Source organism: Macaca fascicularis, chromosome 4, assembly GCF_037993035.2.
Source record: "Macaca fascicularis isolate 582-1 chromosome 4, T2T-MFA8v1.1".
Taxonomy (NCBI): domain Eukaryota; kingdom Metazoa; phylum Chordata; class Mammalia; order Primates; family Cercopithecidae; genus Macaca; species Macaca fascicularis.
Genome location: NC_088378.1, coordinates 141,801,928 through 141,862,875, shown reverse-complemented (window position 1 = coordinate 141,862,875; position 60,948 = coordinate 141,801,928). Strand labels below are relative to the sequence as shown.

The 60,948-nt window shown below is 46.2% G+C and overlaps 1 long non-coding RNA gene across 1 annotated transcript; it reads left to right on the top strand.

Moving 5' to 3' along the window:
• The first annotated feature begins 768 nt into the window (after positions 1 to 768).
• On the top strand, positions 769 to 43,426 carry LOC135970663 (uncharacterized). Its single transcript, XR_010586465.1, has 2 exons — positions 769 to 950; positions 43,309 to 43,426. It is a non-coding gene; the product is annotated as an uncharacterized lncRNA (long non-coding RNA).
• Positions 43,427 to 60,948: the final 17,522 nt, after the last annotated feature.

The window sequence follows — 60,948 nt, the reverse complement described above, 5'->3', positions numbered from 1 at the left end:
CCACTCTCCTGGTTCTCTCCTCTGTGCTGGTAGGAGGAGAGGCTGGGAGAGAATGGGAGAGGTGATCATGATCAGTAAAGAGACAATTGGAGGGAGATGGTCCAACCCTGTCGTTCTGGACTCTGAAGTGGTCTTTACTGAAAACAGCAGATTCCTAGGCTCAGAAAATAGTGGCAAAATAGCTTGGAATTTAGGAGTTTCAGATTTTTTTTCAGATTCTTCCGGGCTGGAGTGCAGTGGTGTGATCTCAGCTCACTGTAACCTCTGCCTCCTGGCCTCAAGAGATCCTCCCACCTCAGCCTCCTCAGTAGCTGGGACTACAGGTGCATGCCACCACACCTGGCTAATTTTTGTAGTTTTGTAGTTTGTAGGATCTTCCTGTCTTACCCAAGCTGGTCTTGAACTCCTGGGCTCAAGCAATCTGCCTGCCTCAGCCTCCCAAAATGCTGGGATTACAGATGTGAGCCATCATACCCTGCCTCATATTTTTTTGTAATAGGTTTACTTTAATTCAAGATTGAAGGCTGGGCATGGTGGCTCACGTCTGTAATTCCAAAAGTGGGATTTGAGAGTACAAATTTGGGATTGTAATTTGTAATCCCAGAAGTGGGATTTGGGTATGAGCCACCATACCCAGCTGATTTTTTTTTTTTTAATAGAGAAGGGTTTTACCACATTGCCCAGGCTGGTCTCGAACTCCTGGGTTTAAGCAATCTACCTGCCTTGGTCTCACAAAGTGCTGAGATTATAGATGTGCCTTGCCTGACCTGATTGTTGTTGGTTATATCTCTTTTAATATACAGGTTAGCCCTCTCATTTTTTCCCCCTCTTGCAATAGGTTTGTTGGAGAAAATGGATTTTTTTTGGTACTGTACAGCTTTCCAGTCTGGGTTTTGCTGATTCTATCCTGGAGGTGCTATGTCAGACACTCCTCTGATCACTGACGTCTTGTAAGTTGCTAATTTCATCTAGAGGTCTGATCAGATTGAAGTTCAGTGTTTGTTTTTGCAGGGCCCCTTCTCAGGGAATGTTGTGAGTGTTCACCCAGAGGTACATGCTGTCTGCTTGTGTCCGTCTCTTTTGGTGATGTTCTAAGTCATTCGTGATCATTGACTAATCCATTATTTCATTAGGAGTTGCAAAATGGCAATATTGGAATTCTATTCTTTCTTTCTTCATTTAGGTATTTATTCTTTTTTCTCCCCCACACCCCACTCTCCTGCCCTACTCGCTCCTTTCTTCAGTTATCAGGTGGACTGCTTGTGTAAGAGAAATTGCTTCATCAACCATGGGGTTCAGTTATGGTTTCTATAGGAAAGGCAGAATAAAGGATTTCTCTTTATTACTACTTTTCAAATTGTTGAGTTGGCTACATAGAGTCCTCCACAAGTCACCAGTTATTTAAGATACCATTATGAAATCATGGATTGAAACATATTTGATATACTTCAGTTCACTGTAGTCTATTACAGTTATTAGTCTTATGAATGCTCAAATTGTCCCGTCTTCGGCAAGTGGGAGTCTTTTCACCTCTTTCTGACACAGTCCAAAGAGACTTTGATAGCTTTTTGAGTTTCTGATTTGACTAGATATCCAAGCACATCGTGTGCATTTCCGTTCCCAGTCTGAGAGCCAAGCATTTCTTCAAGATCTGATTTCAGTTGAAGGGAAATCACAGAGTGCCGGGGATGCTCGTTGCTGCTGGGTTGGTCCTTGTTTCTAGGGCCTTTTAGTGGGAAGAAAATATAAACATATTTTAAAAATAAACTAATTCTCTGTTTATACTAAGTCTTTATTTTTTAATTTTTTTTTTTTTACCAGCTCTAGGATCAAGGAAAATATTTTTACTAATACTTTCCATTCAAATAGAGGCTCTCAGTGTTACATAACTTCATATATCTTGCATCTGTTTTTTTCTCCCAACCGAATATTCTAGTTTCCAAATCCGCCAATGTTTGTCCCTCAATACTTACACACAGGCTTAACATAACAACATCAATATTATCACCATGAATATGATAATGCTTTTCCATGAAACGGCCATACATGCAAAGCGGCCCCCAAAGGTCAAAGGAGCTGAGAAACCGAAGAACCAGGTGGACAAGTCCAGTTTGTTGCTAAAGCGTGTTTCACTGAGGAACTTACAGACAGAAGCCTGCTCTTGGGCAGCTGCAAGACAGGTAGATCTCGCACTGTTACCCTCAAGGCTTATATACCATAGGGAAAGAGTATAAGTGCTTAGTGCAAGACAAAAGCAACTATCCAGAACAGGCTAGAATGCTATGTGCGTCACAGCCTATAATTTGTGTGATAACATCAAGGTTGATATATTCTTACACTAGGGACAGTAAATAAAGTAGGAATCAGGAGGCATTCCTGGGACTGGGGCTAATCAGATGTCAACATGGCAGATTAGCATCCAAGATGGAGCCACTTTTGCCTCCACAATAAAACTATTCTTTCAGTTCTTTCTTTTTTGTCCTTAGGGTATGTCTCACTAGGAATATACAATCAAATTGCAGTGGTCTAAAGTTGTTTGAGACAGTTTTTTTCTCTGTAATTGTATCACTAACTCACTGTGCGGATAGTCTTTTTTTTTTTTTTTTTTTTTTTTTTTTTGAGACGGAGTCTCGCTGTGTCTCCCAGGCTGGAGTGCAGTAGCGAGATCTCGGCTCACTGCAAGCTCCGCCCCCCTGGGTTCACGCCATTCTCCTGCCTCAGCCTCCCGAGTAGCTGAGACTACAGGCGCCCGCCACCTCGCCCGGCTAATTTTCTTGTATTTTTAGTAGAGACGGGGTTTCACCGTGTTAGCCAGGATGGTCTCAATCTCCTGACCTCGTGATCCGCCTGTCTCGGCCTCCCAAAGTGCTGGGATTACAGGCTTGAGCCACCGCGCCCAGCCTAGTCTTTTTTTTTTGCTTTCGATTTTTAGAAATTTAAATATATACATGTATATACATGTATATATTCTTAGATATAAAGTAGCATCCAGATTTCCCCACTTCTCTTTTTTTTAAATGAACATTGAGATACAGTTTGACCTTTCTTTACTTAACAGTAGGTGCTGTCAATCAGTCCATGGCAGTATGTAGAGATATTCTTTATTCTTTTTTTAATGCTCCATAGTACTTCACATTTAATTCAAGCAGCCCCTTATTGTTAGACATTTGGGTTATTTCTAGTTTTTATTTATTTATTTATGTGTTTTTAAAATTTGAAATAGAGATGGAGTTTCACCATGTTGCCCAGGCTGGCCTTGAACTCCTGGACTCAAGCAATCAGCCTGCCTTGGCCTCTCAAAGTGCTAGGATTACAGTGTGAGCCACCATGCCCGGCCTATTTCTAGTCTTTTGTTATTATAAACAGAGCTGCAATAAATAGTCTATGCAAATACTTTTTCATATTTTTGCCAGTGATGTATTGGAATAGTTTCCTAGAAATGGTATTGCTGGAAATGCATATGTAACTTTGCTAGAGATAGCCAGTCAAATTCCCTTCCATAGAGGTTGCCTCATTTTGCATTCCTAGTCACAATGTACTAGAATTCCTGTTTCCCTATAGCTTTGCCAACTACATGTATTGACAAATATGCTACCTTAGGATAGTTGTTTTGTTTTGTTTGTTTTGTTTTTTGTTTTTGGGACAAGTTCTTGCTCTTTTGCCCAGGTCGGAGTGCACCTTGAACTCATGAGCTCAAGTGATGTTTCTGTCTCAGCCCTCCAAGTAGCTGGAACTACAGGCATGCACCACCATGCCTGGCTAATTTTTTATGTTTACTTTGTTGGAGAGACAGGGTCTCACCACATTGCCCAAGCTGGTCTTAAACTTTTGGCTTCAAGCTATGCTCCTGCCTTGGCCTCCCCTTAGTATGATTTTGCCTTGTATTCTTATTGGAATCAAGGTTAAACATCTTTTTACATGTTATAGGGCCCTTTACATTTCTTTTTCTGTGAAGCGTTTGTTCATGTCTCTTATCCAGTTCTTTTCCTTCTACTTTTATTATTATTTTTTAACACTTGCTATGGACTAGGGGATCCCTCTACTTTTAGAAGTTCTTTATGTATTAGGAATCTTAACCATTTGTCCATGATATGTTTGCCATGTGTATTTTTTTTTTTTTTTGAGACGGAGTCTTCCTCTGTCGCCCAGGCTGGAGTGCAGTGGCCGGATCTCGGCTCATTGCAAGCTCCGCCTCCCCCGGGTTTATGCCATTCTCCTGCCTCAGCCTCCCAAGTAGCTGGGACTACAGGCGCCCGCCACTTTGCCTGGCTAGTTTTGTTTGTATTTTTTTAGTAGAGACGGGGTTTCACCGTATTAGCCAGGATGGTCTTGATCTCGTGATCCGCCCGTCTCGGCCTCCTAAAGTGCTGGGATTACAGGCTTGAGCCACCGTGCCCAGCCACCATTTGTATTTTTACTTTGGTTAAGGCAATATTTTTTCCTTGCAAAAGGTTTTGCTTTTAAATTTGTATGTAGTTAAATTTATCACCTCTTTTTTTTTTTTTTTTTGAGATGGAGTCACCCAGGCTGGAGTGCAGTGGCACAATCTCAGCTCACTGCAACCTCCGCCTCCTGGGTTCAAGTGATTCTCCTGCCTCAGCCTCCTGCGTAGCTGGGACTACAAGGTGTGCCACCACACCCAACTAATTTTTGTATTTTTTAATAGAGACGGGGTTTCACCATATTGGCCAGGCTGCTCTTGAACTCCTGACCTCATGATCTGCCTGCCTCGGTCTCCCAAAGTGCTGGGATTACAGGCGTGAGCCACCATGCCCGGCCAAAATTTATGACTCTTTCTCTTCAATTGCAGCTGAAGATTTAGCCATAGTTATGCAAGCCTTTTCTACTCCCAAACTGTAGAAGAATTTATTTATTTCCCTTTAATGTTGTGTGGTTTTTGTTTTTTAAAGTCTCATATGGAATTTATCTTTTTGTATGTATGCTATGATAAATGGATTGACTTTTATACTTTTTCATATAGAGTCTCAAATTTGATATTACTAGCTCCTCTCTCCCACCCCCTCCCTTCAACTTGATTTTTCCTGGACATTTTATTATTTTCTTGGCCAAAGCTGGACATGGATCAAAATAAACATCTGTTCAACTCCTGTGTTTAGTTCCATTTTGTGGCCTGTTTTTCTTTCCTGGACTCTGTGATTTCAGCACAGTGTTTTTCCAGCCATTCAGGGAGTTACGACCTTTAGGGCTTGAGGCAGAGTGCATTAAAGGCCTGTCCAGAGAATGATTCAAGCTGGAGTGGATCCTGCAGACATCCAGGAGGGCCCAGCTCTACTTGGGTCGGGGGGTTGGAGAGCTGCTTTTCAGGAGCGGGATGGCCGCTCACGCGTGTGGAGCATTCAGGAGCCCAGTTTTTTGTGTTTTTGTTTTTGTTTTTTCCTTGAGACAGAGTCTTACTCTGTTGTCTGGGCTGGAGTGCAGTGGTGTGATCTCGGCTCACTGCAACCTCTGTCTCTTGGGTTCAAGTGATTCTCCTGCCTCAGCCTCCCGAGTAGCTGGGATTACTATGATAATGACAACCATGTAAAAATGTGATTGGACAAAAAGGATATGATCTAATACTAATAGACAGAGTGGGGAAACCCAGCAAGTCCTGTCCAGATTCTTCTTGGCCTCTCTGTGCAGCCTTTCTTCCTCCAGGGTATGGGGGACCCTTTCTGAAATGGTGGCGCCTGCCACCAAGCCCAGCTAATTTTTGTAGTTTTAGTAGAGACAGGGTTTCACTATGTTGGCCAGGCTGGTCTTGAACTCCTGACCTCAAGTGATCTGTCCGGCCGCCTCCCAACGTGTTGGGATTACAGGCATGAGCCATGGCGCCTGTCCTGGAGCCCAGTTTTTATTGATGACTCATGTTTCCTGTTTCCACCCCTCCCCTGCTCTTGATTTCCATTAGGAATTTCTACCTTTCTAACTGGAGAAGACTGGAGTCAGGGGGTAGAGAAGTGGGCAGAGGAAGGGAGGAGTGAATACGAGATTGAAACCCGTCTTCTGCTCATGTAACTCCCAGCGCAGATCCGTATCATTAATGCCAGCTACAATTTAGTGGTTATTTTCTACCACCAGGCATCAGGTACTGTGCTAAGTACTTTATACAGAATAAATCATTTAATCTTGACCTGTTAGTTGGCTAGGGTTGTTACTTCCAGAAGGAAAAAGAGGCCCAGAGATAAGGTCACACAATTGGTAAGTAGTGGGATTTGGGTCTGTGTGACGTCAGATTCCAGGCTCAAAACATCTAAGTCTGTGGCCTCCACAAAAAAAAAGGCTCATAACAGCCTGTATTTCTGTTCGCTTTTGCATCTAAAGACTCACTTTACTCCAGTTCACTGCCCAGATCTGCTGAGCTCAGATGTGAGCAGTGTGCTTGGCTCTGACTGCAGGCATCATGCTGGGCTGTAGGGACCCACGGCTGGAGAGGGGCTCCGTCTTGCCCTCCGTCTGTTCTGTTGCCAGCACAGTGCTTGGCACATGTGGCCTCTCATCATATATCTGTTGGATAATTAGATGAGAAAGGAGGAGGAAGAGGAACGTGTGCTGGAGATAAAGGGGCAGGAGTGGAGGAGGCGCAGGGGAAGAGAACAGATTTGGGAGAAAACAGTGGGACATGAGGATGCTGGGCAAGTGGCTGGAAGGTTGCCATGTGTTCAGAAGCACAGAAAAAGGTGACTTCCAGGTCAAAAGTGATTTCAGGCTGGGTGTACTTTGGGAGGCTGCTGGATGGATCACCTGAGGCCAGGAGTTCCAGACCTGCCTGGCCAATATGGTAAAACCCTGCCTGTACTGAAAATACAAAATTAGCTGGTGTGGTGGCAGGCACCTGTAATCCCAGTTACTCGGGAGGCTGAGGCAGAAGAATCGCTTGAACCCAGGAGGCGGAGGTTGCAGTGAGCCAAGATTGCACCACTGCACTCCAGCCTAGGCAGCAGAGTAAGAATGTCTCAAAAAAAAAAAAATTTTATATATATATGTATATATACATACACATATATACACACACATACACACATATATACACATATGCACACATATACACATATATATACACAAACACACATATATATAAAGTGATTTCAGTTTTTTCACAACTTGATCACTGAGCAAGTGACCTAGACTGTGGTCATTTTCTGTTAACTCTTATCTGATCCAACCAGAAAGCAAAGCAAAACAAAAACCTGACTGCCTTCTACAAACAAGTCAATGTGAAGGTATTCAGCTCTCTCAGGTTGCAAAAGACAGAGAAACACCCAAGTTACCTCAGGGGATGGACATTGCCTAAGGATACACAGGTGAGTAAGGAAAATAGGAAATGGCTTCTGTAGGTCTCAAGAACTAGAGCACCATTCAGGATGCAATGGCCGTGCACAGTGTGGCCTGGCAGAGAGAAGGAAACTGCTCTCCATCATCAAGAATATAGCTCTAGGCCAGGTGTGGTGGCTCACGCCTATAATTCCAGCACTTTGGGGGGCTGAGGCGGGTGGATCACCTGAGGTCAGGAGTTCAGAACTAACCTGGCCAAAATGGTGAAACCCCGTCTCTACTAAAAATACAAAAAAATTATCCGGGCATAGTGGCGCATGCCTGTAGACCCAGCTACTGAGGAGGCTGAGGCAGGAGAATCACTTGAACCCAGTAGGGGGAGGTTGCAGTGCAGCCTGGGCGACAACAGTGAAACTCTGTCTCAAAAATAAAAATGAAAGCCGGTGGCTCATGCCTGTAATCCTAGCACTTTGGGAGGCTAGGGTGGGCAGATCACGAGGTCAAGAATCGAGACTATCCTGGCTAACATAGTGAAACCCCGTCTCTACTAAAAATACAAAAATTAGCTGGGAGTGGTCTCGCTTGCCTATAGTCTCAGCTACTCAGGAGGCTGAGGCAGGAGAATCACTTGAACCCGGGAGGCGGAGGTTGCAGTGAGCCGAGATCGTGTCGCTGCACTCCAGCCTGGCGACAGAGCGAGGCTCCATCTCAAAATAAAATAATAATAATAATAAATAAAAAAAGAAAATACAGAAATTTGGCTGGGCGTGGTGGCTCATGCCTGTAATCCCTGCACTTTGGGAGGCCGAGGTGGGCGGATCACTCGAGGTCAGGAGTTCGAGACCAGCCTGGTCAACATGGTGAAACCCTGTCTGTACTAAAAATACAAAAAAAAAAAAAAAAAAAAAGTAGCCAGGCATGGTGGCAGGTGTCTGGAATCCCAGCTACTCAGGAGGCTGAGGCAGGAGAATTGCTTGAACCTAGAAGGTGGAGGTTGCAGTGAACTGAGATCGTGCCACTGCACTCCAGCCTGGGCAACAGAGCAAGATTCTGTCTCAAAATAAATAAATAAATAAATAAATAAATACAACTCTTCTAGTTCCCAGCCCCTCTGGGGTTCTTGTGTGAAAGAAAACATTTTAATGTGTTCTTTGAAATTCAGGCAGAGTCTGATCAAAGAGATGCCCCATTGCTGAGCACCATGAAGAGAAAGAGTGTCTTCCCCGAGCAGAGAGGTGGTGAGAAATTTCCAGAATAGGGCACCTTGCATAGAGATTATTTTAGGAATGGTCATCTCTGGTATGGAATTCTACTTGTCCCCAGTAGAATTCTGGCTGGCCTACCCATGGCTCAAGCCTCCACTGAAGCTGTGTTGACCCCTAGTCCAGTGTCAGCTGGTAAAGAAAGGGAAGGGCTGAAGGAGCTGGACCCCCACAGGGAGGTGTTGAAAGAAAGGAAAAGCAAGAGGTGATATTGCCCAGGGAAATGGCGCCACTTCCTGAGCCAGGGCCCTGGACTTCCTGCAGCTGTAGAAAAGTGTGGGCCTGAGTTATTTAACTATCAAAGAAAAAGTGATGCTCTCTGTGTGGGAAAAACAACACTCAATGTGCTTTTTCCTACTCTCTTACTCATGACAATCGACACAGAAAGCTTCTGTGACCAGATGTGAGGACTTTTGTTAGAGACAAAACAAGAGACATATCAAGCAAGCACTTAAGTCTGCAGCAGACACCAGTTGGGTGTCTTCCAATCCAATTCTGACACTATCTACCTAGGGATAGCGTCAAATTCCACAGGTTGAGGGCTCAGTCCCCAGTACTGTGCCCCCACAAATTGGTCACAGTTTTGGCCTTGGAAACTTCTGACCCACCAGCTTCAAGCTGGGATTCCCACAACCCCCTCTTTGGGTTCAGTTAAATAAACACTTACGTTTACTGGTTTATTACAAAGGCTAGAGATGAAGAGATGCACAGGGAGAAGGGGCACTGAACTTCCGTGCCCTCCCTGGGTGCAACACCCTCCAGGAGCCTCCATGTGTTCAGCTCTCCAGGAGCTCTCTGAACCCTGTCCTCCTGGGCATTTATGGAGACTTCACTGAACAGGCATGACTGAAGCATGGACAACCATGTCAAAATGTGATTGGACAAAAAGGACATGATCTAATACTAACAGACAGAGTGGGGAAACCCAGCAAGTCCTGTCCAGATTCTTCTTGGCCTCTCTGTGCAGTCTTTCTTCCTCCCATTCCTTTCTGAAATGGGAGTCTTATGACCTATAGTCAGATAGGGTAGGTCAAAGACAGAAAGATGGGCAAAGATTCCTGCCTTGGAGAGATAAAGGAGCAGATGAAATGAGGGCAGGAGGTCAGAGAGATTCTGTTTATTGAGGTCTGCTTCTGAGGCCTAAAGCACCCAACATTACAACAACAGACTGTAACAAGGGTGGTGGGAATTATAAGCCAGGAACTGTGGACTAAAACCTGTATATAAATGATAACAGCACAGACTCCCAAAGGCTGGAAAACCTGTGGGCTTCCCTTTAACCACATAGACCCACTGTTCTCTCCACAGTGCCTGCATATTCCTGTCTCTTTCTGTTGAATGACTTTTTTTTTCTTTCTGTTTTTTTCTTTTTTCTTTTTTCTTTTTTTTTTTTAATACAGTCTCACTCTGTTGCCCAGGCTGGAGTGCAGTGGCGTGATCTTGGCTCACTGCAAACTCCACCTCTTGGGTTCAAGAGATTCTCTTGCCTCAACCTCCCAAGTAGCTGGGATTATAGGCTCCCGCCACCCCACCCGGTTAATTTTTTGAAATTTTTTTTTTTTTTTTTTTTGAGACAGAATCTCGCTCTGTCACCCAGGCTGGAGTGCAGTGGTGCAGTGGCGTGGTGGCACGATCTCAGCTCACTGCAAGCTCCGCATCCCAGGTTCACACCATTCTCCTGCCTCTCAGCCTACTGAGTAGCTGGGACTACAGGTGCCCACCACCAAGCCTGGCTAATTTTTTGTATTTTTAGTAGAGACGGGGTTTCACTGTGTTAGCCAGGATGGTCTCGATCTCCTGACCTCGTGATCTGCCCGCCTCGGCCTCCCAAAGTGCTGGGATTACAGGCGTGAGCCACTGCATCCGGCCTAATTTTTTGTATTTGTGAAGAGACAGGGTTTCACCATGTTGGCCAGGCTGGTTTTGAACTCCTGACCTCAAGTGATCCACTCACCTTGGCGTCCCAAAATGTTGGAATTACAGGCGTGAGCCACCGTGCCGAGCCTGTTGAATGACTTTAAATCTCCACCCTCTACCTATAGCAGCCCACTTCCTCCTATCTCTTCAAATCTCCTTTTTCTCACTTTCTTCTCCACCTTCCTTGCCCTTTTAGGAGCAGAAAAGGGCATACCTTTTCTGTGATACCTTTCCTTTCCATCATAAAAGTCTCAGCCATGGTCCTCTAACAAAAAACAGGTTAACGAGAGAAAAACATTTATTGAATCCAAGTTTCATGTGTCCTGGTAGCCTTTAGAATGAAGACCCACAGGGGTTGGGCATGGTGGCTTATGCCTATAATCCCAGCAGTTTGGGAGGCCAAGGCGGGCAGATCACTTGAGGTCAGGAGTTCACGACCAGCCTGGCCAACACGGTAAAATCCCATCTCTACTAAAATAAACAAAACAAAACAAAACAAAACAGCCCCCCCAAAAAAAGTTAGCTGGGTGTGGTGGCATGAGCCTGTAGTCCCAGCTACTCAGGACGCTGAGGCAGGAGAATGGCTTTAACACGGGAGGCAGAGGTTGCAGTGAGCCGAGATTGCACCACTGCACTCCAGCCTGGGCGACAGAGTGAGACTCCATCTCAAAAAAAAAAAAAAAAAAGAAAAAAAAGAAAAAAAAGAAAGAATGAAGACCCACAGGGAAAATTCTCCATTTTAACGCTTAGAGTTGATGAAGAATGGATGGTCATGTGGAAATATGATGGACAGAAAAGGTATGATCTAATGGGGGAATCCAGCAAGGCCTGTCTGTCCAGATTCTTCTTGGCCTCTCTGTTGCAGCATTTCTTCCAGCCAGGTATGGGACAGGACCCCTCTGGAATGAGGGTCTTATGGCCCACCGTCAGACAAGGGTAGGTCAGACAGTTTCTTTATGGTCATGTCTTAGACAGGCAGCAGTAGAAGAAATAATTCTAGTTTTTATGGCTGGCTTTGGGGAAAAGGGGTTCTGGTTTCTGACTTGTCTTAGGGAAGACTAATTCTGGCTTCTGTGGCTCACTTTAGGGGAGAACGAGGGGCAAGAGACAGGAGGGGCAGGAGAAGGTCAGAGGGATCTTGGTTTCGAGGCTGCTTCTGAGACTTCCCAATGTCCTTTAGTTCAAAGTACTCAGCATACCAAGGTGCCACGCTTTGGGGTATTGTTTTCTGAGCCCCAATATTTTCTTCCTCTCTTCTTCATTCTTGCCCAGTCTCTTCTTCTTCTTTCTTCTTTTCCTTCCTCTTGCTCTTCCTCTTCTTCTTCTTCTTCTTCTTCTTTGTTTTTCTCTTTTTTAAACTGAGATGGGGTCTCACTCTATCATCCAGGCTGAAGTGCAGTGGCATGATCTCAGCTCACTGCAACTTCTGCCAGCGCCCGGGTTCAAGCAATTCTCATGCCTCAGCCTCTCAAGTAGCTGGGACTACAGGCATGTGCTGCCGCGCCCGGCTAATTTTTTTCTATTTTTAGTAGAGACGGCCAGGCTGGTCTTGAATTCCTGACCCAAAGTGATCCGCCTGCCTTGGCCTCTCAAAGTGCTGGGATTATAGGCGTGAGCCACTGCATCTGGCCCCCAATCTCTTCTCAATCGCATTCATCAATGTTTTTCTTTCCACCTGTTTTTTTCTTTTTTCATCCCATCACCTTGGGTCTCTTCTTGTCTGTTTCCCAGTCTTTGTTACTGTCAGCCAGTTCTTTGCTTGTCCCCTTCCTTTCTTTGCAACAATTCTTATCTCAGTTGTTCAGCATAATAGAGGTGCAAACTGATGGCCTACTGCCTGAGTATACTCTGCAGAAACATGTAATTTGCTAAAAGAATGTTTATCCAAAATATTGCCTTCAGGGCCTGGGAGCAGTGGCTCATGCATGCAACTCCAGCACTTTGGGAGGCCGAGTTGTGAGGATTGCTTGAGCCCAGGAGAGACCAGTCTGGGCAACATAGTAGGGCCCTGTCTTTACAAAAAATACAAAAGTTAGCCAGGCATGATGCTACACACCTGCAGTCCCAGCTTCTGGGGAGGCCGAGTTGGGAGGATTGCTTGAGCCCAGGAGGCCAAGGCTGCAGAAAACTTTGACTGTGCTACTGCACTCCAGCTTGGGTCACAGAGCAAGACTCTGTCTCAAAAAATAACAAAAGAAAGAAAGAAAGAAGGAAAGGAAAGGAAAGGAAGAAAAGAAAAGAAAAGAAAAAAAGTCTTCAATCTCAACAATTAAGAATTGGAGATTCCACATAAAAATCCAGTTTTTTTTTTTGTTTTTTTTTTTGAGACAGAGTCTCACTCTGTCGCCCAGGCTGGAGTGCAGTGGCACGATCTCGGCTCACTGCAACCTCTGCCTCCTGGGTTCAGGCATTCTCCTGCCACAGCCTCCCGAGTAGCTGGGACCACAGGCGCCCGCCACCACACCGGCTAATTTTTTGTATTTTTTTAGTAGAGATGGAGTTTCACTGTGTTAGCCAGGATGGTCTCCATCTCCTGACCTCATGATCTCCCACCTTAGCCTCCCAAAGTGCCGGGATTACAGGCGTGAACCACTGTGCCCAGGCTAAATATTAACCTTATATGAACAAAAAGAGAAACGAGGATATATGGAGAGAGTAAAAGAGAAGTGAGGCACAGTGGGAAATGGGGAAGGGAGACCTGAGCCTTTGTCTATAGCAAAGGTTGAAAACTCAGCCACCTGCAGGGGCAAAGCAGAAAATGCAAATTATGTAGCAGGCTTGGGGTAAGAAAGACCCGGCTCTTGTTCTCTCTTTGTTTTCCCATTTTTCAGCAAAGATATGGGTAGAAACTAAAACTGGGAGGCCCAGGCGGGCGGATCACTTGAGGTCAGGAGTTTGAGGCCAACATGGTGAAACACCATCTCTACTAAAAATACAAAGATATTGGCCAGGCATGGTGGTGCATGCCTGTAATCCCAGCTACTCGGGAGGCTGAGGCAGCAGAATCACTTGAACCCAGGAGACGGAGGTTGCAGTGAGCCGAGATGGCATCACTGCACTCCAACCTGGGTGACAGAGTGAGCCTCCGTCTCAAAAAAAAAAAAAAAAAAAAAGAAAAGAAAAACTTAATATTTAATGCATCGATGTAAGGCTAACTTTAGGACCACTTTTGAAACTATTTTTTCAAACTGTTTTGAAATCTTCAATCTTCAGAAAAAGTCTGTTAAAAATCATTTTATTTTCGCACTCGTGTGTGTGTGTGTGTGTGTGTGTGTGTGTGTACGCACGTATGAGAGTAGTTACTCTGTGAAGGATCTGTTACTTGTCTTGCTGTTTGTTTTGTTTGACTAACAGCCTATTTACATGGATAAGATCTCAGAACCGGTTACTAGGCCGTATGAAAGAGGAGTCTTCTTTAGGATCATTGTCAGTACAGGCCTGGCATTCACCTAACCGGTAATAGAAACCTGAAAAGCAGTGGCATAAAAATTGAGAGTTTAATTTTTCTGGATTTAGAATAAATCTAGAGGTGAGAGCAGGGGTCCTAATAGCATAGCAATATTGACAAGAACCTAGTATAATTAACCATGTTTTCCAGTTTCTGTATTCTGATGCTTCCACATCTCTGGGTCTTGCTGACCCTGGAGTGACTGCCCCTCCCAGGTTGAAGTAATTCCTAGAAGCAAAGAACTCGCCTGTCACATGTAGATCAACCAGTCTAGACCCCATCCTCCCAACCACCGCCTTCATCAGGCTCTGCCACTCCTAGCTGCAGTTCCCCTAGTCACCCCAGGACCAGTACTAGACAGCTGGGGACAGCCCCTACGCCACAGAGGCTGCTGAAATTATTCAAACTAGCCAAGCCTGAACTTGCTTACCTGCCTGCACACTCCTGCCTGTGAAACCACAGTTAAGGCTCTTGCCCACATTTTCCTTTCACTCCTGCTACCTCCTGACTGACTCAGGTGCTTCCCCATGGGGCACCCCCTGCAGGCTATGCCATGCCTCATGCATGTTTCTAGGGAACTGTGAGTAAATTTCTTCCTCCATGAAAGTGATTCCTGTGTCTGCATGCCTTACCACACCTGATTAAAACAAACCCTGGCTACCTTTACAACCCCCAGGTCCAACCAGCCTTCTGAGCCACCACCCTGACTTGATCCAGCATCAAGAATCTCATTTCTGGGCCAGGTGCAATGGCTTATGCCTGTAATCCCTACACTTTGGGAAGCTGAGGCTGGCGGATCACTTGAGGTCAAGAGTTTGAGACCAGCCTGGCCAACATAGTGAAATCCTATCTCTACTAAAAATAAAAATTAAAAAAATAGGCTGGGTGCGGTGGCTCACGCCTGTAATCCTAGCACTTTTGGAGGCCTAGGCGAGCGGATCACAAGGTCAGGTGATCGAGATCACAGTGAAACCCCGTCTCTACTAAAAATACAAAAAATTAGCTGGGCATGGTGGCGGGCGCCTGTAGTCCCAGCTACTAGGGAGGCTGAGGCAGAAGAATGGCGTAAACCCGGGAGACAGAGTTTGCGGTGAGCCGAGATCGCACCACTGCATTCCAGCCTGGGCGACAGAGCGAGACTCCATCTCAGAAATAAAAATAAATAAATAAATAAATAAATAAATAAATAAATAAGTAGCTGGGTGCAGTGGCATAATCCTGTAACCCCAGCTACTTGGGAGGCCGAGGCATGAGAATCAGTTGAACCTGGAGGCAGAGGCTGAGGTGAGCCGAGAATGTGCCCCTGCACTCCAGCCTGGGTGACAGAGTAAAACTCTGTCTCAAAACAAACAAACAAACAAATAAAAATAAAAAGCATCTCATTTCTGGGTGGTGTCATGGCTCACACCTATAATCCCAGCCCCTTGTGAGGCTGGGATAGGAAGATCACTTGAGGCCAGGAGCTTGAGACCAGCCTGGGGAATGTAGCAAGACTCCATCTCTCCAGAAAATTTTTTTTTTTTTTTAATTAGCCAGATGTAGCGGTATATGCCTGTAGTCCCAGCTACTCAGGAGGCTGAGGCAGGAGGATCACTTGAGCCCAGGTGTTTGAGGTTACAGTGAGCTATGATCAGACCACTGTACTCCAGTGTGGGCAACAGAAGGAGATGGAGCAAGAGTGTTCCTAAAGATAATAAGAATAAGAATCTCATTTCTTAATTTATTTTCCTCAACACTTACCATATTCTGAAATACTTGTTTGCTTATAATTTGTTTCCTCTCACTAGACTCTAAGCTCCTTGAAGGCAGAGATTTTTATCTGTTTTCTTTATGGTAAGTTCCCAGAATTGAAAACAGTGCCTGGCATGTATTTGCTGAATAAATGATTAAGTGCTCTCATGTTGATGGCTGGAGTTCAGACCATCAGGGTTTTGTTTCAGGCTGGAAGAAGTGGAGAGTAAAAGGCAAAGGGGGCCCATGCCAATTGAGTCAGTCCTAGAAAAAAACTTTTCTGAAAGTCCCCTTTATGTGACTTAGGCTAACATCTCATTGGCCAGCCCTATGCCACACCACCACTCCTACCTGCATGTCAGTTTGAGGCAAAAAAACTTTTAAAGCATAGAACTTTGCTAAACAAAATGAAATTGGGATTCTGTTAGAAGAAGGAATGGGACAGTGAATACTGGGTCTTTGCAAGGGGGCTGTTGGCTGCACTCCAAATGTCCTCAGCATTATACACGAATTATACACGGAGCTCCTTTTTATTTATTTATTTTTTTTGAGATGGAGTCTCGCTCTGTTGCCCACGTTGGAGTGCAGTGGTGCGATCTCGGCTCACTGCAAGCTCCATCTCCTGGGTTCATGCCATCTGCCCACCTCGGCTTCCCAAAGTGCTGGGACTACAGGCATGAGCCATTGTGCCCGGCCCTACATGGAGCTCTTTACCCTGGCCTGTGCTTTCCTCTGCATTTACTTTTTTTTTTTTCTGAGAGGGAGTCTCACTCTGTCGCCCAGGCTGGAGTGCAGTGGTGTGATCTCGGCTCACTGCAACCTCTATTTCCTGGGTTCAAGTGATTCTCCTGCCTCAGCCTCCCATGTAGCTGGGATTGCAGATGCCTGCCACCATGCCCAGCTAATTTTTGTATTTTTAGTAGAGAAGAGCGTTTCACCATGTTGGCCAGGCTGGTCTCGAACTCTTGACCTCAAGTGATCTGCTCATTTTGGCCTCCCAAAGTGCTGGGATTACAGGCGTGAAGCCACCATGCCCGGCCTCCTCTCTGTTTACTCTTGTGAGTAACATCAGCTTCTTTGAACTTCACCAAACTTTGATTCCTTAATTCCATACTAACTGTTTATTTGTTGAGTTTCCAAGATGCAATTGCATATAATTCCAGGAACTGTGAGTAGTGAGAACCCCCTTAACCTATCAGCTATTCTATTTTTAGATATCATGATTCCTACTGAAACATTCAGTGGCTTAAGCTCTGCCCAGCAGGTTCTCGACCCTATGTGCCTGTGGGTGTGTGTGTGGGACGGGCAGTGTATGTGCACACGGGCATGTGCACTCTCACATCACAGATAAGGGGAAGATAGAGGGAGACTCTCCATGGCCCTTCCTCCTTTTTTCCAAGGCTGATGTTGGCTCTTTCTGAAAATACTTTGATGTGTAGAAAGCAGCCCACAGATAGGCACTCCCTGTGATAAAGCAGTCACAGCCAGAGCGGGGCCCCTCCCACCTCAGCCTTCTAAGTAGCTGAGACTACAAGTGTACCACCACGCTTAGCTAAGTTTAATTAAAAAAAAAAAAAGTTTTGTAGAGATGGGAGTCTTACTATGTTGTCCAGGCCGATCTCAAACTCCTGGCTTCAAGTGATCCTCCCACCTTGCTCTCTCAAAGTGCTGGGATTACAGATATAAGCCACCACACCTAGCTGAGAATTTCTTTATGGCCATCCTCTGGACAAAAAGTCAGGGAGAGTTTAGAGTAATAATTCCAGTTTTTATGGCTTTTACTTCGGGGAAAAAGGGTTGGGAAAAAGGGTTCTAGTTTCTAGGACCTGCTTTGGGGAAGAGGATTCTGGTTTCTATGACTCACTTCAGGGGAGAATGAGGGACGAGAGAGACAGAAGAGGGCAGGAGCGGGTCAGAGGGACCTTGGATCTGAGGCTGCTTCTGAGGTCTTCCAATGTCTTTTAGTTAAGTACTCAGTGCCATACTTTGGAGTATTGTGTTCTGAACCCCAACAGAAACAACCCACTCTCTCAACATCAGCCTCGTGCCTACACCCACAGGAACAGGAGCGCAAGCCGCTGCGGGTGCGGGCTCCTCGGATGGAGCAACGCCAGCGTCACCTGCTCCTCACCTGTCCCCAGTGGCCTTTCTTGGCAGCCTCCCCCATCTTCTCATGTTGCTCCGTATCTTGATATCTTCTGTGGCAGACATAGGCTGCTGCCTCCCCAAACTCCATCATCCTCTTCTCCTTTAACCATGGAAACTTGATTTTGTCTGTGGCATCCATGTGCCTCTTTGAAGCACTCATCTGCCCAGACTCCCTTGAATCCAGGGCTGGCCACATGACTGTTTGGGTAATGAGTCATCAGTAGAAGTCGGCTTGGTGGGGCTTTCAGGGAAACAAGGGCTTTCCTGTTTTTGTTTGTTTGTTTTTCTTCTTCTTTTTTTGAATTTGCTCCTGCCACCCCTCCCCTTGTTTGTTTTTAAGATGGATTTGGTTGGAACACATCTTTTGCTCTTTCCTCCTCCTTTCTGCCTGGAATGTAGATGTGATGTCTGAAGGCAGAGCAGCCATCTTGCACATGTGACATAGAAAGGTAGATGTGAAGACATCTAGTAGGAGATTGCATCTCTGGCGATTGGAGCAGCTGTATCAGCCCTGGACAGCCTGCTCTAGTCTTCTTGATAACTGGGAAAAGTAAACACCTATGAAGTTAGGCCATTGTATTGAACCAAACACTATCTTTATTTATTTATTTATTTATTTATTGAGACGGAGTTTAACTCTTATTGCCCAGGCTGGAGCGCGATGGCATGACTTCAGCTCACTGCAGCCTCTACCCCTCCAGGTTCAAGCGATTCTCCTGCCTCAGCCTCCTGAGTACCTGGGATTACAGGGGCCCCGCCACCACGCCCAGCTAATTTTTTGTATTTTCAGTAGAGATGGGTTTTCACCATGTTGGCTAGGCTGGTCTTGAACTCCTGATCTCAGGTGATCCACCCTCCTCGGCCTCCCAAAGTGTTGGAATTACAGGGGTGAGCCACTGCACCTGGCTTTTATTATTATTATTATTACTTATTTTTTATTTTTATTTTTATTTTTTAGACAGAATCTCGCTCTGTTGCCAGGCTGGAATGCAGTGTGGCGTGATCTTAGCTCACTGCAACCTCTGCCTCCCAGATTCAAGTGATTCTTCTGCCTCAGCCTCCTGAGTAGCTGGGATTACAGGCGTGTGCCACCACGCCCAGCTAATTTTTGTATTTTTAGTAGAGATGGGGTTTCACCATGTTGGCCAGGCTGATCTCGAACTCCTGACTTCAGGTGGTCCACCCACCTTGGCCTCCCAAAATGCTGGGATTACAGGCATGAGCCACTGTGTCTGGCCTCTATCGAGTTTTGTTTGGAGCTGCAGTAAGTAGTGTCTCCATCTTTTCCTTCCTTACAGGCTATTTATCCATATTGCTTTGCAGATACAAAATTCATAAATGTATACAAGCCATACCAATGTTACCCACTCCCTCAGGCCCTGCCAAGGCCTTGAGAAACTAGACTCAGCCTGTGTCTCCACGTAGGGGGATTGCAGATAGCATCTTTGAGCTTCAGTTTCTCTTTCCGTAAAATGGGGAATTTTGACTACTTAGCATGCGTCATGTGTTAAAACCCTAACCTCGTTAGCAATTATAACCACTATCAGCATCCCATAGTCTGGTTTTTTTAGGGCTTTCCCAAAGCAAATGGGAAGATTTGCTGCCAAGCTCACTTTGGGAGGTCACCAGGCCCAGAACATTCTTGTCCTCACAAATGGTCACTTCCTTCATTTAAGAACAAGGACTAGAGTATTCTCACTTAATTACAACTGGGATAGGTGGGAGGGAGTTACCCATGTGCGTAACATTAGGGAAACTTTTTTTTGAGACAGAGTCTTGCTCTGTTGCCCAGGCTGGAGTACAGTGGTGTGATCATGGCTCACTGCAGCCTTGACTTCCTGGGCTCAAGCAATCCTCCTGTCTTAGCCTCCTGAGTGGCTGGGACTACAGGCGCACACAACCACACCCTATTCATTTTTGCATTTCTTGTAGAGACAGGTTTTTTCCATGTTTCCCAGGCTGATCTTGAATTCCTGGGCTCAAGAGATCCTTAGAGAAACATTCTACCAAACTGGAAGTGACAGATCAATTCCCAGCAAGCCTTTAGTGGGCATTGTCCTTTTCAGGGAGCTGGATAGAAGAGGGATCTCAGAGCCACAACACCCGTGCTACCCATGATGGTAGAAAAGGGGAGTCTAAAAAGAGTTGGGGTCTGAGCTGGGGCCTAGGAAAAGTTAATGGGGCAGTGATTTGGCCTTTTCTACCCTCCTTCTTGTAATAATATTATTTTAACAATCTGGGTGGATACGTGGCTCACACCTCCCACACTTTGGGAGGCCAAGGTGAGTGGATCACCTGAGGTCAGGAGTTCGAGACCAGATTGGCCAACAGGGTGAAACCCTGTCTCTACTAAAAATACAAAAGTTAGCCAGGTGAGGTGGTGGGCACCTGTAATCCAAGCTACTCAGGAGGCTGAGGCAGGAGAATTGCTTGAACCCGGGAGGCGGAGGTTGCAGTGAGCTGAGATTGTACCATTACCCTCCAGCCTGGGTGACAGAGGGAGACTCCTTCTCCAAAAAAAAAAAAAAAAAAAAAAAAAAAAAAAAACCGAAACAAAAAAACCCCCAACCAAATAAAAAAGCAATCTTACCCCCATAACCTTGCCTCTCTCTAACCTCCCAGGATATTTCTGTAGTCTCAATATTTGGCCTTAGCTATAAGAAAATTTCCTTACCATCACTCTTTGTTTATTATGCAATTCTCTGAAGATATTCCTCTGATGGCATTCTTTCCTCTCCATTCCTTGTGTGTCATCATTATTTCTTGCTTATTCCTGTCTTGTGCTCACTCCCTGAAATTTGATCTATCCTTTAGGCCTATCTCAGAAGCCCTTATGAAGCCAGCCTGGATGGAGACACTTCCCTTCTCTGGAACCCATGGCACTTAGCTGTTATGACTTTTGTGCTCATCGCCAAACTGGAATGCGCTTCCATTAGACTTATCTTTTCACCATTCTTTAGATTTCTTTTTTTTTTTTTTTTTGAAACGGAGTCTTGCTCTGTAGCCCAGGCTGGAGTGCAGTGGCCGGATCTTGGCTCACTGCAAGATCCTCCTCCCGGGTTTACGCCATTCTCCTGCCTCAGCCTCCCGAGTAGCTGAGGCAGGAACTGTCCTGTACTTAGCCCTGCTCTTGGCATGTTGTATTTGCTTGATAATTATTCCTTGAATTTAACTGGAAATTCCAATTTGGAAAGAGAGGACATATATACACCAAGCATGGTATATTTAAATAAACTGGAGATAATTTTCCTTGAGAAATACCTCCTATTTAAACCTTTTTCACACAGGTATAGGCCTGGAAATAAATGGTGTGACTAAAAGCTGCCTGCTCAGATACCTCTGTTGTTGTTGTTTTGAGACGTAGTCTCGCTCTGTCGCCAGGCTGGAGTGCAGTGGTGCAATCTCGGCTCACTGCAACCTCTGCCTCCTGGGTTCAAGCGATTCTCCTTCCTCAGCCACCCGAGTAGCTGGGACTACAGGTGCATGCCACCATACCCAGCTAATTTTTGTATTTTTAGTAGAGACGGGGTTTCACCATGTTGGCCACGCTGGTCTCCAGCTACTGACCTCGGGATCCCCCCACCTCAGTGATCCCCCCGCCTCAGTTGAGGCCTTGACACCTCAACTCCCAAAGTGCTGGGATTATAGGCGTGAGCCACCGTGCCCGGCCCAGAGAACTCTTTTATTTTGAGATGGAGTCTCACTCTGTCGCCCAGGCTGGAGTGCAGTGATGCGATCTCGGCTCACTGCAAGCTCTGCCTCCTGGGTTCACGCCATTCTTCTGCCTCAGCCTCCCCAGTAGTTGGGACTACAGGTGCCCGCCACCACTAACGGCTAATTTTTTGTATTTATTTTGTATTTATTTTTTTCTTAGAGACGGGGTTTCACCATGTTAGCCAAGATGGTCTCAATCTCCTGACCTCATGATCCGCCCACCTTGGCCTCTCAAAGTGCTGGGATTACAGGCGTGAGCCACCCTGCCTGGCCTCCAGAGAGCTCTTTTCTTCAGATTTTCTTTACAGATTCTTCAAGCTGTAAAGTAAATGAATACCGTCTCTCATCGCCTATACCTAGGAAGTTCTGAGTAACTCCTGTGGACCCACTGAGTCAGAGGTTCACACCTGGTTGGGCAAGTAGTGGGTGTGATCAGTGACGAATATTCTTTTGGTTTCAGCACCAGCATCAGCTATTTATATGTCAGTGATGCAAATCTCCATATGCAGAGTCCTTGATACTGTTCGGAGTGCTTTCATACCCATGCCCAAACAGGACCCAGCGGGGGTGGCTGCCAACAAAAGAAACTTGACAGAGCCGGTCCAAAGGGTCTCTGATTTCTGGTACTGGAAGAATTAGCCTTCTTCAGGGTAGGAACACAGTGGGAAAGGAGAAGTGGAATGTCACAGTTCTGACAGCCCTTAGCATGGAGATAGCCAGCAGCCAATTAGATATGGGAATTGGAAGCCTAGCAGAGAGGATAGCTGGAGACTACATTTCAAAGTCATTGCCACATAAACAGGAATGAAAACCCTGACAGTGGGTGGGATTGCCTGGGAGAATATGGAGGAAGAGGAGGATGGATTGAGAATGGAGTCCCAGTGCTTGGGCAGTGCATGGAGGACAGGACCCCTGAACAGGCCACGAAGGTGTGGGTAGAGAGGTCAAGGACAGAGAGGAGAAGTTACTGTAGAAATTGATAACTTCAATAAATGAGAGAGAGGTCAGCTGTAAGGTAAGAACCAATAAGGGCCCACTGGATTTGGCTTGGAGCAAAGGGATGGGATGAGTGGAGCATAAACGAAGATGGAAGGTGGATTGCAGTGGTGGCAGAGGGGAATGGAAGTAAGGAGAGCGTCGTGGAGATGGAGACATGCTGCTCGGATCTCTCCCAAGGAAGGACTTGTTGCCCAGCTATGGGAGAGCAGTCAGCAGACAGCCTCAAGCCATCAGCTCCTTCAGGGTTCCTGGGCGGCAAAGAGCTGCCAGGCTCCTCTTCCTGGTCACACCCTTTCTCCTGGCAGCAGCATGTGGTGACTGAGCAGGGCTGGATATAAATGCCTGGCTCTTTCAGTTCAACTTTTTTTGCTTTGATAGACAATACTGCCCCAAGCTCTCTGCAGAGTTATGAGAGGTGTGGTTGGGCCTGCAGCTCAGTTTAACTTCTCCCTCTGCCCACTCCTGCTTCCGCGCCCTTATTCATAGGTGTTAATTCCTAATTAACGTCTTGCATCCCAACTTTATCTCGGTATCTGTTTCCAGAGAACATGATTTCCAACAGAGTCATGGGAACACGTCTTTTGAAGAGTTTGATTGAGAGCAGGAGTCGGGGGACGGGAAGGAAGTGTTTTTTTAAACACTTAAAAAATTAGTGGGGTGTGGTGACATGCCTATAGTCCTAGCTATTGGGAGGCTGAGGCGAAAGGATCCCTTGAGCTTAGGGGTTCAAGGCTGCAGTGAGCTATGATTTTGCCACTGCATTCCAGCCTGGGTGACAGAGTGAGACCTTGTCTCAAAAAAAAAAAAAAAAAAAAAAAAAAAAAATTCTGTGTGGACTGTCAAGATGGATTTTGTGCACCGATTCTGGAATTCAGTGGGTTTGCTATTTCTTCAAACTATGTCATTCATATACGTGCTAAATGTGGCCTCTATATAATGTGCAAGACATGATAAAAGTATTAGACAGGCCAGGCTCGGTGGCTCACACCTGTAGTCCCAGCACTTTGGGAGGCCAAGGTGGGCAGATCACCTGAGGTCGGGAGTTTGAAACCAGCCTGACCAACATGGAGAAATCCTGTCTCTACTAAAAATACAAAATTAGCCGGGCATAGTGGTGCATGCCTGTAATCCCAGCTACTCAGGAGGCTGAGGCAGGAGAATCACTTGAACCTGGGAGGTGGAGGTTGCAGTGAGCTGAGATCATGCCATTGCACTTCAGCCTGGGCAACAAGAGCGAAACTCCATTTCAAAAAAAAAAAAAGAAGAAGTATTGGACAGAGCAGGATTGAAGTGAGAACCCTCTAGCACCTTAAGACACTATAATTTAATCAGTTCCAGTTTATCCTAACTGTACCATTACTTATTCCATATTTCTTCATTTATTCCAGAAGTATGTCCTTTGGAATGCCAGGAAATGCCTTAATCAAAGGCAGACCCCGGCCTGTCACACTCCCTGGCTCCATCTGTCTAGCAACCCCGATATGAGAGCACAGAGTGAGGACAGCCTGCCAGACCTGACCTTGCGGAGCCCCCAGGGGCCCTTGGTGCCTATACTCAGCTCTTCTCGGGGCTCACAACACACTTTACAAAACATCTTTCTGTATCTCATTTGAGGGTTTTTGCCTAAAGTCGTTGCCAAGGCCACTTATCTGTAGTTTTCTTTTTTAGTTTTGAGACAGTCTTGCTTTGTCACCCAGGCTAGAGTACAGTGACGTGATCTTGGCTCACTGCAAGCCTTGACTTCCTGGGCTCAAGTGATCCTCCTGCCTCAGTCCCCCAAGTAGCTGGGACTACAGGTGTGCACCACCACACCTGGCTATTTTTTTTCTTTGTTTTTGAGACGGAGTTTTGCTCTTCTTGCCCAGGCTGGAGTGCAGTGGCACGATCTCGGCTCACTGCAACCTCTGCCTCCCAGGCTCAAGTGATTCTCCCGTCTCAGCCTCCCGAGTAGCTGGGATTACAGGCATGCGCCACCATGCCCGGCTAATTTTGTATTTTTAGTAGAGACAGGGTTTCTCCATGTTGGTCAGGCTGGTCTCGAACTGCCGACCTCAGGTGATCTGCCCACTGTGGCCTCCCCAAATGTTGGAATTACAGGCGTGAGCCACTGTGCCGGGCTAATTTTTGTATTTTTTGTAGAGATGGGGTTTTGCCCAGGCTCGTCTTCAACTCCTGAACTCAAGTGATCCACCTGCTTCAGCCTACCAAAGTGCTAGGATTATAGGCGCAAGCCCCCACACCTGGCCTGACCTGTCATTTTCAACATTCATCTTTTTTCCATCTTTGGGAGTCAGAGCCACACAATCTCCAACTTCTAATACCTTTCAGCCTCTTTGTGATTCCTCAGAGATCGTCGATAGTGACTTGGAGATACTCTCAGTTAATTTTTATTTTGGTACTTGGGAATGTAATCCATTCAGAACAGGAGGTTTGAACACATTTGGAGCAGCTACTCTTGCTGTTATTATTATTATTTTTTCAGGTGTTATGGTGACTCCCACTTAGCAATGGCTGTTCTGCTGTTTCCTAGTCAAATGCCATGCTGCTTACTGAGAAGCCAGGGGCACTGGCTTCCGCTCTTGCTCTGTCATCTGGAAACATTATCCTGTTCCTTTGGACATGGGCAAGGGTCCTGTCCCTAACTTGTCCTTCTTTTTCCTTTGATCTCAACCAGTTTCACTTATACCAAGATCAAACTTCCTTACCTTTCCATGTAGGGAACCAGGCACCATCAAGATCAATGCCCTGGCACTCCTTATGTAGTGAGTGATAGATGCTCATGGAAAATGGGGAGAAAAGTAAGGGGCGAAAGGGAATAACTCTAAAAAGGACACATTTGCACTTTCTGACAGTATAGTTGCGTATTTTCAATTTATTTTGGCCACCAGATGGCATAACTGGGCTCATTAAGATAAACAAAGAGGATGGCTACTACTCTGAAAAAACAAACAAACAAACAAAAACTCTAGATAATTAATGGTGAAAATGCCCCTGAGAAAGCTCATTTCTAATTCTTACTCCTAGCGGACTTTTTATACTTAGGCAGGGGAGACCCATCTTTGGAATTTTAAGGTTCAAAAAGGAATTTGTCTGTACCTGATGGTCAGAAAACCGCGTCGAAACCGTCAACTGGCATTCAGAATTGTCTGTTCGGAGAATTAGAAATGAGCGTGTCTCTACCTGCTTCTAGCACACACCTTCCTTTGAGGTAAACTCCTTACTGCTGAGCCGTCGAATCTCGGAGTGGATGAAGAGGGTGATGAGGGATTGTTGCTAATATTAGCATTGTTGGGTGAAAATATGCATCACATTTTGTCAGGAGAAGTGCTGACTGTCCTGTGGAATCGGAGGGTGAGTGGCATAAACCCCTAAGGATTAGCTTGTCCCTTTCGGTTACATTTGAATATGATTTGGAACTTGTGGGGTTTGGGTTATGACAAGAAGGGAACTGACAAAGTAAAAACATTCAGTGCTTGTTTTGTGCTTCCACATAGTTTTGACCCTGGGACATTCTAAAGATCTATTTCTAATATTTGTTCTAGGTGGATAGATTTGTTTATTCAACAAGCATTCCAGGCACCGTATAGGGGCTGGGGAGAAACAGTAAATAAGGCAGAGTTCCAACTTTCAAAGAGCTTTCTAATTTTGGTTTTTAGTGCCACAGGGGCAAGATGGGAATGCCACAAGAGTCTCTTTGATTGTAGCCCCAGGGAATACTCAGCGCCCAGTTGTGTGAAGTGGGATGCAGCTCCTGGTGAAAACACAAGTCCTTTAAAAGTTTATTGACTGCAGGCCGGGCGCGGTGGCTCAAGCCTGTAATCCCAGCACTTTGGGAGGCCGAGACGGGTGGATCACGAGGTCAGGAGATCGAGACCATCCTGGCTAACACGGTGAAACCCCGTCTCTACTAAAAAAATACAAAAAAAAACTAGCCGGGCGAGGTGGCGGGCGCCTGTAGTCCCAGCTACTCGGGAGGCTGAGGCAGGAGAATGGCGTGAACCCGGGAGGCGGAGCTTGCAGTGAGCTGAGATCCGGCCACTGCACTCCAGCCTGGGCGACAGAGCGAGACTCCGTCTCAAAAAAAAAAAAAAAAAAAAAAAAAAAAAAAAAAAAAAAAAGTTTATTGACTGCAAAGAATAAACCAAAATGGGCCAGGTGCAGTGGTTCACACCTGTAATCCCAGCACTTTGGGAAGCCAAGGCAGGCGGTTCATGAGATCAGGAGTTCAAGACCAACCTGATCAACATGGTGAAACCCCGTCTCTACTAAAAATACAAAAATTAGCTGGGCATGGTGGCGGGTGCCTGTAATCCCAGTTACTTGGGAGGCCGAGGCAGAAGAATCACTTCAACCTGGGAGGCAGAGGTTGCAGTGAGTTGAGATGGCACCATTGCACTCCAGCCCAAGTGACAGAGCAAGACTCCCTCTCAAAAAAAAAAAAAAAAAAAAAGAAAAAAAAAGAAACCCAAATGGCAAAGCTTCTTGATAACATCCCAGTCCATTTTTTCTTCTCCTCCTCCTCCCTCCTCCCTCCTCCTCCTCCCCTCCTCCTCCTCCCCTCCTCCTCCTCCTCCTCCTCCTCCTCCTCCTCCTCCTCCTCCTCCTCCTGCTTCTTCTTCTTCTTCTTCTTCTTCTTCTTCTTCTTCTTCTTCTTCTTCTTCTTCTTCTTCTTCTTCTTCTTCTTCTTCTTCTTCCTTCTCTTCCTCCTCCTCCTCCTTCTCCTTTTTTTTTGGAGATGGAGTCTTGCTCTGTTGCCTAGGCTGGAATGCAGTGGCGTGAGCCACCCTGCCCAACCATCCCAGCCCATTTCTTATACAAAGAAACATTGAAGGTTTACTACAGAAAGAAAGAGACAGTAGAATAATGGGAACCGCATTGCAAAAATGTAAATTGCTCACTGGTGACTGCCAGGATTTTGATGATCTAATAAAATGACTGGCATATGAGGTGGAGCAAATGCACCCTCCTGTGATCAGCCAGAGGTTTCAGCAGCAGTGGAAGATGCATACCAGAAGGCGGTGCAGAGGGTGGATTAGAGAGGATCCAAACTGGTATCAGGGGTTGGGTGTGGTGGCTCACATCTGTTATCCCAGCACTTTGGGAGGCCAACATGGGAGAATTGCTTGAGTCAGGAGTTCTAGACCAGCCTAGGCAACATAGTGAGACCTCATCTCTACAAAAGTTTTAAACAATTAGCCGGACGTGGTGGCACATGCCTGTAGTCCCAGATACTCAGGAGGCTGAGGTGGGAGGATCGCTGAAGCCCAGGAGATGGAAGCTGCAGTGATCCATAATCATGCCATTGCATACCAGCCTGGGCAACAGAACAAGATCCCGTCTCAAAAAAGAAAGAAAGAAGAAAAAACTGGTGTCAGGAAAAATAGTTGGGAAGCTATGGAAATTGCTCCAGTGAGAGGTGATGAACGTCTGAATTAGTGGCGGGAGTCTCTCTGAGCCTATTGAGTTTCAGGGGATTGCTTGATTAAAAAAAAAAAAAAAGGACAAATTAGCTGGGTGTGGTGGTGGGTGCCTGTAATCCCAGCTACTTGTGAGGCTGAGGCAGGAGAATCACTTGAACCCGGGAGGCGGAGGTTGCTGTGAACCGAGATGGCACCATTACACTCCAGGCTGGGTAACAGTGCAAGACTCTGTCTCAAAAAAAAAAAAAAAAAGAAGAAGAAGACAGTGGTTAAGGGACTGAGCGGGGACAGATGGGAGATGAATTTCAGGGTGGGAAGGGTGGATATAAGGTGAAGGAGAGGAAGAATGACTCTGGAGAGAACACCAGCTCCAGTGGCCTGAACCTAAGGCCTGTGTGCTTTCTCTCATATTGTGCTGCCTTGTCATATAACGAGGATTCACTTTAGTCCAACTCTTCCATTTAACAGTGAAAGGAGGAAATTCAAACCCAGGAAATGGAAACCTTCATTTATGGTAAAGCTGCACGTTGCTGGAAGAGCAAGAGTAGAAGTCTCCCTTCCCTGATCCGACCCTCTTCCGCAGATTCATGACAGGGTGCACATTAGAACTACCCGCAGAGCCTTCCAAGTGGCATGTGCCTGGCCCATCCCCAGATCCAGTGAACCAGAATCCCTGGGCTGGGACCACTGGCTCATTTCAGACAGTGACACCATCTCTTCCTGGTGCAACCTTCCATAGCACGTTCTGCTTGGACCACTTTCTCTTTCTCTGTTTTACAATTGCACATTACATACAACCGCTGATAACTGAAAAGGCTCGCAGTGTTTGGGTGAGGAACCCTATGCAAACAAATACCACAGTTCTTCCTCATAGACCCACTTAACTGATTTGCAGACCTCTCACTGAAACCGCAGGGGAGAGATTTTAGAAGGCTACGCTCTAGTAAGGAAAGATTAATGGAAGTAATTGTTCAGTAAGCAGTTACCAATCTAAGTTTTATAAAACTGATAGTCTCTTTATGAGTGTATTTTAGTAAAAATAGGGAATAGCTTTTTTTTTTTTTTTTTTTGAGATGGAGTCTCGCTTTGTCACCCAGGCTGGAGTGCAATGGTGCCATCTCGCCTCACTGCAACCTTTGCCTCCTAGGTTCAAGCGATTCTCCTGCCTCAGCCTCCCAAGTAGCTGGGATTACAGGCACCTGACACCATGCCTGGCTAATTTTTGTATTTTTAGTAGAGACGGGGTTTTGCCATGTTGGCCAGGCTGGTCTTGAACTCCTGATATCAAGTGATCTGCCTGCCTCGGCCTCCCAGAGTGCTGGGATTACAGGTGTGAGCCACCGTGCCTGGCAGGGAATAGTTTTAAAACATAAAAAACCAAAAGTTTTTAAAAACATGGGTTTTCTAAATATTTTAGTCTCCCCTATCCCTAATTTTTCATAAAGTCCTGAGTTTCTTAATCACAATGTTTTCATCCAAGGAGGCTTTTAGGAGCAGGACCCCAGGGTTAGGGCAGGAATACTCTATTGTTATTTTTTTTATTTTTTATTTTTTTATTTTTTATTTTTTGAGGCGGAGTCTCCCTCTGTCTCCCAGGCTGGAGTGCAGTGGCGCAATCTCGGCTCACTGCAAGCTCCGCCTCCCAGGTTCCAGCCATTCTCCTGCCTCAGTCTCCTGAGTAGCTGGGACTATAGGCACCCGCCACCACGCCCGGCTAATTTTTTGTATTTTTTTTAGTAGAGACTTTTTTGTATATTTTTTAGTAGAGACGGGTTTTCACCGTGGTCTCGATCTCCTGACCTTGTGATCCACCCGCCTCGGCCTCCCAAAGTGCTGGGATTACAGGCGTGAGCCACCGCGCCCGGCCTACTCTATTGTTATTTTAACAGTCTTTATCAACTAGAAAGGCAAAAATAATTTTAGATTTGTTTTCATAATTAATGAAGTTGAATTGTTCGTTGATAATTGTTAATTAGTTATGGTGTTTCTGTTATAAATTGTCTGTGTCTGAATTTCTCAAACAGTACAATATAAAATACAAACAGCTGTGGGGTACTTTCTAGGTGCTAGTTACTGTTCTAAGAGCTTTAAATGGAATAATTCAGTTAATCCTGCCCTACGGTACAATAATTAGTCTCCTACGATGGAGGAAATAGAAGCATGGAGAGGTCAAGTAACTTGCCCAAAGTCATACCCAGAAAGGCTGGATTCAGAGCCTGTTGCCAACATTTTCCTTATTTATTTGTGTTCCATTTTTTCTATTAAATATAAAGATTAGCCAGGCGTGGTGACTCACACCTGTAATCCCAGCACTTTCGGAGGCGGAGGAGGGTGGATCACTTGAGGTCAGGAGTTCAAGACCAGCTTGGCCAACATGGTGAAACCCTGTCTCTACTAAAAACACAAAAAATTAGCTGGACATGGTGGCCTGTGCCTGTAGTTTCAGGTACTCAGGTACTCGAGGGGCTGAGACAGGAGAATTGCTTGAATCTGGGAGGTGGAGGCTGCAGTGAGCCAAGATCATGCCATTGCACACCAGCCTGGGTGACAGAGTGAGACTTTGTCTGAAAAGAAAAAAAAAATTTTTTTTAACTTTTTGTAGTTAAATATTTGCATATATTCCTTTCTTTTGTTGGCCTATTGTTTCAGTTAATTTGTTTTTTTACTTTTTTCCCGCATTTTACTTATTACATTCATATTTCTCGTATGATATTTATCTTAAAATCTAGTTTTATTTTTCTTTAAGAGATTGGGAGTCTCACTGTGTTTCCCAGGCAGGTCTCGAATTTCTGGGCACAAGCGATCTTCCTGCCTCAGCCTCTCAAGTAGCTGGGATTACACCACCAACACACCTGGCTTCTCTCAGCTAATTTAGAACATCCTACCCTTCTCAGAGATTGAAAAATATTTAGATTTGCTCAGGGTATGTTAGATGAAGTGAGGATTTACATCTACTATATGTATTTTCCCAAATATTAATAATTATTTCTCCCAAACCATTTATTACCTAATATTTTTCTGTTCCATTGTTACATGACAGCATGTTTCTGCCTGGTTTTAACCTCACAGTGGCTTGATTTCTAAGTGAACATTATATGTTTAACTGCCTCTTTGAGGATACTGAAGTCTCTTTCCAATGATTATATTCTTTTCACTTCACCTGGCATGCATCTCTCTCTAGTATTGATGTTGCTGGCTGCCTTTCTCAGTGTTAGTTTTTCTGTGTTTTGGGATTTCAGCTTCCAGGTTCATTTCCAGGTTTTTTCTCTCTCCCTTCTCTTGTTCCTCACTCCTCCCTGCCTAGTGGCTGTGCAGTTGCCCTTCCCAAGGGCGGGTGTTTAGGACTAGGTCTTATATGGCAGTCGGGGCTCCCGCCCTGGAATAACCCTGGGGATGACTCACATCCAGCCCCATGGCTGTGGGAGGCTCAGTGAAGCCCAGGTGTGGTGCCGTTTGTTAACCTTGGGCCTCCCTAGGCCACAGTCCCAGGCGAAGTTAGTAGCAAGCTATTTCAGTCTTCTTAAAGAGGGTGGAAGTGTGGGCAAGAGGGGAATCCCAGTCCCTAATATTTTCACAGTGACCATGACACTGGTTCCCTACCTCAGTGGGCAATTTAATTCTATCTCATCACTCAGTACTCAACAGGACTTGACCTCCCAGCTGCCCTTGACTGTACCCAAAGTCAGAACCCATCAGGCCACAGCTGTAGCCCTGTTCATCTTTTGCATTTATATTCAGTTTCTGGGGATATCTTTGGGGATATTCTCCCTTTGTGGAGCACTGCTTTTTAATTTTCTCTAATATTATATCTATCATCGCTCTGTATTGAAAGCCCCTGGACTAGCCTGTTTCACTCGTGTCTATTTTTGTAGAAGCATTTACTGTATCTTTATACTACACATTTGGGGATCACTAACAATGTTTTCCAGTCATATTCTAATCGCTTTCTCAAGGCTGGATCAGGTGTGAGGCTCTGTAGCAGTAACCTGAAGTTGAGAATTGAGGAAGTAGTGCTGCCCCTCCCCCAACCTGGGGACGCATGAGAGGAGCCCTGGGGTGGCATCCCTAGGATGGGGTGCTGGTGGGGGTGGGTGGCAAGGGGGAAAAGGGGTTGCTGCTTAAGGGAGTTTCTGCTCCATGCCAGCACTTCATCAAAGGTCTTGAGCCAGGGTGGAATCCAGCTCCAGGGAGCATATGAGAGCAAACAATGGAAGCTTGACATGATCCCTGGATGAACATCTGAAGTTTCATATATGATGGGATCTCCCCAGAAAACAATGGTGCACATCACAGCCAGGAGGCACCCAGAGCATTGTGTTGCTGTGTTTTTAGAACCCAGTGAGTAAACTGTCCAGTGTTCCACACCATTCTGACCTGGGTCAACAGACGGTGGCAGGGCGCACTCTTGGCTGTGGCTGATCTCCCTCTCCTGCTGCATTTGACATTTCTCAGCCGCACAGGCAAGGTGCTCTGGGCAGGGACTAGATAGGAAGTGGTGCCTCCTTTGCAATATAAGCAGAACAAGGTTTCCTGCTGGAGTGCGTCTTGGCTAATTCAGGGGCATGAGAGGCAGCATCTACCCTTGCCCAGGGGCCCTGGCTCCCCTTTGCTGTGGGTGGTGGCCTGTGATTGGGCCAAGTGGGACTGAGGAGCAAATGTGGACAGTCTTCCCCCGCACACATCGGCTGACCGGCATGCCCAGACTGTCTCCTGGGGCGCCTCAAGTTGGTCCTAGAATCCAGTTCTTCCTGGAACTGGGTGTCATTTCAGGACAGAGAATGCCAGGAGTCATAAATTGGCCCTGAAGCAAACGAAAGTCTTCCAATCCTGCATGACATAGCAAATTGTTTTGCTTGGGCTTTGGCTTGGTCTGGGGCTTGCGGTTCCATGGGGGAACCTCTGGCAATCCCACCAGGGGGAGCCCTTTCCCCATCTTGGAGCTGTGGATCTCAGCTTTCCAGAATATTTGTGTGCATGTGAGCGCGCACGTCTGATTTAATTTTTATATGATTACAGTATAGAATCATAAATCAACTTTCCCAGTTAATGTAGTCAACTGAAGCTACTGCCATGGTTCAGGTTCCATCATGTTTCAAATATAGTTTATGACTGTAGTTACGTACTGTGGCAGCAACACAGGGCAACTCGGGGCTGGGGACAAGTGAGTGTGTCTTTCCCTCCCCAAATGCAGTCATTTAGCATCTTCCTCTTCCAGAGTCCTGTATCCCAGCGATGGGGATCAAGATTCAGACTTAAGGACATCCTACCCGGACCTTGGCAAGGAGATCTTTACAGTGGAGGTCTGGTCCAGCCTCTCTCTGGCCCCAGGCCTCTGCTGTCCACCTTGGTAAGGAGTCAACTGAGCTACCTTCCAAGGAGCTGGATTGGTACCCTGGCTCTGCCTGACCCTCCTCAGCCCCTCTGCAACCCTCACCTGCTCCCTTCTCCTTCACTTCCTCTCCTGCTCACCTGTACCCTCTTTCCTTAGATGTGGCCACACTGCTCCCCCAGGCAGTGTCTTCACTGAGTAGTCTTCGAACCATTAACCACCTGCAGCCCTATCCATGTTCTCCAGGGCATCTGCAAGAGGAGAAAGGGGAATTTGCTGATAGCCACAGCTGTGCATCATACTGGAGGTGCCTTGTGGAGGGCAGCATAGTTAATCTAGTCACCCAGCATTCTCAGTCCACCTCCACGGCCTTCTCTTCCCATTGCCTGGGTCTCGAAAGCCCCCGGACAATCTCATGAGGTGGACTGAGCAGTATCTGGGGAGGGAGGATAGAAAAGAGACTGAGATATCTTTAATTAATAGACACTATTAGAACCTCCTCCCCAGCAGTAGTAGGGATTGTTAGCGGCAGCAAATCCGTAGGGGTCTGCAGCAACCTCAATTCTTGCCTCTTTGGTCACTTATTGGGATCTTATCGGGAAACTGCTGATCACTAGTTTCAGGTGTTTTCTATTGGAAGACTGCCTGTCTCTGGTGCCAGCTGTGACCAGTTATTTTAGAGAGACCATTAACAACCGCCTGACCCTCACCTGATGTTTGCCTGACATTCCTGTGGGTGTCTGGGGTGCCTGCTCCTGCCCTGTTCATCCCTGACTAGCTACTTACTCTAACAGGATGAGAAATCATACAAAATAGAGGCTACTTTAAAAAAAAATTCTCAGAATGTGGTGTGTAAACTTTCACCTCCACTATAAAGACCTCCTCGCCGGGGGTAGGGAAGCTTTAGACTGAACCTTGAGCTCCGTCGCCGGGATACAGGACTCTGAAGAGGAGGATGCTAATGATGGCATTCAGTTGACTCCACAGCATCTCACAATTCTTTCTTTTTCTAAGTCATCTGTATTTAGTATCCACTGACCAAGCAGGCAGGAAATGTAATTGAAGTTTTATTAGGGACTCCCCTATCTCTTCTCCTATGGGGTCCAGTGACTATCCCAGGGGGTCTGGCCCAGCCTAGAACATTCAGAGTCTGGCCCGCTGACCTTCAGACACAGCTGATATGAATGGGAGTCTTTCTTTGTGGTTAGCAAGGCCAAGGTTCTTAGCTACTTTCCTTTGGAATCCTTGACCTCCCCCCATCCCAACTGCTGTGTGTGTGGGGTTCTGTGTGGGAGCAGGGCTGCTTCTCACTACTCCAAGGACCCCCAAACCACATCCCTTCCGCAGCATCTGGGAATCTCCCCTGCTACTCCCTTGGGCAGCTTTTGCCTCCTTCACTCCAGTGTGCTCACCTCTCTCCCCTGGCAAAGAACCCAGGTGCTGGGGAGATCTCCTCTGCCAACTTCTTCTCTCCTTTTTTTCTTTTCTCCTTTTCTCTTTCCAACTTCTTCTCTTGGTGAGGCTACGCAAAATGCTCTGGGGCCAGGATGTGCAAACGCTTCCTGGAATGGGGTAGGAACAGTGACAAAACAGGAAGAACAAAAACCACATGTTAATATCTCAAGAAAGTATCCAGCCACCCTAATAAGGGGCTTCCAGGCTCTGAGGGAAGACCACTGAGCTGAGGGGGCTTTGCACTCTATTGCAAAAAGATAATGGATGCCCAGAAGAAGCGGGACATTTGGAGCCCCAGACAAACCAATGACACAGACTGAGACACTGCGGAGCTGGATGCCTGTCTGTGTGTTTGTTAAGAGTATGAGAAGCCCCCACTGGGAACAAGTTAAGGGCATCCGTAACCATCAGTGTCCATTGCCCAAGAAAGATGGCAGAAGTGGGTTGGTCCAAATCCTTTCCATTGTAACTGTGAAGGGAAAACATTTGGAAATATTCTCTGGCCAGGTGCGGTGGCTCACACATGTAATCGTAGGTACTTGGGAGGCTGAGGCAGGAGGATCACTTGAGCCCAGGAGTTCCAGGCTGCAGTGAGCTATGATTTTGCCATTGTACTCCAACCTGGGCGACAGAGTGAGACCTCATCTCTAGAAAAAAAAAAACCTTCTGATTTATTTCATCTGTATCTCTCCCTCCTCCCCTCCCACTCCACAGCCCTTCTAGCAGTTGGGGTAGGAGGGTTGGCGGTCAGCAGAAAGCAGAGCCAGGCAGCATCTTCTGCCTCCTAAATTTCAAACATGAGACCTCGTGGGAACTGAAAGGATTTATGACATAGGCCAGGTATTTAGCAGAAATGGAGACTAAGAGCAACCATCCCTCACCTTCTAACAGAAAGGGGTTCCCTTGGGCTGGTGGGGCAGATGGGTCATAATAACGATGCGCATATTTGTGGGTATTAGAGAAAGAGGTCCCTGGACTGAGTCCTGGGGAGGTGGCAGAAATGGCAGAAAGGTTTGTGGAGTCAGACAGAAAGCTCTGTCTTGCTTCGTCTTTGAGCCAAAGGGGACCTGGAGCCCCTGAGTGGGGGGCACTGTGTGGTGCCCAGTCACACTCTCCATAGTGTCCTCAGTGAGTGGCACTCATTGAGGGACAGGAGGAGCAGAGCTGCTCCCAACAGAGAAGCACTGGAGCCCACACTGCCTAAAGTGGGAATGACCCAAACAGCCTTCAGCAGGAGAAAGCGGAGGAAAACTATGGCATCTGCATGCAGTGGAATACTTCTCAGCACTGAAAAGGAATGTTCCTATAACTGCATGTGATAACACAGGCAAATGTGTAGACATAAAGTCGAGTGAAAGAAGCCAGCTGCAAAAGAGCACATTGTATGATTCTATTTATATAAAACTCAAGTCCAGGCAAAATGGTAGTAGTCAGGAGAGAGGTTGTCCTTTGGGGAGGGTAGTAACTAGAAGGCACAGGAGGGGGCCCCTGGCATCCTGGGAATGCTCTGTTCCTTAATCTAGGCACTGGTTGCATACATATGCTGTTGGTGAAAGTTCTTTGAGCTGTACATTTAAAAGTAATGCACTTTTCTGTATGTATGTTTTATTTATATAAAAACTTTTTTTTAAAAGACGGAAGTGGTTGGGCGCAGTGGCTCACACCTGTGATCCCAGCACTTTGGGAGGCCAAGGCAGATGGATCACCTGAGGTCAGGAGTTCGAGACCAGCCTGACAAACATGATGAAACCCCATCTCTACTAAAAATACAAAAATTAGCCAGGTGTGGTGGTGCATGCCTGTAATCCCAGCTTCCTGGAGGCTGGGAGGTGGAGGTTGCGGTGAGTCAAGATCGTACCACTGCATTCCAGCCTGGGCTACAAAGTGAGACTCTGTCTTTAAAAAAAATAAAATAAAATAAAAATAAAAAACAAGTGTGAAAAATGAGGCTGCAGAATGCAGTAAGGGAGGTGGGAATGGTCTTTTATTATCTCACTGCTCATTGTGCTCTGTGCTCTCAACATTGGATCTCTGCTGTCATTTCATCAAGGGGCAATGAGTGGGGCGTTAGTGGTGGTGCAGAATTTAAATCATGAAGGACTTTCTGCTCTTTCCTGCTTGACATCTTCCTTGACTCCATCTTCCTTTTGATCACCTTTTTATGGCTTCCTGAATTGATCTCATGGATTTTTTATATGCTGCAAAAATGTAAATGGATTAGATGATGTGATTTTTAGGATATAATTAGATGGTTAATTTTATGTGTCAATTTGAGTGTGTTGCACTATGGGTGCCCAGATTAAATAACATTTCTTGGTGTGTCTCTGAGGGTGTTTCTGGGTGAGATTAGCATTGTGGACTCAGTAGATTGTCCTCACCACTGTGGTGGGCATCATCTAATCTGCTGAAGGCCTGAACAGAACAAAAAGAGGAAAGAGAAATTCACTACTGTTTCTTCCTGCTTGTGTGCTAGAACTGGAATATCAGTCTTCTTCTCTCTTTGGACTGAGATTTGTACCATTAGCTCCCCTGGTTCCTCTAGTCCACAAGATTGTGGATACAGACTGGAATTATATCACTGGCTTTCCTGGGTCTCAGTTTGCAGATGGCAGACTGTGGGACTTTACAGCCTCCATAATCATGTGAGCCAATTCCTCATTCTATCTATCTATCTATCTATCTATCTATCTATCTATCTATCTACCTACCTACCTACCTACTTATCTATCTCTGCATCCTATCATCTACTGATTTCTCTCTCTCTCTCTCTTTTTTTTTGTTTTTGAGACAAGATCACACTCTGTTGCCTAGGCTGCAGTGCAGTAGCACAATCCTAGCTCATTGCAGCCTTGATCTCCCACGCTCAAGCGATCCTCTAGCCTCATCCTCTTGAGTAGCTAGGACTACAGGTGCGCACCACCATGCCCAGGTAATTTTTATACTTTTTGTACGGATGAGGTCTCACTATATTGCCCAGGCTGGTCTCTAACTCCTGGGCTCAAGCGATCCTCTCACCTCGGCCTCCCAAAGTGCTAGGATTACAGGCATGAGCCACTGCATGTGGCCCTTATTTCTCCTATTGGGTCTGTTTCCCTGGAGTACCCTAATACGGATGGGTTTGCGTTATTGAGAGCCTTATTTGCTGCCTCCTTCACGAGATGCTAGCTGAACTCTTGAGCATGGGTAGCGGCATTGGTAAATCTGGCAGTAAGGCCTGTGGGCTGCTCACATCAGCCAGGCAGACATTTGATCAAGTTTCAGATCTTGTTGATGTCTTTACCAGAGCCACTAAGTTTCATATGTGCCATTGTTGAAGCCAGCTGCAACTCACCTGGCAATCAGCTGGAGGAACGGGACTACTTCTATTCATTGCAGATTGAAAAGTTGGCCACATATCCTTTGCTACTTCTCCTATTGGGAGGTGGGGACCCCTTAAATCTGGGTGGCTGTGTGGCTGTTTGATTGACACAAATTGTTGGAAGTGATGTTAAGCCAGCTTCCAGCCCAGGATTCAATAGCACCTTCCACCTCTTGTTTCCTGGAGCATTATCTGGGAGCCTGAATCACCTTGTAAAAAGTTCAAAATCAGGCTGGGCATGGTGGCGTAAGCCTGTAATCCTAGCACTTTGGGAGGCTGAGGCGGGCGGATCATAAGGTCAGGAGTTTGAGACCAGCCTGGCCAACATGGTGAAATGCCGTCTCCACTAAAAATACAAAAATTAGCTGGATGTGGTGGTGCCCACCTGTAATCTCAGCTCAAGAGGCTGAGATTTGCTTGAACCCTGGAGGTGGAGGTTGCAGTGAGCCAAGATCGCACCACTGCACTCCAGCTCTGGGTGACAGACCAAGACTCTGTCTCAGGGGGAAAAAAAAAAGTTCAAATTCAGACTGGGCACAGTGGTGTGCCTCTGTAAATCCTAGCACTTTGGGAGGCTGAGGCAGGGGGATAACTTGAGGTCAGAAGTTCAAACCAGCTTGGTCAACATAGTGAGAGTCCATATCTACAAAAAAGAAAAGATTAGCTGGGAATGGTGGCTCATGCCTGTAGTCGCAGCTACTCAAGAGGCTGAGGCAGGAGGATCGCTCAAGCCCTTTAAGGTTGTAGTGAGCTATGATCATGCCACTGCACACCAGCCTAGGCAACAGAGCGAGACCCTGTGCCCCACATCCCCACAAAAGAAGTTCAAATTCCCTGCCACTGCCTGCTGGAATGGCCGTGTAGGGCACTCTGGCCAACCACTAGCAGAGCCCAGCTGTCCCCACAAAGGTGACAAAAATGTGAAGGAAGCTGTCTTGAACACTCCAGACCAGCCAGCTGCCGAAGATGCCATTGAGTGACTCCAGTTAACATCAAGCAGAGTAGAATTGCTGAACTGACAGACACAATTTTTTATGTAAGGAAGTGACTGTTGTTTTAAGCCACTAGGTTTGGGATGGTGGTTGCTCAGTGATAGGTAACTGAAATAGCTGTATCTGCACCTGGACCAGACCCTTCATGCCCAGGGTGAGTAACTTCTTGGCTCTGTAAGGCTCTATCTCCTTCAACTCACTTTGCCAGGCTATGGCTACAGCATTACCCAGCTCTTCATTCCATTACAGTTCAGCAAAGCTCCCACGCCAGGCTTGTGTAAGGGTAATTTACTGTGGAATTATTTTTCGTTTTGTTCTTGTTGCTCTATGTACATTCCCCTCACCAAGAAAGTTACTGGGCTTTTTGTTCCCAATTCTGAGGCTCTTTTTTGAGTATGGAGATGGTGGGTGGTGATGGCATTTGGATTATGTGCAAACACCTTGGCTAAGAGAGACAGAAGTGGGCTGTGGGTGTGTCTTGAGCAGAGGTTGAGATTCTCTAGGGTCTGAAAATTTGGTGCTTTCTCCCCACGAGTGGTGGAGACTCAGACCCCCCACTTCTGCCCAGAGCATTCCCAGGCTGAAGGATCGCTGGAGAATGCCCAGAGAAGCCATGGTTTCTCCCAGCTAGGGGCACAGAGGCCAGGGTCCCCAGGGAGATTCTACTATGGGTGATACGGACCTTGCTGATGTGAGGGGAAGTGCTGGGCCTGACCCAGAGGACATCCTGACCAGGACTTGACTGTAGCCTCTGAAAGCAGAGAGAACTACAGAAACAATAGTGCTTCTATGGGCTAAATGTCTCTATCCCCCCATAATTAATATGTTGAAAACCCAACCCCCAGTGTGATGATATTTGGAGGTGGGGCCTTTTGGAGGTAATTAGGTTTAGCTGAGGTCATCAGGGTGGAGCCCCCATGTGTGATTAGTGCCCTTATAAGACGAGTTAGAGACCAGCGCTCTCTCTCTTGCCCATCGGTAGTGAGAAGGCCGCAGTCTGAGAACCAGGAAGAGAGCCCTCAGCAGACATCAAATCTACCGGTACCTGGATCTTGGACTTCCTAGTCTCCAGAACTGTGAGAAATACATATTTCTTCAGCTGGGTGTGGTGGCTCACACCTGTAATCCTAGTACAGGTTTGGGAGACCAAGGTGGCCAGATTACTTGAGCCCAGGAGTTTGACACCAGTCTGGACAACATGGTGAAAACCCCATCTCTACAAAAATACAAAAACTTACGGCTTATGCCTATAATCCCAGCACTTTGGGAGGCCAAGAAGCGCAGATCATCTGAGGTCAGGAGTTCACAACTAGCCTGGCCAACGTGGTGAAACCCCATCTCTACTAAAAATACAAAGAATTAGCCGGGCATGGTGGCGGGCACTTATACTCCCAGCTATTCAGGAGGCTGAGGCAGGACAATTGCTTGAACCTGGGAGGCAGAGGTTGCAGTGAGCCGAGAGTGTGCCACTGCACTCCAACCTGGGTGACAGAGTGAGGCTATGTCTTAAAAAAAAAAAAAAAAAAAAAAAAATTAGCCAGATGTGGTGGTGTGCACCTATAGTCACAGCTACTTGGGAGGCTGAGGTAGGAGGATGACCTGAGCCTGGAAGGTCGAGGATGCAGTGAGATGACATTGCAACACTGCCCCCCAGCCTGAGTGATACAGTGAGACCCTGTCTCAAAACAAACAAACAAATAAACAAACAAAAAAACAAAAAAAAATTTGTCATTTAAGTCACCTAGTCTCTGGTATTCTGTCATAGCAGCCAGGGCGAACTAAGAAGGCTATCCTGAGTACTAAGGACCTGGCCTTGCTCCCAGCTTTTCTGGTACTGCATAAGCCCCTGGTATTTTGTAATGTGTTGGAGGGAGGAGACAGCCCCATTAATGACTAGGGTTGAATTTCCTCCTAGTCTTCCAGGGTGGGACACAGAGCAGATTACATTTGATTGAGTAAAAGTAAGGAATGTGACATTTCATGCATATTTTATAGCCCCAAATGACAAAGATAATATGCTTCTCCAACCGCCTGGAACATTTTATAGCTTTCTCTTTTTTTGCATTGTAGGCTCCTGTGTCCATCAATTTATCAGCATTTTTCTTGGCAAGGATTCCCTGAAATGTCTCCAAGTCTGGAAATTTTGTTTTTATGAAAAATAGGGCATGGGACCAGAGGAGGGACTTGGTCAGAAAAACAAAGCACAATTATTTTTGATCCATGTCCTTATTTCTTGGTTACTAAATAGCTGCCCTCTGTATTTCTTTGATTTTAATAAATTGTCCAGATACGGATTTTTAAAATTCTATATATGTTTTTTTGAGACAGGGTTTTGCTGTGTCACCCACGCTGAAGTGCAGTGGCATGATCATAGCTCACCGAAGCCTTCAACTGTTGGGCTCAAGCAATCCTCCCACCTCAGCCTGATGAGTAGCTGGGACTACGGGTGTGTGGCACCATGCCTGGCTAATTTAAAATTTTTTTTTTAGTGGAGACAAAGTCTTGCTATGTTGCCAGGCTGGTCTTGAACACCTGAGCTCCAGCCATTCTCCCATCTTGGCCTCCTAAAGTGCTGGGATTACAAGTGTGATCCACCACACCCGGGCCTAGTTTTTAAAATGATATTTCATTTATGTAGTTCAAATAAAAATGATGTCAACAAGTACATGAGAAATATCACTCCTACCCCATCCCTACCCTCTCTTGTTCCCCCTCACATTGCCCCTGTCAGTAATCATTTTTACCATAATAGTGCCTTATTTATTCTCCCAGCATTTCTTTATGCAAACATAAATAAAATACTTTTATTTCCTCTTTTACTACACAAAAAAAGCATGTCATATACATCTTGCTCCTTCCTTTTAAAATTGTAACTAAATATACTGGGTATCCTTCCTTATCACCACATACAGCTATTCGTCCTGCCTTTTTCATTTTGACAGCTCTATAGCATTCCACTGGTGGATCTACCAGAGCTGTGTGTTCCACCAGTCTCCTATTGCTGGGTTATTGGGCTGTTTCTGATCCGTTGTTATTACAAATAATGCCACAGTGAATAACCTTATACATAAGCAAGTTTACCTTTGTGTAGGTGAATCTATAAGATAAATTCCCAGAAGGAGGATCTCTGAGACAAAAGGTTTTTGCGTGTATCATTCTGGTAGATATTGCAGGGCTGTTCCACAGAATTGTGCCATCTGCACTGCTGCCAGTAATGCATGGGACAGTCTGTTTCCCCTCAGCCTCCTTCACACACTGTGATGTCATATTCTGGACTCTTGCCAACCAAGGAAAGATTTATGTATAAGTTCAACATGGATGCACTTATGCTAATTCTCCTTCCTGCATTTCCTTCAGAACATCCTCAGTCTTCTCATTCATTTCAGATACCTTGATTAGCTCCCATTTTTCACGACACAGGTTAGCCATGTTTGTATTTCCTTCATGATCATCACGGTTATGAACGATTTCTTCTGGGGTTGGTAGGTTAAGTAACCGTGGTCCAGTATTGGTTATTGCAATCAAACCAGCAGCTACAGGTGGCTTGGATTGGTTTAGATGGAATTGGTCTCAAATTTAAAAGGTCACTTTGTCATTCTTTGTATCAGTGTTATTCATTTCTGTATCTTTTACAAATGTATTTATTTAATATTTAATAAGACAAATAAAATGTTAAAAATGATTTTGTCCTGGGAAAGCCTAAACTTTCCTGAACAGAAGCTGAAATATTCAAAGGACAAGAAACGGCCTCTGGCAGAGCCGTGTCTTGGACAGTTTCCCCGGCCACCCAGCAGGCTGCCTATTGTGCTGTTTGAGATGCAAATGGTCCCTTCTTATGCTGGGGAACCTTCTAGGCATAGCAGGGGCAGTGGAAAGGCTACTTCCTCTCTCTCTTTTTTTTTTGAGATGGAATTCTCGCTCTGTTGCCAGGGTGGAGAGCAGTGGCACGATCTTGGCACACTGCAACCTCTGCCTCCCGGGTTCAAGTGATTCTCCTGCCTCAGCCTCCCGAGTAGCTGGGACTATAGGCGCGCAGCATCACACCTGGCTAATTTTTGTATTTTCAGTACAGATGGGGTTTCACCATGTTGGCCAGGATGGTCTTAATCTCTTGATCTCATGATCTGCCCGCCTCAGCATCCCAAAGTGCTGGGATTACAGGTGTGAGCCACTGCACCCGGCCACTTCCTCTCTTTTATTGCCGACTTCTCTAGCTAGTCCCAAGACTTGTTCAACTCTTTCTTATGGATTGTTTTGCAGAATACATACACGGAAACCGTCCACAAATTCTAGCCCACCAATTAATGCTGTCAGACTGGGACCTTCGTGGAAAGCCTGCTTGAAACAAAACAATTGAAAATAAAGTGGCTTAAACAAAGTAGATATTTATTTCTCTGCTTTGTCCACGAGGTCTGAGATGAAATGTCCAGGGAAGGTGTGGAGGCTCCCTGGCATGACGGACCCAGGCTCTGTTCCTATCATCTTAGTGTGCTTCCTTCTACCCTTAAGGCGGCCTTGCGGTCTGAGATGGCTTCAGGACTCTGCACTTCAGGCCCTTTGGAGTCCATGATGTTCTTTTTTTTGAGACGGAGTTTCTCTCTTGTTGCCCAGGCTGGAACACAGTGGTGTGATCTTGGCTCACTGCAACCTCTGCCTCCCAGGTTCAAGCGATTCTCCTGCCTGAGCCTCCTGAGTAGCTGGGATTACAGGCGCCTGCCACTGTGCCTGGCTAATTTCTGTATTTTTAGTAGAGACGGTGTTTCACCATGTTGGCCAGGCTGGTCTCGAACTCTTGACCTCAGGTGATCCACCTGCCTTGGCCTCCCAAAGTGCTGGGATTACAGGAGCAAGCCACCCCGCCCATCCATGATGTTCTCATCGTCAACATCCTGAGGTCTCCCAAAGGCAAGTGCTCCTTTTATTTGTGCACTCTGGAGTCCAGGTGTCAGGATACTTCTTCCTGAGGTGCAGAGGCAGCTGGTCTCCTCTGAGGCCTTGACAGCCCTTGACACGCCTGGGGCTGCGGAGCTGGGAAAGGTCTCCACCCCAGAGGGATCCACCTACCTCAGCTGCTATCCAGTCCAGGGACTCTGTCTTCTCGGCTGCCCTCAAGGCACTGGGCTCCTTTAGACACTCCCAACCACACCCTTAATCCTCTCAGGGAACTCCAGTCTCCAGCAAACAAAAGCCTGAAAAGTGTCTGCAAGGAAATTCTGAGTTCAGGTTTCTGAGGTGAAGGAGCACAAAGTCCTTTCTCCCGGCTTGGAAGTGCAGGGTGGTGCGAAGAGTGGGAGGGAGGCAGGGTTATGTGAGGAAAAAACAGAAAACACAAATTAATTTCACAATGATATGTTAACTTAAAAATCACAACTTTAGGCTGGGCAGACGGTGGCTCTTGCCGGTAATCCCTGCGCTTTGGTAGGTGGAGATGGGAGGAATGCTTGAGGCTAAGAGTTCGAGACCAGCGTGGGCAACATAGTGAGACCCTTTCTTTACCAAAAATAAATAAATAAATAAATAAAAATTAGCTAGGTGTGCTGGCACATGCCTGTAGTCCTAGCTACTCAGGAGGCTGAGGTGGATCCCAGTAGTTTGAGGCTGCAGGGAGCTATTCATTCCAACCAGGGCGACAGAGTGAGACTCTGTCTCTTAAAAAAAAAAAAGAAAAGAAAAATCCTAAATTTGGAAAGGAGAGCTTTATTTCTTTTAAAGAGTTACAGCTGGCTGGGCACTGTGGCTCACATCTGCAGTCCCAGCACTTTGAGAGGCTGAGGCGGGTGGATCGCTTGAGCCCAGGAGTTAAGACCAGCCTGGCAATACCGATGCAGAACTTTGCTCCTTAGTTCAGCTAAACCCGGGTTCTTGTCACATGACCAGGAAAAGTTAGGCAGGCAGACACTTTGAAGGGAGAGGAGTGGAATTTATTGGGTGAAAAAGGAAAAGAAGAAAAGAAAAACCTCTCAGCAAAGCAAGAGGGGTTCCTGCCAACAGGTCTCCACTCCACAGACTGATTCCAGGCCACACACAGTAGCTGAAGAGGCCAGGCTCCTCCCCCACCACTGCACACTTGGCTTGAACTTCCCATGGCTCCACTCCGTTTTCCCAGTGTGCAGGCAGGTCAGAGATTCTCCAGGGACCCTCCCCTTTATCTGCCTCCTACATCTATCGTTACCTATTTTATTTCATACACTTAAAACACTATTCTGCCAGGTGTGGTGACCTGCACCTGTAGTCCGAGCTACACAGGAAGCTGAGGCAGCAGGATCTTTTGAACTCAGGGGGTGGAGGCTGTAGTGAGCTATGATCATGACAATGCACTCCATCCTGGGCAACACAGCAAAACCTTGTCTCAAAACAAACAAACAAACAAACAAAAAACAAAACCCCACCATTATTCTGAGAAGTACAGCAGCTTTCACAAATTGCCACAGGGGTCTGTTTTAGGTTAGGTTCCTTCAGGAGCAGATCTGGAGACAAAGATTTGAAGCAGGGAGGTTATTAGAGAGGAAATCCCCGGCATAATTGATAGTAAAGTAGACAGGAAAGGGCAGAAGCCAGCACAGGGTGCATCAATGAGCAATGAACTTAATGAACTCCTTGGCTCAATCCCACTGGGACCTTCGAGACTACTGTATAGAACATGCCTTAGAGTCATCTTCCCCTTGAGGAAGCTGCGGCATTTCTCCACCAAATCCTATCTCATTTGAGGGCTGCCCCCAGGGCACTGACATTTCTAGCCTGCCCTACCCATGGGTAGTGCTCCTGTAACCAGGGTAAGTCCTCAACAGTGTCAGGGGCTTACAGGCGGAGCCATTCTCAATGGCAACCTTAGAGGACACGTGGGTAGGGCACAAAGCTTGGCTACAAGGCCTGCAGCACTAAAAGGTTAGGAACGCCTCAGAGCTGCCCCTTTTAGGATGGACCCACTCAGCTCCCTGGTTCCCACTCCCTGACATCTGCTTTCTGTCTACTGCTCAGTGTCTCCAGTGGATTCACAAAACAACTGCCGTTCTCCCTTTCCACCTCAGTTCATTACCAAGAACAACCCTGGATTTTCCCACCTTAATCAGGCTGCTCCGGCCTCTGCCCACAGCCCTCCGGATGGCTGGTTTATGTGTGACCCTGCCACCCTTAGCCCCCACCAGCAGGGGATGTCAGCTTTCTTTCAGGGAAGAACACAGACTCCTTATGAGAGACTACGATGAGACAATTTTGTAAACTAAAAATAAAATCCTAAGCCCCCCAGTTGACTGAATGGACCCCCTCTTGGCCAAGGGGACGCCAGAGAAACCTTAAACACCGAGTTCCCAGCCAGGAGAGGACGAAAGGTCAGATACGCCTCCTCATACCTCCTCCCTTTTGTGGTTTAGACAACAACTGACCAGCATTAATAAACCAGAGATCATAAGACTGACAGAACAAACTATTTGAGCCAATAAAAGACCAAACTATAAACAAGGCCAAACGCCGTGGCGGGTCAGGGTTAAGTCACACACCTCTGCACTTAAAGAAAAAACTCTGTTCTGCCACAGGGTTTTAATTTCTCTCTAGCAGCCAAACAAACACTGGCCTTGAGATAAGCAAGACTAAAACAACTTGCAGATCATCCATCAGCCAAAACTACAGCTTGGATTGAACACAAGACTGATTTCAGTAACCTCCTGATAAGAAGACTACTGACTGTGGACTGGTTCTGGCTGGTTTACAGATGCTGCATACTTGAGTTCTGTTGTGTCCTGAAAAGACCTTTTGATGTATAAGACCTAATTGTAATACATTTAAATGCTAAGTCTCCACCCTAAGGTGCACATGGGTCATATGCAACATACTAGTTTATTCAGTATAGGTACTTCAGGACCACTTTCATGAATATTCATAGCTCCTTCTGTAACCTGTTGAATATGTATACTTCGCAAACCAAGTCAGCTTAAATTCCTGTCTTAGTCTTCCTTATCTCAAAGTTCCTTCTCTAGGCTCTGCCAGAGTGAGAGGTCAAGCCGCCTGTGCTCCCGGGTCGGGTGGGGACTTGGAGAACTTTTCTGTCTAGCTAAAGGATTGTAAACGCACCAATCAGCACTCTGTGTCTAGCTAAAAGTTTGTAAACGCACCAATCAGCACTCTGTAAAAACACACCAATCAGTGTTCTGTATCTAGCTAAAGGTTTGTAAACGCACCGATCAGCACTCTGCAAAACACACCAATCAGCACTCTGTAAAATGCACCAATCAGTGCTGTGTAAAATGGGCCAATCAGCAGGATGTGGGTGGGGCCAAATAAGGCAATAAAAGCTGGCGCCCCCTAGCTGGCAGCGACAACTTGGTGGGTCACCCTCACCTGGTGGATGTTTTGTTCTTTTGTTCTTCACAATAAATCTTGCTGCTCGTCATCCTTAAGGTTCTCACTATCTTTATGAGCTATAGCTGTCACTGTGAAGGTCTACAGCTTTACTCTTGGAGTTAGCGAGACCAGGAACCCAGTGAGGGGAACAAACAACTCCGGACGCGAGGCCATGAAACCACCGGGAGGAACAAACAAGTCGGGACGTGCTACCTTTAAGAGCTGTAACGCTCACTGTGAAGGTCTGGGGCTTCACTTCTGAAGTCAGCGAGACCCTGAACCGACAGGCAGGAAGAAACAACTCCAAACACGCATTTTTATAGAGCTGTAAGACTCACCAGGAGGGTCCGATGGTTTCAGTCTTGACGTCAGCGAGACCGAGAACCCGCGGGAAATAACCAGTTCCGGACACAAGAGGCTATGGTTCCCACTAGTCAGAATGGCACATTGTAGGCTGTAACTCTTAATTTTTACTTTATTTTTAAATTTATTGCTGAGATGCAGCCTCACTGTCACCCAGGCTGGAGTGCAGTGGTGCAGAGGCTGCTCACTGCAGCCTCGACTCCTCGGGCTCAGGTGATTCTCCAATCTCAACCTTTCACGTTGGGACCACATCTGTGCGCCACTGGGCCCAGCTAACTTTCATAATTTTCATGGCCATGGTTTCACCATACCGATGCAGGAGGTAGATAAGGGGAAGAATCCCCAGAGACTCTTCTGACTTGCCTGTGTACTTGAGAGAAGAGGGTGGAGCCATGGGAAGTTCGTGCCATGTGCAGTTGGGGGGGAGCTTGGCCTTTTCAGTTCCTGTGTGTGGCCTGGAATCAAACTGGGTACGTGGGGGGACGTGGGAGGACGTGGGAGGACATGGCGGAGGGGGCGGGCTGCTGGCAGGAGCACTTGCTTTGTTGAGAGTTTTTTTTTTTTCTTTTTTCACTCAATAAATTCTGTTCCCCTCACCCTTCCATGTGTCTGCGTTCCTAGCTTTTCTTGGTCGTATGACAAGAACCTGCTTTTAGCTGAACTAAGGAACAAAGTTCTGCATCAGTAGGATTCAGAAGAAATTCTGTTGAAATATGATTTTAGGTGTATACTAGTTGGACGTCTCTGAGCCCCGGATCCCACAGCTCTGCTGAGATGCCTGTCCAAAAGCTCAGGGAGCATGTCTAGGTGTCCAGGGAGGCAAGTGGAGGCAGGAAGAAGAGACCAAATTTCAGTCAGGCTGCCGGTGGTAAGCCTCAGGAAACTCTTTTATCAAAACCTGGAAAAGCCAAAGGTGGGCCCGAGAGGGAAGAAAGAGACAGAGATGGGAAGAAGATGGAAGTAGAACACAGATTGGGAAGAAAAAAGAGCAAGAGAAAGTGGAGAGGGAGCAGCAGTGCTCTGGGAAGAAAGCGTTGAAGGGGTGGGGCACATCTGGAAGCCTCTGTGATGATTTGGGGAAGGCTGGTTTTCTAGTTCCTTGGCCTGGGCCCATGCAGGTTACCTTTCTACCTGTTCTGCCCAGGGGGTTCCTGCCAGTCCCCAGCCTCCTGCCCTTCTCCCTTATATGCTTGGAGTGTGTGGAATGCTGCTCACCACTCTGGGGCAGCGGGAGACTGAGATAACTCCCTCCCTGGAATGTAGGGAATTTGGTGTGCTGGAAAGATAGGGAGAGAGAATGCACCTTGCAGCAGCACAGACGGGTTCTGGATGGGCTCCATCTCGGAAAGAGAGGAACAAGAGGGTTGGGGAAGGGGTGGCTGCTGGTCTCAGTGAAGGGTACGCGAGGCCCTAGCGTGTCTTCGCATTTGCGCCGCCTGCTTCCCAGAAGACTCGGCACATGGGGGAAGTGGTGCCAAGGGCACACCCACCAGTCACACTGTGGAGCTGGGACGCCTGGGGCAGGATATTCAGTAGTCAGCCTGGGGACCTCCAAAGATGCTTTCCCATTCTTTAGCCTGTCAGCCTTGGTGGGGACATCACTTTCCTCCTCATTCGTCAATGGGGAGATTCAAGACAACATCCCTGAGCTGAAGGAAGCGCAGCCTCACCTCCTCCTCCCACCCCTCACCTCCTAAGCTCCCCATCAGAGGTGTCTGGGGTGTGGAACATGGGGAGGCAAGGATGACAGCTCACCTGGCTCAGGCTTCAGCGCTCAGCCCCTCTTATTCCTTCTAGCAAGAGCTTCTTGCAAATACCTCAATTTTTTTTTTTGTCTTCTGCAGCTGTTGCTCAAACTGTCAACTTGTTGAGACCATGAATATTGGTTATAAGAATTTGTCGACCTTTTTAAAAAGTAAAAATGATGTTTGTCCACTTAAAGTTTTAAATTCTGTTTTTCATTGGAGTCTTTTTTTTTTTTGAGACAGAGTCACCCTCTGTTGATATGGCTCCGATGAGTGGAGGAACACCAGGGCTCTTGTCTCACGTCGAATTAGATAAGATGACACGAACACGCATGGAGTGGTTTTAAGGAGCGGAGAGTTTAATAGGCAAGAAAGAAGGGAGAAGAAAGAAAGAAGAAACTCCCTTGTACAGGGACAGAGGGAGGGGGTCTCCAAAGCCAAGAGAGGGAACTCCACACTTAGGTAATACAAGCCAGCTATATTTGATAGGTGGAGGAGGCAGTGTCTGATTTGCATAGGGCTCAGGGGATTGGTTTGACCAGGCGGTGTCATTCACTTAGCCGGGCAAAAAAACTGGCCCTCCCACCCTAGCCTTTTAATATGCAAATACAGGGCTGCCCGATGTTCCACACACGTGGGGATATATGGGGGCGGCCATGCTGCCAGGCACATGTAGGGGCAAGGGCAAGAGGACAACGGTGGGAATAGCCCTGTTGGGTGAACCCAGTTTCTAACAGCTGGCATTTGCATATCAAAGGTTGCTGGCCCAAGTCTAAGAGCCAGGGCTTTCATTCTAGAAAAGAGCTGTGAAAAATTTTCCATGGACCCCTTTTTTCTCTCTATCTGCCTAAAATAATTTCTTAATAACTCCTACTTCACTGTAGCCCAGGTTGAAGTGCAGTGTGGCACAATCTTGGCTCATTGCAACCTCCGCCTCCTGGGTCCAGCAATTTTCCCACCTTAGCCTCCCAAACAGTGGGACTACAGGTGTCTGCCACCAAGCCTGGCCAGTTTTTTGCATTTTAGTAGAGAGGAGTCTCACCACGTTGGCCAGGCTGGTCTTGAGCTCCTGAACTCAAAGGATCCACCAGCCTTGGTCTCCCAAAGTGCTGGGATTACAAGCATGAGCCGCTGCGCCTGGCCTTTTATGGGAGATTAATGACTGATTTTACCCACCAACCTGGTGATCATGAACCAGCCATCCATAACCTTGTTGATCTAGCTCAACCCATTATATAAAACTGTGCTTGGATTGTATGGAATGCTACACACTTCCAATTAAAGATATTTAGAGCTGGGCCTGGTGGGTCACACATGTAATCATAGCAGTTTGGGAGGCCGAGGAGGGAGGATCTTTTGAACCCGGGAGTTCCAGACTTGCCTGGGCAACATAGAACCCATTTCTTTCCTTTTTTTTTTTTTTTTTTTTTTTGAGATGGAGTTTTGCTCTTGTTGCCCAGGCTGGAGTGCAATGGCACAGTCTCAGCTCACTGCAACCTCCGCCTTCGGGGTTCAAGCGATTCTTCTGCCTCAGCCTCCAGAGTAGCTGGGATTACAGGCACGCACCACCATGCCTGGCTAAGTTTTTGTATTTTTAGTGGAGATAGGGTTTTACCATGTTGGCCAGGCTGGTCTCGAACTCCTGACTCAGGTGATCTGCCCCCCTCGGCCTCCCAAAGCGCTGGGATTACAGGCGTGAGCAAACACCCCGGGCGGGGGTGGGTGGGGGAGCCCATTTCTATTAAAAAAAAAAAAAAAGGCCAGGTGTGGTGGCTCACGCCTGTAATTCTAGCACTTTGGGAGGCCAAAGCAGGTGGATCACCTGAGATCAGGAGTTCAAGACCAGCCTGCCCAACATTGTGAAACCCTGTCTGCACTAAAAATAACAAGAAATTGGCTGGGCATGGTGGCGCGTGCCTTTAATACCAGGTACTCGGGAGGCTGAGGCAGGAGAATCACTTGAACCCAGGAGGTAGAGGTTGCAGTGAGCCAAGATCGTGCCACTGTACTCCATCCTGGGTGACAGAGGGAGACTCCATCTCCAAAAAAAAAAAAAAAAAGAGAGAGAGAGAGAGAAAGTAAAATTTGTACTTCAATTCAGAGATTTTAAGCAACATACATTTGACTTTGTGGCAGTGATCACTATTGTACAATAGTTACTCAAACCCGGGAGGCAGAGGCTGCAGTGAGCCAAGATAGCTCCACTGCACTCCAGCCTGGGTGACAAGAGCGAGAGTCTGTCTCAAAAAAACAAAGTTACTCATTTGTTCTGCAGAATCCATTTATTGCTGTGCTCACAGTAAAGTAAGCACCAAGATGGCAAAGCTGTTTGATGAAAAGCCAGGCGTATTCACACACACAACTGAGAAAGTTCTGGAAATAGGAGAAAATATCTTTAAGGCATATAGGCTAAACTTATATAAATATTGTTAGTGTTTGCCAAAACAGGGATAATCTAGTAAAATCAGAGATAGAAAGCCAGAACAGAGAATTGATAAGTCAAAAATTGTTAAGAATGTACACTGGTTGGGTGCAGTGGCTCATGCCTGTAATACTAGCACTTTGGGGAGGCTGAGGCAGGCAGATCGCCTGAGCTCAGGAGTTCAAGACCAGCCTGGGCAACCCTTTCACTACTGAAAATACAAAAAAAAAAAAAAAAAAAAAAAATAGCCGGGCATGGTGGTGCGCGCCTGTGGTCCCAGTTACCCTGGAGGCTGATGTGGAAGGATCGCTTGAGCCCAGAGTGTGGGGTGGGGGTCGGGAGGCGGAGGTTGCGGTGAGTCTGGATTGCACCACCGCACTCCAGCCTGGGTGACAGAGCGAGACCCTGTCTCAAAAAAAAAAAAGTGTATCAAAAGGCCTAGGAGTTTGTTTCTCCAGGTAAATCTGCCCTCCCTCATCTCTAACCTTTGTGAAATCACCCAAATGGAGACATCACGGCAAGGCCCTGACAAGGAAATGACAGGAGTGTAGGTGGATAAGGGACTGGAATACTGCAGCACAATTCTAACACTAATCCCAGGTTTCAGTCCCAATGAGATTGCCTTCACTTCCGCTGCCAGCCACAAGTGTGGAGGCCCCCAGGCTACTCGCTCCTCTGATCAACTGGCTACAAATCTGGGGGGTATCCACAACCCCCTTGGGTTTGATAATTTGCTAGAACAACTTACAAACTCAAGAGAATGTTATGATTATAGGCTTGTTACAAAGGATACAAATCAGGAGGACTGGACTAATGAAGACACAGGTAAGGCCGGTCTCCCATGCAGAGCTTCTGTGTCATCTCTCTGTGAATTAGGCCGTGTCACCCTCCTGGCACATGGATGTGTTCACCAACCAGGAAGTTCCACCAAACTTTGGTGTCCAGAGTTTTCATTAAATAGGCACAATTGGTCGACTCATTTGCCACAGAATTGAATGCAATCTCTAGTCCTCCTACCCTCCGTGGAGGTTGGGTTGACTCTAAGGCCCAATCCTTTTATCATGTGATCTTTCTGATGACCAACCTCCCATCCTGAGTTCTCTCTCAGCATAAGCCCAGGTGTGATCCAAGGGACTCATGAATAACAAAGATACTCATATTGCTCAGGAAATTCCAAGGATTTAGTTTCCCTCCTAGGAACCAGGGACAAAGGGCAGTCAAATTCTTTATTGTATCACAGAGACACAATAATATAATATGCCACAACAGAAGAGAGGTGAGGAATGTTGCCATGCTTTGAGAAGCCTATCACAAGAGCTTTAAGGAATTCACACTTAAATATTAATAGGTACATTATGAAAGAAATCAACCAAGTACAGTCTTTTCTTATTATGTCATCTAGTTATTGCAGGAATTGAAAAATGGATGTAATAAAGCCTAGAATGCAATAAAGGAATTGGCATTCAAGTAGATGAGAGAGGTTGGGGAATATGTCAAGACGCAAACGTGAAAGAGCTGTCACGGTTTACTTACTTTGCAATCTCTGAGGATGGAACAGGATCAAAGACGGAGCCAGGAAGCACAGAGTTTTCTTCTTCCCTAATCTCATCCCTTGTTTTCATTTTGCACTTTTAAAAATTTCCACATTTATATTCATATGGAATTGATTTTCAGAATATAGAGATAATTCTAATCATTATTGTTTTTCAAATGGTTAGCCAGTTGAACCAATACCATTTATCATAATCAAGATGATCATATGGTTTATTTTCTTTGGCTTACAGAGATGATAAATTTGAATATATTTTAAAATATAAAACTATCTTTAAAATTTGAATATATTTGAATATGATACATTTGAATACATTTTAAAATATAGAGTTATCTTTGTACTCCTGGTTAGTCATGGTGCATTTTTTTTAATACTTCGTATTAGATTTTTACCTTCTGGATTGAGACACTGGAATTCTTAAAAGTTCTTTCAGAAATTCTTCCTATATTCAGTATGCCACCAGGAAACCTCTTATAACTAACCTTACAGAAGATACTTTTTTCTTTGTACTTTGTCCAATATCAAAGGAAACCTCCAAGTTCCAAGTAGGTCAGGCTACTAATACCCACAAATGAATTCTGATGAAATCATTACACAATAAACAGTAACTGTTGCTTATTACGTGCTTACTCTGTACTAGGCAGGACTAAGATAAGTATTTAAAGTTTTAAGATTATTCTTAATTTCTTATCAAAAGTATACTGGTTTACAAAGTAATGAATAAAATAAATCTTTTTTTTTTTGGGACAGAGTCTTGCTTTGTCGCCCAGGCTAGAGTGCAGTGGCATGATCTTGGCTCACTGCAAGCTCCGCCTCCCGAGTTCATGCCAGTCTCCTGCCTCAGCCTCTGAGTATCTGGGACTACAGGCGCCCGCCACCACGCCCGGCTAATTTTTTGTATTTTTTAGTAGAGAATGGGGTTTCACCGCGTTAGCCAGGATGGTCTCGATCTCTTGACCTCGTGATCCACCCGCCTCAGCCTCCCAAAGTGCTGGGATTACAGGCATGAGCCACCGCGCCCGGCCAGATAAATCTTAAACAATATCCCTATAATAACGACAATGGTGAACTTCTTATGTCTCTTTTAAAAAACTCTGCTTATGATGACAATTTCAATCATACACAAAAGCTGTGAGTATATAGTGAGTCTTGCTGTATAGATCACAAAGTTTTAAAACCTGTCAAAAGTTGACCATACTCACTTAATCTACTCCTACCAGTTTTTCAGCTGGAGATCTTTTAAAGCAAATTCTACACATTGTACCATATTGTAGCAGGACCAGCCGCAGACAAAACTCCTCAGACACTGGATTAAAGAAGGAAGAGGTTTTTTATTCGGCCGGGAGCGTTGGCAGACTCGCGTCTTAAGAGCCGAGCTCCCCGAGAAAGAAATACTAGGCCTTTTTAAAGGCTTATAACTTTAAGGGGTCCACGTGAAGGGGTCATGATAAATCGAGCAAGCATGGGAAACGTGACTGGGGGCTACATGCATCAGCTAACAGAACAAAAAGTTTTACAATGCTTTTTTCATACAGTGTCTGGAATTTACAGATAACACAAGTAGTTTAGGCAAGGGGTTGATGTTATTATTATTACTTTGTTTAACTCCTAGGGCCGGGTGGTGGTGCCAAGGTTGTCTGGCTATTTATCTTATTTTTGTTTCTCTCTGTCTTGTGAACTAGGCAAGGTGGGGGGAGGAAGGCAGCAGGAGTAGGAGTGGTCTCCTTCCTTAATATCATCCATAAATTATTTTGCATTACATCCCATTCTTATTGAGTCCCTGCAAGCTGAGAGCAGAGTGCCAAAGCACAATTCACTGTAAGAGATTCTATGAAGGATTAAAACAGTCCAAATTCACAGTACTGCAAATGTCTGTAATTGCATAATCTGCAAAGTATATTCTTCAAGAAATCTTCTGTGCACTTGGTTTCCCTTAATTGAGTTTTTTTTTTCGTCTTCAGACCAGATTAACTGATAAGAACTGACAGGCAGGGGAGAGAGGCGATGTTTAAGGTTATATATTATGGCAAAAAATTACAAGTGTAAATTGTGCTTGTTTCTGATTAAGAGAGGTCCATTAATCAGAAAGCAGTCTTGGCATCCTCATAGAAAAATCACATAGCTTAACAAGAATTCATGACACCAAATTGCTGCACAGGCAGGTAGCATGAGTTCTTGGCAGGATCCTTTCAGCTGAGCTGTTTTCCACTAGAATGGTATCTGATATGGTTTTGCTGTGTCTCCACCCAAATCTCATCTTGAATTGTAGTTCCTTAATCCCCAGGTGTCATGAGAGGGACCTGGTGGGAGGTAACTGAATCATGGGGGGCAGGTTTTTCCCATGCTATTCTTGTGATAGTGTATAAGTCTCATGAAATCTCATGGTTTTATAAAGGGCAGTTCTCCTGCACACGCTCTTGCCTGCTGCCATGTAAGACATGCCTTTGCTCCTCCTTTGTCTTCTGCCATGATTTTGAGGGCCTCCCCAGCCATGTGGAACTGTGAATGCATTAAACCTCTTTTTCTTTATAAATTACCCAGTGTCAGGTATTTCTTCACAGCAGTATGAAAATGGACTAATACAGCTGGGTGCAGTGGCTCATGCCTGTAATCCCAGTACTTTGAGAGGCTGAGACAAGTGGATCATTTGAGGCCAGGAGTTCAAGATCAGCCTGGTCAATATGGTGAAACCCCGTCACTACTTAAAAAAAAAAGGGCCGGGCGTGGTGGCTCATTTTTACAATCCCAGCACTTTGGGAGGCCAATGTGGGCAGATCATGAGGTCAGGAGATCGAGACCATCCTGGCCAACATGGTGAAACCCCGTCTCTACTAAAACTACAAAAAATTAGCTGGGCATAGTGGCGGGCACCTGTAGTCCCAGCTACTCTGGAGGCTGAGGCAGGAGAATGGCATGAACCCAGGAGGCGGAGCTTGCAGTGAGCCAAGATCGCATCACTGCACTCCAGCCTGGGTGACAGAGCGAGACTCCACCTCAAAAAAAAAAAAAAAAAAAATTAGCCCTGCATGGTGGTGGGTGCCTGTAATCCCAGCTACTTGGGAGGCTGAGGAAGGAGAATTGCTTGAACCTGGGAAGTGGAGGTTGCAGTGAGCCAAGATTGTGCCACTGCACTCCAGCCTGGGCGACAGAGCAAGACCATCTCAAAAAAAAAAAAAAAAAAAAAAGAAAGAAAGAAAAAGAAAATGGATTAATACAGTAAATTTGTACCAGTAAAATGGGGTACTGCTATAAAGACACCTGAAAATGTGAAAATGGGTAACAGGCAGAAGTTAGAAGTTTAGAGGGCTCAGAAGAAGACAAAAAAATGTGGGAAAGTTTGGAACTTCCTCAAGACTTGGAGGGCCCAGAAGACGGAAAATGTGGGAAACTTTGGAACTTCCTAGAGACTTGTTGAATGGCTTTGACCAAAATGCTTATGCAAATTTCTGCAGCAGACTTGAATTTCTCCTTAGAAAAAAAATTTCTCATCACTTAATTCCCTGAGGTGGACAAATGCCTTCCCTTAGGCTGGCCAACTATATTTCTTTCTGAAGCTTCTAAGAGTCTGGCGATTCATCCCTCTATTAGGATCACCAAACCCCTTCAGGTGACCCTTTTAGACGGAGTCTAATGCCATCCCCTGCCATCTCTCTCTTATGCTGGCCCCACCTGTGGTCCACAGGAAACATGAATCCAGTGCCCCCGGCAATCAGGAAGGCTGGCAGCCCTGAAACCCAGCTACCTCCCTTGTTCCACCATCAGGGCAGGTAGCCAGACTCCTGGTGTTCTTTTTTGTTGTGTATGTGTCTCTGTGTGTGTTTTTCCATTTCCAGAAATGAACCAGCTAGCAGCTCACCCTGTCCGCCAAATTGCAGGAACATATATTCAGCTCCCTGACGGGTACCACTGAAGGCCCTTCCCCGGGGCTTGAAGAAATACCCTCACTGAATTCGATTTCCTCAAGTAATTGAAGAGCTTCCCCTTTACTGTTCCACTCAATGGCCCCCGCTTTACGGGGACACTTCCAGGCTGGGGATTGGAGAGGTGCTCTGCTACCTAAGGACTCTGGCCCGTCTCATTTTTTCGCCCTCTCTTCCATTTAGGAGGAGATTCAACCTTTTAGAAGCTCACTGTTTTGAGTAAGAGCCACTGTTTGCCGGATCCCAGCCCGCTCTGCCTCCATTATGTGGCTCATCTCTTCTATGGCTGCAGAGGAATTAACATCCCCGGAATCTCTAGTGAAGCTGCCTTCACATTCTCTTTCTGTTTGAACTTTCAGCCCACCTCAACCTGAGGCCATAGGCAGCTGGACTCCACCAATGCCACTGCCACCATCCCCAAAAGGCCAGGGGCTCTCATCCCAGTAGTAGTAATTAGTCTGTGATGCGGAATTCATAGTATTTCAACATTGGGTTCCAAAAAAGGAACCTGAGCATCCCTGGGTCTCACTAACCTATGGGAATGTGCAAATGGGGCCACCTTAAGGTAATAACAACATTTCAGTGTCTCTTTCTCTGCCCAAGTATTTCTGGGGGCCTGAGGGAAATCTCACTTGTGCTCCTAAATCCAGGCACCCAGGCTGACAGCAACTCTCTCTCCATCTCCTGCTGAGCATTCCCCCAGGGAATTAAAGCTCTTCAGGCATCAGTTCTGCACTGGGCAGAGCAGTGTCTATGTCCAGTGGGGAAATGCCTTTCCCTCTCTTTTGTGTTGCACTTCATTAAGGGGCCACCTAAGCAATGCCTGTGCACTCCGGCATCGTGCAGGGCTTGTAGAACCACAGCTTCTAGGTTAACTTTCAGCTTTTCTTTTTGCTTCGGATGGATGCAGCACTGGACTAAATGTGGTGACAAACAACATTCACTTACTCTTTTATTCAACACCTATTTCCTGAATTCCTTATTCATGCTAGCCACATGATGAACATGATAAACAAGATAAATGCGGTTTCTGTGCCCATGGAGTTTACGGTCTGGTGCAAGATCAAAAAGCGGCATACACATACACAAACACAAACAAAAAAGCAGTTATGATTTAATGTCCAAGACTTTGTTATTGGTTCAAGTTTATCATGCCTGGATGCTTCTTCTGCTTGGATGAGTTTTGTGCGTGCAGCTTGTCAACTCTCAGGCAAACAGACCCTGTCAACCGACCCCACTGCAACCCCACTGCTACTGGACTGCCTGCTGGGGCCCAGTGAGGGAAGTTAACTCTTACTGTGCTAAAGTGTCTGATTTGTTTCAACACTCTAACAACCAAAGAAAACACTGATTGTATCTTTTAAAGAGCTTTTCTTCCTTTCCCATTCTACAGTATGGATTCCAAACTTCAGACTTTATGTAAATTTGAAGCTTCTGGCCGAGCATGTGGCTTATGCCTATAATCCTAGCACTTTGGGAAGCCAAAGTGGATGGATTGCTTGAGCTCAGGAGTTCGAGACCAGCTTGGGCAACATGGTGAAACCCTGTCTCTACCAAAAATACAAAAATTAGCCAGGCAGAGTGGCACATGCCTGTAGTCCTAGCTACTGGGAGGCTGAGGTGGGAAGATCACTGGAGCCCAAGAAGTCAAGGCTGCAGTGAGTCGTGATCATACCACTGCACCCCAGCTTGGGAGACAGAGCAAGACCCAGTCTCAAAACAATAAAATAAAAATAAATAAATAAATAAAATCTGAGTCATCTTCACCTACTTTGTGCCATTTACAGGCCAGCTGCTCTTGGTGAGAATGGAGGTGTGTGGTGATCTCTCATTTCCCACTTTGTGCTTTGTGGCAGAAACTGCTATTATCCCCAAATATCCATTCTCCTCTTCTTCCTTATTAATGAGACTCCCAAATTTTTGCTGGACTTGTGGCCACCCTGAATCAAGACTACATTTCCCAGTATCCCATGCTGTGGGACTAGCTTTTGGCCAACATGATCTGAATCAAATGATGTGAGCAACCTTTTTTTCTGCCCTCAAATGGCAGGGGTGATGGCAAAAAATCCGGTAGCAAAAATGGATGATGTGGCCAGGCATGCTGGCTCACACCTACAATCCCATCACTTTGGGAGGCTGAGGTGGGCAGATCATTTGAGGTCAGGAGTTCGAGACCAGCCTGGCCAATGTGGTGAAACCCCATCTTTACTAAAAATACAAAAATGAGCCGGATGTGGTGGCACACACCTGTAGTGCCAGCTACTCGGGAGGCTGAGGCAGGAGACTCACTTGAACCCAGGAGGTGGAGGTGGCAGTGAGAAGAGATTGTGCCACTGCACTCTAGCCTAGGTAACAAAGCAAGACTCTTGTCTCAAAAAAAAAAAAAAAAGGAAAGAAAGAGAAAAAAAGAGGATAGTGAAGGCTTATATATTAGTCTGTTTTCATACTGCTGATAAAGACATGCCTGATACTGGGTAATTTATAAAGAAAAAGGCGTTTAATGGACTCACAGTTCCATGTGGCTGGGGGGGCCTCACAAGCCTGGCAGAAGGCAAAAAGCATGTCTTACATGGTGGCAGACAAGAAGAGAATGAGAGACCAAGTGAAAGGGGTTTTGCCTTATAAAACCATCAGATCTTGTGAGACTTATTCACTATCACAAAAACAATATGGGGGAAACCACCCCTGTGATTCAATTATCTCCCACTGAGTCCCTCCCACAACACATGGGAATTATGGGAACTACAATTCAAGATAAGATTTGGGTGAGGACACAGCCCAACCATATCATTCTGCCCCTAGCCTCTCCCAAATCTCATGTCCTCACATTTCAAAACCAGTCATGCCTTCCCAACAGTCCCCCAAAGTCTTAACTCATTTCAGCATTAACTCAAAAGTCCACAGTCCAAAGTCTCATCTGAGACAAGGCAAGTCCCTTCCAACTATGAAACTACAAAATCAAAAGCAAGTTAGTTACTTCCTAGATACAACGGGGGTACAGGCATTGGGTAAATACAGCTATTCCAAATGGGAGAAATTGGCCAAAACAAAGGGGCTACAGTCCCCATGCAAGTCCAAAATCCAGTGGGGCAGTCAAATCTTAAAGTTCCAAAATGATCTCCATTGACTCCGTGTCTCACATCCAGGTAACACTGATACAAGGCTCCCATGGCCTTGGGCAGCTCTGCCCGTGTGGCTTTGCAGGGTACAGCCCCTCTCCTGGCTGCTTTCATGGGCTGGTGTTGAGTGTCTGTTGCTTTTCCAGGCATAAAGTGCAAGCTGTCAGTGGATGTACCATTCTGAGATCTGGAGGATGGTGGCCCTCTTCTCACAGCTCCACTAGGCAGTGCCTCAGTGGGGACTCTGCATGGGAGCTTCAACCTCCCATTTTCCTTCCACACTGCCCTAGCAGAGGTCTTCCATGAGAGCTCTGCCCCTGCAGCAAACTTCTGCCTGGACATCCAGGTGAAATCTAGGTGGAGGTTCCCAAATTTGAATTCTTGACTTCTGTGCACCCACAGACTCAATACCATGTGGAAGCTGCCAAGGCTTGGGGCTTGC